This window comes from Barbatula barbatula (assembly GCF_947034865.1).
Source record: "Barbatula barbatula genome assembly, chromosome: 23".
Taxonomy (NCBI): Eukaryota; Metazoa; Chordata; class Actinopteri; order Cypriniformes; family Nemacheilidae; genus Barbatula; species Barbatula barbatula.
Window position 1 is genome coordinate 8,988,742 of NC_136786.1, and position 60,948 is coordinate 9,049,689.

At 39.1% G+C, this 60,948-nt stretch overlaps 1 protein-coding gene across 1 annotated transcript; it reads left to right on the top strand.

Annotated features, from left to right (window-relative positions):
- Nucleotides 1-9,270: 9,270 nt before the first annotated feature.
- Nucleotides 9,271-60,238, top strand: hecw1a (HECT, C2 and WW domain containing E3 ubiquitin protein ligase 1a; the record flags this gene model as incomplete). Its single annotated transcript, XM_079487936.1, has 28 exons — nucleotides 9,271-9,300; nucleotides 20,209-20,500; nucleotides 20,699-20,806; nucleotides 22,246-22,340; nucleotides 27,928-28,003; nucleotides 32,216-32,385; nucleotides 39,166-39,308; nucleotides 39,522-39,622; nucleotides 40,178-41,536; nucleotides 43,646-43,747; nucleotides 46,330-46,480; nucleotides 50,265-50,374; nucleotides 50,624-50,745; nucleotides 51,281-51,466; nucleotides 51,682-51,816; nucleotides 51,900-52,005; nucleotides 52,738-52,834; nucleotides 53,328-53,411; nucleotides 53,815-53,921; nucleotides 54,747-54,861; nucleotides 55,090-55,203; nucleotides 55,404-55,556; nucleotides 56,000-56,098; nucleotides 56,187-56,316; nucleotides 56,746-56,892; nucleotides 57,031-57,145; nucleotides 57,772-57,970; nucleotides 60,127-60,238. The coding sequence occupies 28 exons, from the start codon at nucleotides 9,271-9,273 to the stop codon at nucleotides 60,236-60,238; spliced, it is 4,758 nt and encodes a 1,585-aa protein (XP_079344062.1).
- Between the last annotated feature and the right edge of the window lie 710 nt (nucleotides 60,239-60,948).

The window sequence follows — 60,948 nt, forward strand, 5'->3', positions numbered from 1 at the left end:
GAACGTAAAATGATGACCACAACTGACCATTACAGGTAGCCCTGAAAATAAAGGCATTTAAGTACAAAAATCTGTTTATATCACTGTTGGATCCCAAGGGAAAATATTGTTGCTCTTGTTGACTTTGCATATTGACTCTTATTGACTTCCACTGTATGAACACAAAACCACTGAAACATTTCTCAAAATATCCTCCTTTGTGATCCACTGAAGAAAGAGACATACACATGTACTAAATGACATGAGTGTGAAAAAATGATGAGAGAATTTTTCGTTTTGGGAACAACAACCAGAACAAAAAACAACAACATCATAGATTTAAGCCAACACATTTCTAACTTAGCTTAGAAATATATAAGAGTAAAGTTAGTCAAAGGTTCAACAAAAAATACTGTCCACCCCAGAATTCCAAGTAAGCGCCGATATTTCAAGACACACTCGAAATGACGGCGAATAAAAAGCCAATTATTTCCAACTGTCACAATTACTCACCTGGGACATCCCCCCAAAATGGAGGTGTCAGACGAAATATTGTGATGCTTATTCTGCCAACACTATCAACTTTTTGTTTTGGACAAGCTGGATAATGAGAGAGAGTCTTCCCCTCTCCTGAAGTCTCCCACCACTAATCGCATGTGTAAAAATAATGGCTCAATATGCGGGAGACTTTGCTGACTGCTTAATGGCTTAAATTGCCAGGTTGCAGATTTCACATGCGCCGGTATCATTGTGGGTAGAGTGTAAATATAATGTGACATGAGAGAGATAGAAAGAGAGTGAGAGAAGAGAGTGAGAGATTGGGAGAGAGAGAGAGAGAGAGAGAGAGAGAGAAAGAGAGAGAGAGAGAAAGAAAGAGTGAGAGAGAAAGAGAGAGAGAGAGAGAGAGAGAGAGAGAGAGAGAGAGAGAGAAAGAAAGAGTGAGTGAGAGAGAGAGAGAGAGAGAGAGAGAGAGAGAGAGAGAGAAATAATGGGCACAATGAATGTTAAAGTCAACATGAAACAGCAGTCACAATTCATTTTAATGGCATAATGTGACATGTTTTAGAGTGAAACTGTAAAAAGATTATGCTTAATTTGAAGTATCCGGGATACCAAAACGGCCTACCAGTCTTAATCATTATGACTTTAAATAGGCCTACTGTAAATAACATTTGTGATAAATGCAATCCCACGACACACACTAAATCAACAGATGTGAAAAACGCCTCCATGGGCACAAATAAATAATTCAATGAAGAGAGGAGACTGAGATCCGATTAGTGGCCTGCTGCGATGTCTTCTCTTATCTGTCATTTCAAATTTCAACGTGCCCCCCAGGCCATGGCGGTCTATGGTTCAGTCCCTAATCAATATGAAAGCAGCTGGGAGGATCCACAAAAGCATTCGTCAGTCGGGGTCTGTGGCGCCTGTTGAAGGACCACGTCCGGCGTTCTAGATGAGGGGGATGCAGCTCACAAACCTCCCGGAGAGACCCCCTACCGCCTTCCCACGCAGGCAGAAAAATCCATTCTGGCCAATCTGCAGACTTCAGCGTTCCACGTCCGGTGATGTACAGCCATTTCCCCAGGCTTTAGTTCATAGAATGAAGAGCTATGCTCACCCTCAGAGTCACTAATGAAGATCAAACAGGTTGTGGCGATGGCTACACCGCCACCCGTGCGCTCGTGCTTTCGCTGCCAAACAAATTATTCTAATGCTGAGAGCATGAAATTGGACCTGCAGGGAGAGATATGCTTGCTCACCCTCAGCTTGAGCTTAAAGAGGAAATTGCATCTGTATGTGCGAGCTTGTTTATTTTTGTGTGGAACGTCATATTCTTCCGTTGGCTGTGTGCACGTGTAAATACATTGGAATTCACTAAACACATTTACATTTGGAATACACTTCTAGCGACGATAATTTACATTTTACTAATTCATGTGTACTTTAGAATTGAAACAACATTGCAAACATCATGCGCTAGCGTCGCAGCGACAGGAACGCTAGTAACGCAAATAGTTGCTAGTGACTGTAGTGAGTTGTATTTCAAGCTAAACTCTTTTGACAGGAATCTATTGACAGAAATGCAATATAATATACATAACTATGTCTTCAGAGCTGTATTAAGACCTTACATAGTGAAGCATTATGTTTTTATTTTCTTAGAATGAGCTATTTCTATCTACATACACCACGGGTCTCCTTATATGGAATTCACCATGTTGTTTCTACAGTAGCCCTAAACGGACAAACTGCTCTACAGAGCGCATTGTGTAAATACGTTATATCCTTCGGCTAAGAAGCGAAAATGTGACAAAATCTTCTGTGTCGGCCACCGTAATGCTTTGAAAGGGAGGAGTGGAGTGAGCCGTTGGTTGCAACCTCACTGCTAGATCTCCACATTGCTTCTTTAAATACAAAACATATGCATACAAATGCCTTAGGTAACCAACTGCTTTAAACAGATTCAAAAGCAAAACAACACAAGAGGAAAAGAACAATAATATTTTGTATTACATTTTCTGAATTGGCATGTTTTGACATAAAAATCATTTTTGATCTCTGCTTTACAATAACAGCATCCATGCTTTTATTACTCTTCAGACATGTATGTAATGTCTGCTTCATCTCTTCACATTTTAATTCAGCTTTCACTCTTGAAATGTAAACAGTTCAGATAATAAGGTACTTGCAATTATTCAGGGATTATGAAGTGTGCATGGTAACAATATTGTGCATGTTCATGATCACGATACATTGTCAGATATCTAGTGTACATTTTTCCATGAATCATTGCAGCAGAAATTCATCAAAGGATGGAAAACCGCATCATAACGGTGATATATCACCCACTGTAGATGATCACACCTTCTGTATTTTAAAGAGCTTGTTGTGGACTGTAGTGGTGTAATGATGCTGTACAGTCACAGTACATATGTCATCATGTCTGCACTACCGCCTTAACTTATTTCAGATCTTTTGTCTTTTCCAAATACAATTTGTACTCTGTAACCCTTTTATAAAACAACTGTTTGTCAAGGTTTTGAGTAACCTTGCCGTTGGACAATATAAGTTCCTTTGTATGAGGCTATTTCATGCTTTGCCTGAGGTAATCACGTTCTTTGACCTGAAACGTAAAGCCTTTTGAATAGTTTAATAACTTATCAATGAACATTGTGTAATGGTGACCAGTGCACATTTACCTGACAGTCACCTCCGGTAAAACATCTTAAACCCTATGACCCAATAGTTACATGCAATCTGATACGAGCTTGTGTTGTGTGTTAGCTGTAAATGTCCTGTTTGAGGTCTAGAGCACATTTAAAAAAACATTTACATTCGTGCATTTGGCAGATGCTTTTATCCAAAGCGACTTACATTGCATTATACTATAAATTTGTTTCTAAGTATGTGCAATCCCCTGGGATCGAACCTACAACCTTGGCATTGTGAACAGCATGCTCTAACCACGGAGCTAGAGGAAAGATGTTTGATGGGATGCTGTGTGTGTTCGTGTGTGCGTGCGTGTATACGGAATTGCGATTATTGTTCACATCAATATTAACGGTATGTCTGTCTAATGGTCAGTGTTTAAACTCCAGCAGTGCAGTGTCAGCAGCTGCAATACACCGCAGATGGACAGTCGGTGTGGAGAGAAGGATGCTGCGATTTCTGATGTGGCCCAGCTGTTGCTTCCAGATGCCACATAACCTTCATTTCATTAGCTGACTTCCCTGATAAAATGAAATGAAATAAGTATATTTTTCATGATCCTGCCTCGCCTTGTCCTGCTTTTTTAGTCTTGTGTGACAGTCCCACGTGTTTTGTGTGGAAGCGCATGTGCATTGCTTGTTTTGGCATGCCATATCGCCTATTTGATGCCCTTGTGCCGGGTTGTTTTGCTTGGTACCGCTGTGAATGACGTTATCTCATTTCGTGCCTCCAGTGTTTCAATATTTAAAGAGTCAGTCCAGTTTAATTAACTATCGGTTATAGTTTAGTCAAGTCAGAGTATTGTTCCCTGTCAAGTCTTGTTGTTTTGCTTTTATGTTTGGTATTTATTAAAGTTTTTTGTCACCCGCCTCACTGTCTGCACTTGGATTCTGTCCACACTTCCTGACAGAACGAACCCACCAAAGAGAACCCAGCAGCCATGGACGACACTTATTCTCCAGAACGGAGTTGTCAAGCCTTTGCTCTGGAGTGCGTGGGCGGCAGCAGGTAGTATGGAGTTCAACGAGGCGTAGCTCAAAACCATCTTCAACAGCTGCCGCAATGTGCTCCTCTCACCCTCAAAGATGAGGATGCTGAGGCCCGTGGGCTCTGTGGACATGGTCAGGTTCACTGATAAGAGTCCAAGGCCACAGCCAGCAATCCTGTCGGTGAGTGGTAAGTGGGGTAGAAGGAAGTCCTGCCGCCACCCTGCTTCCAGACACAGTCCCAGTAGCCCGGCCCAGGTGGAAGAGGAGGAGGGCAGTCACAATCCAGCAGCCTCAACCTTCTCCTGAGCTCACTACGTGGGCCTAGCCAGCTGCAGCCACCGACTCCAACGCAGCCTCATCTATGTCATCATCCACGTCTGCCTCAGTCTCCCCTATGTCGTCACCCTGCTCCTCAATCAGTTTCTCTGTCTCCATGTCTTCCCGGTCCCTGGACCCCCATGCTACAACCATATTCCCCTGTCTTTCTTGCCCTCGCTTTTTATGGGTACCCCCCAGAAATTATTCCCCCATCCTAGAGCACCGCCAAGTCTGCCCACAAAAACCCGCCTGGACTCCTCACCCTTGAACTGTACCCAACAACCCAAGGACTCCTTCCCCATCCAGCCCTCCCTCTGTGAACTCTGTGATTCCCCCTCCCTTGTTGGTTATTTTTATTTTATTATTCTGGTTTGCCTTTGTTAATATTAACCTTTTTTTGCTTGTTTTTGTCTGTATCCCAGTGTGTCATGTCCCTGCCAGGAGTGTCATTTGAGGGGGGGTACTGTCATGATCATGCTTTTTTTGTCTTGCGGCAGGATCTTGACAGTCCCACGTGTTTCGAGTGGAGCTCTCCGGGCTCGTCTCTGTCCTCGTGTTCCTGCTCTCTCGTTTCCTCTTTAGTCATCTTGTAATGGTTTCATGCTCCTTGCCTATTCACTCTTGATTTTATCCACTATTTAATGCCCTTGTGTGTTCTGCCTTGTGCCGGTTGGTTTTGCTTGGTTACACTGTGAATGACGTTATCTCATTTTTGTCCCTCCTGTATTTAAATATTCTTCCAAGTCGAGTCAGTCTAGTTTAGTCAAGTATCGTTTATAGTTTAGTCAAGTATAGTCAAGTATCGTTTATAGTTTAGTCAAGTCAGTGTATTATTTCCTGTCAAGTTGTCTTTTGTTACCTATTGTGTTGTTTTGCCCCCTCGTGGGTTTTGCTTTTGTGTTTGTATTTATTAAAGTTTTTTTGTCAACTGCCTCACTGTCTGCGCTTGGGTTCTCTCTGCACTTTTTTTGACAGTATTGAGCTCGAAGTCAACCTGAAATCAAAAATACTTTAGTTTTTTAATATGTATTCCTGGTGTTATTGTGCATTTTATTCCGGTCAATTTCCTAAGACTGATGTCACAATAAAGGGATAGTTCACCCAAATTCAAATTTGCTCATCATCTTATTTGACCTGTATGACTTTCTACTTTAGGCAGAACACAAAAGAAAATATTCTGAAGCATGTTGGTAACCAGACAACATGGGCCGCCATTGATTTCCAATGTATTGACACAAAACCACTGAGACAAAAAGTATCTTCTTTTTTGTTTTGCAGAAAGAGTCATATACATGTTTTAAACAACACAAGGGGGAAGAAAATATTCACAATCAATGGCAGACGTTTGGGGGAACTTTCCACTTAATGAATTTGACTTAACAAAAAGATATTAGTCAACCTATTTTACTGCCGAGTGATATTATTCATACTCTCGTAAAAAAAAACTAATAATAGAATAAGGCTTTCAAAACAATCACCCTTTGTTCAATTCTATTTCATTGATCACAATACTAGTAGCCTATCCGAACATAAAAAGGGTGGTACCTAGAGTCTGCTCATATAAAGAGTGATCCAAAAATACATCTCTGGATGAAAGGCAGTGTGACTTGACTTGTCGTAATTATGTTGCTGGTGGCGCTAAAAAAATAAATAAAGTGATGTGTGCGCATGTGGTCTCCGGAGGTTGTGTGTGGTAATTATAATATATCTGTCTCAATCTCACAGACACCTTAGCACCTTGCGCACATAGAAGGTGGGACATTTTAACAGCCAAAATATACACGCACAAAGAGAACAGCTAACAGGCGGTGAAGTGTGCACGTGTGTTTAAATCAAAACAGCAAAGTACCTTCTGTGTTTCCAACCCATCAGGTGGTTTGTACAACCATTACATTTATGGAACAATCTATTTCATGTTCCTCTCCTGTAGTGTAACCCTGCAAGGACACAGGTCCTGAAGGAGACGGAAGCGGAGGTGAAGTTCAAGAATCTGTTTTTGAAGTCTTCTCCTCTGAAGCACTATGGCAAAACTTCAAATCATTGTGAGCGAATAAGGGGCAACGCCTTTCATTCTTTGATCTGAGAGGAAGCACTTTGCAGGGATATTCTCTTCGCTATTCTGTTTGATTTGCTCTTTTCATGCGGATGGGAGGGACTCTGATGCTCTATTTCATCAGGCCTGATGTAGTAATATTCTCAGCCAGTAATGATGAGACGAGCTCCCGTACAGAGGATACAAGCAGTTCTGTTTCTGGTTCAGTGGTGGCACTTGTGGAAAAGACAAACACTCTTTTGCATTTCGAAAGAGTTTCATGAGGAGAGGGAAATGGAGTAAGGGGAAAAAGAGAGAAAAATGGAAAAGGGGAGAATGAGAAATGTCCAGACTGCCCTCTAGAGGAATTCATGTGCTACTATCTGGCGTAGCGCCACCGGATAGATTTCCAACACAGTTGACAGGAGGGAGGGAACAGTTAGCCTATTGTTTCTGGTCACATACTACATGGTGCCTGTCATTTGTCTACCTGTCACTTTTCTCTTTTTTATTTGTTTTAAACGTGTCTTTAGCCTATTCGCTCTTGTTTGTGGTTTCTGAGAGCTTTAGGCCTAATGCAAACATCAACTGTTTACTATTAATACAATTACAATTACAAAACATATGTACCCTTTTTTACGGTATTTTATTGGTTGCCATCTAACTAATAGAACCCAAAACATTACCAGACCTTAAAGGTGTCCTGAACTGGCCATTTTTATTATTTTATAATGTTTTCTGTGGTCTACTTATGAAGTTTGCGTGGTTTTTACATTCGTAAACATCTAAATCAATAAGTTATTGGCTGTTTTCTACCCGGGTTTTGAGGCCAGCTTGACAATCGCTCTGTTTAATGGGTGTGCCGCATTGAAGACTTGGAAGTAAAAGCCCACTGCTATGATTGAATAGTAAACTTAGTTGGAGCCTTCTGTGAATTTGGTTAGACACGTAACGTTAGTTAACAAATAATCAGAACATATCTACATTTTACACACGTAAGATTGCTGCGCCATTCATGTCGTGTCCAATATTGACTGCACAGCACTGCTTTATCATTTTAGTCTCTCCGAAAATCCAAAGCTGGAACTTCTTTAAAAATAAACTTTAACCACAAGTTCCTAATGTGGGAAACCGAAGGTATGTTAAATCACAGATAAATCAATTAACACATTACAAAAGAACCACGTTTTACTTGTTTTACAGCATGCCAGCCTCAATTGCTACATTAATGGCAAGAACCATTAAGTTCATTCACTCACTCTCTTGTACACACCTAAAGCCAGCATCTCCAATTCATCTAATCTGCAAATCTTTTTGAAAGCCAAATAAGATTAAATTATTAAATTTAAAGCTTTTTTAGCATTACTTTTTTCATGCGTTTGTTTAGTGAAGTTCTAAACGCATTACTAAACTCCTGTTTAGTTTTTTCTTGTTTAGTTTAGTTAAAATAACACTTTTCTGGCATTTCTGTTATAGCACTCAAAATCGATAGATTAGTGTACTGGGGTATGTTCACTGCTCAACCCTTTGTGTGCTTACTGCTCAACCGTTTTAGACCTTTTCAATAAATTAAAATGATTGGAAACAGAATGTAAGCATTAAACTGCGATACTGGTAAGTGTCCACTAGAGGTCTATGTTGCTCTATTTTCGTTGTGTCGTCCAATATGACCTCAAGAGGCAATTCAAGTTTTTTTCTTCAAGCCAGCTTTGTTAAATTAAAATATTACGTCACCTATTTTTAGCCAATCATTTATTCACCATTTTGCATTTTTCCAATTTATTCAATTGCCCATAATAACTTCCTTTTATTGTTGTTGTTGTTGTTGTTTTTAACAAATATGTATCAATGTCTGAATACATTTAACAGCCATTTATCCAATCAACATGGAATTCCACTCTCCTCTGATCCATAATGCATAAGAAGTAGCCAGGTATATCACGTGGGATATACTGTATATATTTCTTGAATATTACTGAACTGTATTAACACAGTGCATCTGACTGAATATTACCCTAATTGTAAAAGATATAAAGCATGGCTTACAGATCTATTAAATTTGTGCCTGGGTGTCGGGATTTTGTAAATGAATTATATAAAAAAATCTGTACCAAAGCACAGAAAGTATACATACTTAAAATCCTTTCCAGAAGTAAATGAACTCGAGCTGTAGTGCACTGTGCTGTATTGTAGTTTCACTTCACTCTTTTTATTTATTGCAGGTACAATACATCTAATTCACTTCTAACACATGTTGCCGAGTACACTAAAAGTAGGCTATTATGAAATCATTTTTACATTTAATTTGGCTATAATTGTAATATATTCCATGTACATATTTCCACCAACACGCATTGTTACATCTGTATTGTTGTCCTTTCAAATGAATGTAAATGTTTAGAAAATATTTCAATGTACTGTTTATGAGCTATATAACGTTTTAAATAAATTTCTTTAATTTATTCCCACGTAATTCACCGCAACGTTTGCGCTGGGATTTTATTTGCAATAAAAACAACACAGACGAAGCTTGGTGGTAGGAGGCAGGCTGGAGGCGGAGTCACAGCAGTGCGCTTGAGAAAATGACGGCTCGGGATTGGTTGCTGTCCGTGGTGCTGATGCGGCGAGAGAGTGGCGATCGTCGGACGGCGGGTTCTCGGTTGTACGGGTCAAAATGGATGTTCACTGAATACTTGTGGACGTAATAGACGACTTTGGGTTTAGGCTCGCGGTCGGAGCATGATTCACAGACAGATCGTACTGTCTCAGGTGCGTAATGTCGCTCTTCATTGTCGATGTGTATATGTGCAGTAAAAGCAGCCAGTCGTTTAAAGATGCTATTGTGTCAAGTATCGTGTGTTTAAGAGCGTGCATGTGTCTGATTTGTGAATTGATGATAATTCTTAATAGACACTCACAGTGCGACTGGTGGGTATAGCGGGGATCTCTCCTTCTCTGCTCTGTCATTTTGCCTTCTGTCTTCCCTCCAATGAAAAGCACATGACACAGGGTAGTGATGTTGACGTAGTGGATTTGAGCATGATGCTCTTTACGCGTTTCCTGCAGCCATCTGGGTTCAAGTGTAGCTAATATAATGTGCATATACAGTAACACAAAATAGTAAAAGACCTACTGTAGTTCATTTACAAAGATTTCGATCAGTAATTCCCTTTATAATCATTTATGTAATGTGTGCAAATTCTCCTTAGACTAGAATGGCGTTTTGACTTAAATGAATGTTGGTTCTGTCGTAACTTTCGATAACTTTTCCTTAGACTAACAGAACTAGACATGATGTTCAAAATAAAGTTTTAACATTGATAATACATACACTTGTTGTCCCTTCACTGTGCTGAATGTAACGCTATCCCACAGACTTCCCTTATGATTTTAAAGCATATAATGCAGCCAGACATCTCTCGCCAAGGATTCAATTTGCTAGGTTCCAGTCAGTGTTGCATGGTAATATGAAGCCTTTCTTACTGACTTCATCCATAATAGGACAGAGGATAACCCAATCAAACATACTCTTGTCATATCATGTGCATTAAGCCACTTCAAAACGTCTGCTTTGGTCACCTGATACCCGTTTCTTCCAGTAATTTGGCCTAATTCATGTTTAGAGGTGGTTTCAAAATTGTAGCATGTGTCAATAAGCACAGTGTATCTAAATTCTAAATTCCAAATTCCCTACTTTCAAACTTTCAGCCAAAACACATTGTTTGCATCATATGCTTGCAGTATTTGTGCACTTATCTAGTTATATAATTTACATTTAGGCCTATTCATTAGCAGATACGTTTATCAAAAGTGATAAAAATCCTGACTCAAAGCCAGGGTAAGCTACAAATCATTAAAATGATTAAGGTAGTTAGAGGGAGAACAAACTCATTTTATTAGGGTGTTGAATATGAGAAAGACTTACATTTATAATGCAGTGGGTTTGGTCTTTATTGCTTGCGAGGTTACCGGAGTGATTTCCAGGATTGTCCATTAGGTTTGTCAGCCAGGAGATGCTGGTATTTATTTACCCATTGTATTCTGGGACGGTCATTAGATTGGTAATGTATTTACATGCACACACATTTTTGCTTCCTTGCAAGATATTATTTATACAACTTAATTAAAACAACAATTGCAATGACTATAGACTAACTCTAACCTTGTTGTAAAGAGATGTGAAGAGTTCATTTGCAAAAACAGACAACTCAGTTAAAAAATTATAATCATGTTTTATTGTGCATTCCAAGTAATAAAAATGACAAAAACATGTTGGGTAATAATAACTAAGAAAAATCAGATATACAATACAAACATTAACATTATAAGAACTATATTTTTTGAAAGTTTTGAGTTATTTGTTTATCACGTACTATATAAAAGGTCTTATTTCCATTTAAGTGATCCTTTGTTTTAAATATGGCCATGCACCTTTAAGAATATTTGGTTGCAGCAAGGACCTTTGTCATGTGATCATTAATCATGAAGTAGTTTAACATAGTACAGAGAGCAGTTTGTTTATTTTATCATATGTCCTTTGTAGCATGGTGATTATGTTTTGATTGTTTTTAACAACATCTACGATTGCGGATCATTATTTGGAGACTGTAGTTTTGTGAAGTTGATTCATTGTTATGTCTTTTATTCCCTATCTACAGTACATTACTACTGTAACTTTCCTTTAGCTCAGTGGTAAGAGCATGGTGTCAACAATGCCAAGGTTGTGGGTTTGATCCCAGAGGATTGCACATACTTAGAAACAAATGTCAAGGATAATGCAATGAACGTTGCTTTGTATAAAATCGCCTGCCAAATGTAAATTACTATTGTGCTAGTATAATATTATGTTAACTGTTGTATTATTCCCAGACCTTGAAAGTTAATATTATAAGTATAGATAAATATGTTATTATTTACTACAGGTTAAGAATATAATGCAAACACATTCAAAGTGTCTAATAACTACATAAAACTTGTAACAGTAAAACTCGGGGATTTAAATAATATAATTTGAGTTGACGTATTCGTTCATATAAAGAACTAGCTAATTAAAATACTAATTATGCCTATATATGTTCCAGTTTCACCTTTCCATGCAATGTCAATTAACCTGATGACGAGGGGCCAACTGTCTTCAGAATCTTGATGTTAGAAGTGTTGGAAATGTTTACCTGGCTGTCGAGTTATAAACAGAACATATACTGGGACACTACAGTGAAACCATGCTTAAAAGGCAGGATAACACATTGCAGGCCGACATATAACAATAAAAGCATTGACACACGCAGCCAGTGAGTGATTATCAGACTATCACTGTGTGGAGAGCTACACCATGAGACTGTGCCATGGCAACAGAAGCATCTTCATTAAAGACATGCTCTAGTGCTTCATGTACATCATCAACTGTGTCAGCAGTGGCCAAGGAGAGAGCAAGAGCAGAAGCAGCAAATGTACATCTTGCCTTTGTTGAAGAGGAAGCTAATCTAAAGCTACAAAAAGCCAAGCTGGAGGCATCAATGGAAATGCTTGAGAATCTGAAAGAGACCGCAGCAGCCATGGCAGAAGCAGAGGTGGTTGAAGCTGCTATTGAGGAAGATATAGAGAAACATAGATGCAGGCTTAATTTAAACTCTACCCCCTTGGAAACAACACAACACAACTCACTGAACAATATGTTATTGAGCAAACCAAAGTACGAGAGGATGTTTCCCCAAAAGCAGAACCAAGCTCAAGCTACATTTCAGCTTCAGCTTCTTAAACCTGAAGCCAAACCTTTCCTTTCACACCAAACCATTGCTGTTGTCCAAACACATCAGAACTACCGAGGATGAAAACGTTCTTTTCAGAGTGCAACCATCGATTTAAACATCATACCAAGTGAAGAAATTGATCTCCTGCTGAAGTGGCTTGGCAAGGAGTTGGCAGTGTATGTGGAACAGATAAAGGCAATAATAATCAACAATCCACAAGCAGGACTGGCTAATACATGGTATAGACTTGAAAAAACTTATGGTTCAGCAGAAGTGGTAGAAGATGCTTTTTTCAAACGAATCGACAGCTTTCCAAAAATAGCTAATCAAGATTATCCAAAACTGACAAAGTTGCGAGATCTACTAATGGAACATCAGTTGGCTAAGGCCGAAGGAGACCTGCCTGGCCTTGCTATATTAAACACAGCAAGAGGTGTCAACCCAATAGTACAGAAGGACCATTTTGTCTGCATGAAAAGTGGGCACCATGTCCCATATCCTCCCTTTACCTGCTTTGTAAACTTTGTTAGTCAGGAGGCTAGAATTGGGAATGACCAAGCTTAAATTTGATCTCTCACATATACATGGCTCCCAGGATTGAGAAGACAGCTTGGAAGCCCAGTAAACAACACAAAATCTCTGGACACAAGACAGTGCTCACTGATATTGGTAAGCCCTTCAAAAATGTCCCCTTCATAAATAAACACATCCACTGCGTAAATGAAGAGCTTTCTGAGAAAGATCGAAAATCAGTTTTAAAAGAGAATAATGCGAGCTTTAAATGGTGCTCTTCGCTATCATACTGTATATTGCAAAGAACTGTAAGATTAAAGTTCAATGTTCTGAATATTAAAGTGAAAAGCACCACACGGCGCTTCACCCTGGACTCGCCGTCACGCACACCTTATGTCTGTGGCACACCTCATTCCAGAACAGGACCCGCAACCCCCCCTAATGCATCTTTTTGGTAGAGACATCATAAGGGTTCATAAGGTCTGTAAACAGGTAAATGGCTCACACAACCTACCCTACGCACAGAAGTTTGAATTGGGATGGCTTATTGTTAGAAACGTAAGTCTGGGAAACTTCGACTCCAGTGCCAAATACCATGGTGTATCACTTAATGATGTGCTTTTAACTGGGCCTGACCTTAACAACACACTGCTGTGTGTATTCTTTGGGGAAACCCTAGGATGCTTAAAAAAAAGCCATTGCCTTCACAGTGGGCATTGGATAGATGTTCTATTGTTTTTTTTGGTGAGGGAAGAAGACAGGAACTTTTTACGTTTTCTATGGTTCCGAGACAATGACCATTCCAAAGTCATTGTAGATTATTGCATGAGGGTCCACGTCTTTGGGAATAGCTCTTCACCTGCAGTGGCTATTTAGACAGAGCTCTATACAGACCTGTTATACTTACGACCTTGTTGATCCGATGTCAAACCCAGACGTCCTGCCTTAAGTGTCAACTATAAGCACTACAACTTCATCCAGCCAGCTTGGTTTTACCAAGTTCTCATCTTGGAAGTCACTATCAGGTGCTTTTACTCGCATAATTCATGCAGCCAAAACTTCAAAAAGAAACAGTCCATTCAATGGTTGGCATTATTGCAAATCAGAATTCACAGTCGAGGTATCCAGAGAACCTTCAGCCATCATCATCAAGGCAGTACAAGAAGAGGTTTACAGTCAGGAGATCAAATGTCTTCAAAAGCAAGAAAGGATTTTAAAAAGTTGTCCTCTTCATACTTTGGATCCATTCGTTGATACAAAAGGTCTACTGAGAGCTGGAGGGCATCTTCGACATTCAAGCCTTAATCAGGATAAAAGAATCCTTTCCTGAGAAGCATCACATTGCAACTCTTCTCATCAGGCACAATCACGAGCATGACCACCATCAGGACTTTATGGAAGGAGCTGTCCGTTCAGCTGGATTTTGTATAGTTGGTGGGAAATGAAGGGTGAGTAGCATCATCCATTAGTGTGTAACTTGCAGACGGCTCAGAGCTCCACTCAGCATGCGGGAAATGGCCAGCCTTCCAGCAGATTGCCTGTCAACAGACCCTCCCTTTACCAGTGTCGGACTAGATATATTTGGGCCCTGGATTGTCACCTCAAGAAGAGAGACAAGGTAGTGCTGGTGACTTTCATGGCAGAGGTAGCCACCATTGTCATTGCCAGGCCCCCTGTTCCTGTGAAACGGACCCTGATGAGTCATTTATTCTCACTCCAGCAGCTTTCCTCACACAGAAAGTTGTCAATGGCGGCAGCTTCAACACCTTTCCAACTCATTTTGGGATAGGTGGCGAAAGCCATTCCTACCAAACCTACAGGTTGCAATCCACGCATTCAAGTGTTGTCCTCCACAAAACAAGCTCATGTTTAATATTTATAATTTATTGGCATTCGTCTATTAATTATATTTTGTTATTAGTAAATATATGCTAACCAAGATTTTGTTATGTTATTCTATCATCTGCATGTTCCACAAATTAACACCATACCACAAAATACACAGCAAAATAAAATAATATATCTACAATTTGACACCTCAGATATAATCGGTGTTAACTGCATGACGCTATATCACAAAAGAGGGTTTTTTCGAGACCAACCGTGTTAAAGTCGGTCAGAAAAACAGACGGCAACAGGGCCTTTACTAATGAAAATAGTTTGTCTTTTCTGAAAGCTGCTCATGATGGCTGCTAATGGGAGAACACACAGCATGCCAGAGGGAGCATGCTGTAACTTCGTAAGCTCTCCTCATGAGTGCAGTTGACCTATATATGCTACAATCCCCCACATGAGCGAGCCTTGTCACGCTTCACTACAGTCCCAGACTCTGGACGGCTCTTCCAAGATGCTTCCGAGCTTTATTCATCTTGCAGGCTTCTCACATTGTTCTTTGAAAGGCTACTGTTGCTTTAGTACATTTTGTGTGCGCTTTCATGTACTATCCATACTCAAAACAAAAAGCCGTAAGGAGATTCTGTTAGTGCTGGTATTAAAATCTGTGTTACAAGTTTATATTATTTACACAGCTCTTTTGATCTTGGATCCATTCCCTATGTGTTTCCCTTTCTACGTGAATCTGTAAATGTACAGATGGCTGGGAGAGGATTTAATTTTTGTCCCTAGTCTAGTTTATTCATTCAGATGCCAAGGTCACCAGAGGCTCATGTAGATACACTTAACATAATAATGTCTTTATTGTCTTTGTATTGTCCTTTGAGGATCTTTGTAGTCAATTCCATAGTGGTTTGTATCTGGTTTTGCATGTTAATTTACATGCAAACTGTCTGAATCAAGATGAGGCTGACACTGTAAGTGTCCTGTAAATAGAGGAGCACTTGCTTGTAAATTAAACTGAACTAAACTAAACTAAACTAGACTAGACTAGACTAGACTAGACTAGACTAGACTAGACTAGACTAAACTAAACTAAACTAAACTAAACTAAAGTAAACTAAACTGCTCATTACAGAGAATGGGATTTCAGTCCATTAGGGTGATGACAAACCTGCAGGTCTTTGCACATTTAAAAAAAACTCACACCTCCTGGTTAGCTTTTAAAGAAATCTATTTAAGGGTTTAATAGAAGTATAAGGCTAGGGGTAAAGAGAGCTGGCGCGCGATTGCTATCATTATGAGCACTTTATTCTCTATTAGTCCTCATGTTGGAGAATATGCTGAGTGGCAGTAGAAATAAGGTCATGTTGTAAGCCTTAATTACATCATGCAGCGATATCATCACTATTCTTGTTGGCATGGTAATAGATCAGTGAGAACGATGGGGTTCATTGAGTTGATAAAAACAATGTGTTTGTTTGAGTGTGTTTTTGGGAGGTGCTGAGGGGTCGATGTGGGAAGGTGCATCCATGTTGTGCAGATATCAAATATGCTTTTTTAGAAATTTGCATTGGTGCATTGGTTCAGGTATTTCATATTTATTATTATAACGTTTATCATTTCTAAAACAAAATCATTAACAGCATGTCTGGAAGAACAGACAGAAAAAACTACAGTTAGACATTGGTTAGTTAGGGATTAAAAGCTAGTTTGCATAAACTTGAAGTTAATTTTTATATTTTATCCAAAAGGGGAATTGCTAAAGACTAAAAGATATTGAAGGCTAGATCTACAATCCCAAAATGTATTAATCAATTGATTATTTATACAACATCACCTTTTAAAACCAAAAGTGCTAAACAGTAGAAATGCATAAAAAATTATTATGCCTTGGGATAGTATTATTAAAGTTAATCAAAATATATTTTTTAAACTCAAATTTTCCCCAACACGGCAAGAAATGTTTTTATTAAAACTTTTCCACAAAACAATATGTTAAATTACATATATGCAATGACATATTTTAATATTGTTAAATAAAATGTTTTAATTGATTAATGGCTATGTTTTTCAGTTCAGAATTGGACGACTTGGAAAAAAGGCAACTTGCAATAACATTTGTAAAATATTTGTTTTTATTCACCACAATTTCTTTACTTTCAGGGATAAAAAATGATTATGATTTTAATCATAAAACCTAAGTTGTATCTTTTATACCCCGAAACGTTTACCGTGGTTTGCATAATTGTAGTAGTACTCACAGTAAGAAGGACTCATGCACTGTATATGTGTTCATGTACATGTTTCCTTAAGAGAGTCACTCTCAATGGATTTCTGCCCACGGTGTCAGTGGGAATCCCTGAGCTAAATGCGCTCATGCATGTAATGTCTCCTGTTCTGCTGGGAATCGCTCTCTTTGAGCACCATAGTGGTCCCACATTCATGACAAATGGTGAGACAAAGCCATGACTCACATATGGCTCATGTCTCATTACACATGGGTGGTATCTCACAAGCTCAATCATGAATTGTAGTGCCTAAAATTGATTCAGTTCAATTCATGACCATCGTATGGTTGTCAGGGTTGCTTAAGACACCAAAAAAATGATGAGAGCTGCGACATCTAAACAACGTTTCACATCCACCACATGTTTTATTCAATATTTACACGATCTCCATTATCACACATTTTGACAATCCACACTGCAGTATAACCCCGAAGGGTTTGAAGTTTAGCTCTATGCTGGTATCCATTTCTAAAATAACATTAATACAGGACAGAGATGCTAGAGGCTGATGGTTCTTCACTTCTTTGCTTGATCTATTAGTGTTTTAAAGAGAAAAATCAATGCTGTTAAATGTGACCTGTTCACAGCATTAAAGCACAGTGATACAGCAGGCGTCCGCTAAACACATCAGCTTTAGATTGGACGTAATTCACTTAAATAGTGAAGAGAGAAATGATCAGGACTGGGATAATAATGTTTGTCTGCTGTCATGATTGCGTCATGATGAGAGCATTTGCCATATCTGATGTTTGTGGATCAACAGGAAAATAAAATAAAATGGTAAAATAAATGGCTTCTGCCAAAAGAATGATGTGTGGATCCGGAGGGAATTACATTGCTAACTTCAGTGCTGGGCTGTGATCATTTGTCTCAACATCCATCAAAGAAGAATTATTTAGTAAAGTTAGTCAGGCGACATTGTTGACTTTGTGGACTCAGTTGACCTGCGTTAAATATTATTCACTGTCATGTTTTGAAAGGTTGAACAATTGTTCATGTTTGTATATTTCTCCATTAATAAACGGAACATATGTTCACTTGACTTGATATCAGCTTATTTTTGTGACATTACCAGTTTTTTTTATTTTGTAATGAAGACTTCTTAAATTTAGTCATTCCAGCAAGGTTTTCTGGTTTAAATAAAAAATCTTGTTAACTAAATCGTGTTATAGTACAACACTAGAATCTGACTCTAGAAAAAAAACATTCCAAATTAAAATTATGGCAAACTTAAATGTTTTGTTTTAACGTGACATTGGTGTGGTAGAAATGCCTGCTTGTCAATTTTCAGTCTATCGGTGTTTGATAACATTATCAGTGTCGTGACCATTTATAAAACCGACCTGTATCTTTTTCAACAGAGCTAAAGTTGTTTTGGTGTTGAATATTTCCATATTATGAAATATTGTATGACTTTCTTTTTTTCTGTGGTACCCAGAAGATATTTGATAACCAACGTTAGTATCCAAACAACACTGCACCTCATTGACTTCCAATGTATGGCCACAAAACCGCTGAGACAAGTCAGAGGTCAGAGTGTCAGACTTGAGTTTCCTAATGAACTAGTGAACAGACTAGTGAAAGTTTCGAGGATTTGTGTCATGCTATTTCAGTAACTCCCTGACCTTCTCTTCAGGATTTGATGTGCTTTGAGTTGGCGAATCATAATGCTGCTACACCTGTGTAGTGTAAAGGTCAGTACTCTCCTGCCATTGGCTCAGCATGAGACTCCCCTTCATCATAATCACCATCCTCATCTCCATTTATATTCAAGACCATCAAAAGAAATACATAATGGATTGTGTATTGTGCTATAGTAATGTTTCATGGATATTGTATAGTAATTCAATATAAAATTGTTGACAAAGCAAGCTCCATTCTGAGTTAATGGTTCATTGCCTTGAGGATAATGAGGAAAACATATTTTAAATTTCTGTAACAAAATTGTTGTGTATGTCATTTTGTGTCCTTATTAATGTTTGTATTCAGATTAATAGAGTAGAACTCCAACATGCATTACTGTTATAAGCTGTGTGTGTGTGCGTGCGTGTTCTTGGCATTAAGAAGAACATTTTGTGTATCTCAACACACCTGGCTGATAGTGCTCAAGCCGTTAGGACTTAACAGGACACGTAAAAATACAGAAACGATAAAAAATGTGAATGTTTGGAATTTTGTCTCCTGTTGACACAGATGTTGTTGATGGTCGATGTAAGAAAATAAGAAAAAGTTCTATATTCAGTATGATATGCATCTCATTTCAACACAAGTTGAATGTTATTTTAAACAAGCTAAACTAATTTATTGTGCATTACCATGTGAAAGCTTTCTGGTCCCTGATTGGAAAAATCTTTGCATCAACATAAAGAATAGATTTTGTTTATATAAAATATATATACTGTATATTAGCGATGGCTTGAAAGAAAAACAGGTTGAGTGCTGTGTCGATCAAACACGGCTCCATCCATACAGAGATTCCTGCATGTTCTGTTCTTCCATCTTCCATCTTCCATCTTCTGGAATGTGCTATACTTCCTGACTCACACTCCGATATTGTACAGTATGTCAATAAGCAAAACAAACGTCATTCCTCTGACAAAAGAACCCACCTAAACAGGCCACAAAACATTAGTCACTTTTCTATTGTCAGTCAAATTTATTTCATGTAGCTTAAACCAAACGACCCAGTTAGACAACTGTGCTTTAAATGTGAAAAATAGAAAAATACCCAGACATTCCTTATCATTCTTGAACCATTCGGCCCGATGATGGAAAAGTGACTTGTTGCGGTCTAAGACTAGCGGATTCGAAAATATTTTCATAAATGTTCATAAATATTTTACAAGGTTGCTAACATGTATGAAATTGTACGATGTGAATCATACAAAAATGTAAGATGATGAGAAAAAAGCAATACTGAAGCATCCCCCTTAACAACACCCCTAAACCTAACCTAGCGAAAACAAATCGTACTAAAACGTATGAATAAGATCATACAAATTAATATCAATTTATTGGAGAAACACTGGGCTATAACAACTTTACATAGATACAAACATTACAAAGATATTATAACATTTTTACATTTTAAGTGTTCCCATTTCAAAATAATTTAAGCAATTGAGAAATGTTTTCAACGTAATTTCTGATGACTTTTTCAGCTTATATATTAAGCTAGTATAAATACACATAGTTTTTATAAAGATGTTCCTCGAAATATGAAGAATTATTGTTACATGAAGTTACATAAAGATACTATTTCATAATCTGACATGACTAATGTTCTACAGAACCTGTACCAGAGCCGGTTTCTGGGCCTGGCGGCTATGGCCTCACCGTCACGAGCCTCCCAGAACCGGCGGCGGTGCAAGGATGTGGCCCGCTTCGGCTTTATTCACCCCAATGCTGCTCTTGGTCTGCCACGGTCCACTAGTGATACAGATTTGGTGTCTTTGCAAAGCCGTTCCACCCTGACAGTCAGCACCTCCCTCTATTGCATCGGCCAATCAGAGGACATTATCATAAGCTGGGACATCAAAGAGGAAGTGGATGCTGGCGATTGGATTGGCATGTACCTTATCGGTGAGAATATAAGGATAACCAATCGAACGATATTTTTATTGGCCAATTTATGGAGAGCACAGTATCCCGTAACTGATTGTAGTAGTATGTGTATGCTTGTGGTGGACTGTGGTCATGTACAGTACATTTTATCGTTGATTTGTACTGGAGCGCAACTTACTGCCTTTTGACATTGTGAGCATCTTTTCTCTTTTATAGATGAGGTTCTGTCAGAAAACTTTCTGGATTATAAGAGCCGTGGCGTGAGTGGTTCCCACAAAGGGCAGATTGTGTGGAGAATCGATACCAGCTTGTACTTTATGGAGGGTAAGTATTCCCTTCCTGTTCATTCAGAAGCACTCCGAATGCTTCCCCTGGCATTCATGTGCCCTTCAAAATTGGTCTGGGGTTTCTCTGAATATTAAGATATATTTACACTAATCCGGATGCATTTGAAAATGTTTTTAACAATTTAAAATGCTTTTCATCCACGCTAGAACCGGTTTCCCAAAATCTGACACGGTGGTTAATTTGTATGATTTTGTACGATCATAGCCGTTTGTTTCAGTACTATTTGCTTAAGAAAAATGTATCCACTTTAAAGAGCAAAAAATGCCACCTAGTGTAAACAAAAGGCCAAAACAGAAAGAAAACATAACGTATTGGTGTGGTTAAGGCCTTATTGAATACAAGAAGTCTAATTTCGGAACAGGCAAATAGTATTTCAGTCAAAGCTGGACACTAATCAATAGGCTCCTATAACCTTTAGCAAAAAACGCTTTTCAGTCGTATGCTCTGGATTTTTGTTTAGTTTTTTCTTATAAATGTCCTTACTGTGCAGGAATATTTTGCTCATCCATACTTTTTCATGACTAGATTTTTTCATTGTAGAAATATGACTGGAATCTAGTCTGGTGTGCTGTCAAATCTCACAGCATGAATATATACTGTACATCTGGTTTCTTATTCTGTCATCTTGCTATATCTCAAACCGACCGGATTCCCTTTTTGAAGCTTTTAAAATGTCTCGCTGCTTGCTCGACAAACTCTATGACAACCCCCTTCTGTCTTGTGACATTTTGCTCACTGCTTCAGTATCCCTCCGTGTGCAGATCTGGCATTTTCAAACTGGGATTGAAATACTGCAAAGCTAATGCTTCACTATTAAAGTCTGATGGATCTGCATGTTATTCATCTGACTGGTAAAATCTGTGTTGTTAAAACATAAACCAAAGATGAAACCACACCTGCTATATCGCAAATTTACTGTAGTGTCCAAATCACCCTTGAAGGCCCAGTGTGTCATTTTTTTGGAGGATCTTTTGACAGAATAAGTCGATACTTGATAAGTTTTCAGAAAGTATTTGTGAGAGCACATCACTCCTTCGGGATTATTATATGTGACAATAACACATGTGACACATCTAACAACTGTTTACACACTAGCAGGGTGCCATTAGTGAAATATGAACGCAAAATATGAAACATGCTCCATGGGAGACATGACGTGTAATTCACACACAAACACACACACACACACACACACACACACACACACACACACTTTAACTGTCAGCTTTCATAGCACTAGTCCTCGTGTGATATTCAACCAAACGAAAATGGTTTTCACAAAAACAGCCAAAACAACAACATGCTACAAATCTCTCAGAATGCACTCTCTTTTTGACTTAGTAGGTCAGTGTGTAAGTAAACAATGCATTGACCTACATCTGATTCTGTTGTTTTTCTCTCTCTCATTGGCACAGCTGAGACGAAGATTTGTTTCAAATACTACCATGGATTGAGTGGAGACCTCCAAGCCACCACCCCCAGCGTGACGGTGCGAAACCCATCTGCGTCTGTGAGTAAACACACACACACACTAACACAGATACATGCACATCACATTGGTTTGTTTTTGTCAAAACACATTGTGACAGATAATATCACATGGATCTGAAGGTGGGTCAGGGAAGAGACACACCCTATGACCTCAGAGAAGAATTCAATGTCAAGTTTTAAATATATAGGTAACAATAGGTAAAAATGTTCTGTCATCATTTACTCACCCTCAGGTTGTTCCAAGCCTGTATAAATGTCTTTGTTCTTCTGAACACAAAGGAAGATATTTGTGAGTATGTCAACCAAACACATCTCATCCCCCGTTAACTGCCATAGTAGGGAGAATAAATGTTCGGTTATCAACATTCTTCAAAATGTATTTTGTGTTCTGCAGAAGAAAGAAAGCCATACAGATTTGAAATGACAATTTTCATTTTTGGGTGAACTATCCCTTTAATAGAATTTCGGGCACTTCAGGAGACATTGAGGCAGCTCACTAGATTTGGTAACTACATTGCTCAAGAAATCTGCTTGGATGCACAGTAAAATCTTCAGTGTTCAAAAATGACAAATTAACACTCACAGTGTGTATTATACGCTGTGAGTGTTAATTTGACCTTTTTTAACATTGGTGATTTGGCTGTGTGGATTCAAAGTTTGGCACAATGTTTTAGAATCCTTGAAATAGTGGACAATTGGAGGCTCTGTCCTTTTTCTTGTGTTCTGACCGTGCGTAATTGTATAATGGTTTGCCCTTCTCTCTCATAAATTTGATTAAGACATTGAATGGATGTAAAGGTCACTCCACTTGAGCACAAGAGACAATCATTAAGCTCTTACCTCCTGTTATTTGCTGAAATTCCTCTATGACCTTACACCTTCCATCTGCGAGACAGACCGAAGATGTGCGTGTGTTTTCACAGAGATCATTAAAAATCACTATACCTCTTTATTTTCCCCAGACTTTTAATAGTCACGATTTTATACCACTCCTAAATAACCCTTTGTTAGCACTAAGCCAAAGCCAGAGATTGAGTTTCCGCAGCCCCGCTGCCTTTGTGCTGGCGTGGTCTCCAGAAATGCTGAGAGCCAGTAAACTTGATCTCAACACCAGTGCCCTTTCTCAGGGCATACAGTTTAAAAATAACCTCGGCGGAAGAAGGGGCGGAAAATCCTCGGGTCAGGTAAAGCGTATGGTTTCGTTGGATAGCGGACATTCAGATGCACTGATGGATAGCAAAAGGAGACTGACGAGTCTTAATGGACGTGCGCCGTTAGCCAGGGCTCTGTTTCTGAATTATCACCCGGGCCGAGCTGAGTTTGGACCCATGTCGCCAAGTCGGACCAGGAGGAGGAAAAAGGAGATCGCTGTCACCTGCATACCTGACTGGGTGAAGGTAGATGCCCTCCTTTGATCTGATTTTAATAGTTAGGATCGAATCTTCACAAGAGTGGTGAACTACTAGAGCTGGGAAGAGAGTTAAATGTCAATAGTTGTTTCTCTGTAAATGTGTAATTTATGTTCTACTTGACATTGAAGCTGGGGAGGAAGGTAACATGTTGGTGGCATCATATTTGTCAATAACATTAATTTATTATTCGTTAGGAAAATTAGCAGTTATAGTAAAAATTGTAAACCCATTTTTTTGTTGGATTGAATATGATTTGTATTCGCACAGTTTTTACAAGAAATATCATGGTTACATTATGGTTACAATCATGATCACATGGTTAATGAAGTAAAACCAAAGTATTTTTTTGTAATGGGAGATGTCTTGAAGCTTATTTGTTTTGCAGATTTTTCAGGCTAAGGTTACACAACAGCAATGTTGTGTGTTAAAGTTGTTGAACACAGCCCTGGAACAGAAAAACATTCATTAGAATTGAATAGTTTTGTCAAAAACAACTCAATCTGTAAGTTTTAACACAACTTGTGGTGTCCCTTTTATTTATATAACACAAAATGACACAATGTGTTAAATAAATAGTCATATTTCAACCTAAAATGAAAATTGTGTCATCATTTATTCACCCTCTTGTCGTTTTAAACCTATTATAGAACACTAAAGAAGATATTTTCAAATCATGGTAAGAGAACAACGGCAGTACCCATTTACTTCTATTGTAAACACACAAAACCAACGCAAGTCAATGGGTACCTCCATTCCAACATTCTTTAAAATATCGTCTCGGGTGTTCTGTAGAAAGAAAGTCATACAGGTTTGAAATGAAAAGATGGCGAGTAAACATTGACAGAATATTCATTTTTGGGTAAATGATCACTTTGACACGACTTCTGAACGACTTAACTTGACTAGAAAAAGACCTTTCCTGTAGCTCAACGCCATGGTCATGGGTCGGTGCCAGAGATTGCGCATACTCTAATACAAATGTATAGTATAATGCAATGTAAGTTGCTTTGGATAAAAGTTTCTGCCAAACTCGTAAATGTAAATAAAACTTCTCTATTATCATTGCAGTGCTATACAACAAATATTTGCTCTCTCTTTTGTAAACATATTCACAAACAACAAGTATATACTGTTGTAGAGCGAGAGTAGGACAACACAAGCACAAGCCATACACTAAACAATTAAACATCCAGTATAGTTTTATTGTCACTGTGGCCTCATGGTCAGTGTCAATGTTGGTTAATCTTCCATTTCGACAGAACCTTGGTCAAGGTTGCTTCACCTCCATTGGGATTTGTAGTATTTGGGAACAGTGTAGACTTTTAGCCCTGTGATTCTGAAGGTAATCTGTCTGTTGCTCTTTCTGTTGGAGGGAGACCTTTTGAAGAAAGAATATCTTTGCTTCAGTTTCTCCCTCAACATAAAGATCCTGAGCTAGGATCCTAAGAGGACAGTTTGGTGGCAGCCAATTTATGCAGTATTGTTCACTTTGTCCTTTAGTATCAAATGGCTAGGGTGATGTAGTCAGCAGAATGTACTTGGAGGCTAATTCTCTGTTGGCAGGGAGAGCCAGCAATGGTGGAAGATTCCAAGAGAAATCAACACAGCTACCTGAAAATACTGCATTGATAAGTCTTTTATGGGACACTGGGTAGTTCTCATTTAAACTTTCATTTTATTCTCAACGGTGTCCTACCATTAAAAAAGAAAATCACAGATGAAATTTCTTTAATATCCAGGTTATTTCTCATACACATTAAATGAGATAAAATGGCGAGCCATTTGGGTCCGTTTGCTTAATTCCCAGAAATGTCTCCTGACAAAAAATCTCACGAATGTCTCAAAATTCCACAAGAGATCTCACAAAATCAAGAGATAACCCAATTACTTTACCTCTACATTTCACAACGTGAGCTCAATTTCATTCTGTTTTTGCTCCTCGCAATTTGAGGAGAAACATCTGAGACAGCGATATGAAACACACCTCAGACTCCATCAAATCATCTGAACAATAAAAGAGCAAACTTTGAGCAATAACAAAATAACTAAGAAATATCTTAAACTGATGTGATTTGGCCTTTGTGGAGTGTTTCTAGATCATATTTGTTGACATTTGTTGATATACATTTTATAGACATTCATACAAATCTTAGAGAAATCTGTTCTCTAAGAAATCAGTTCTTAAACTGTAAGGAAGAATCGGGAAGTGGGAGATTTAAAACAATCTCCATTTGCTCACTATTTAATCCTGTTGCTCTAGGATGGAAAATCAAACAGCCTGACAAGTCATTTGTGAATCTTTTTTCCTGTGGTTATGAGAGGATATGAAAGTACTTCATGAGTCACAGAGAGAAAGGAGTGTGGTTGAGTGAGATATGATGGATGTTCAGGCACTTTTTAGATGTGGGTTTGTTAGTTTCGTGCGTCGCGTAATTTCAAAGTAATGCAATATGTGTGATGCAAGTCATTTGGGATTCTGCATGAAAATGGCTTCCGCAGGCATGCTTTTGTGTTTTGAAGTATTCTCCTTTTGTGTTTTGGGAGTGTTCCTCTTCATGTATTTGAAAGAATGCAAAACGAGTGACGAAGAAGCCAATACATTCAAACAGCATTCAAGTGTTCTTTATTTGATAATAACTACTGATTGTTTAAAAGTCCATTTAATGTTTTATGTATAAAATTGTGTGACTGCTACCTTTTGTGCATATGTGTGGTTTGCTTAATCGGACTCACCGTTCCAGGGCTCTATCTTTCTCTCTCTCTCTTTTCTATTCTATCCATTTGCTGCTATTACCTTTAGCATCACTCCTCCATGTATCATCATTGTGCAAATCTCAGTATCTATCTTCCCTGTCAGCAGAGTGTTTATCCAAGTGCAGTATGCGTTTGGATGGCTATGCATCATCTCTTCTGGATGCGGTTAGCTCCTCTCACACCGGTACACTAGTACAAGGGCAACGATGCACCATATGGCATCTTCCTTAAATAATCTTTCAATAAAAAATGTGATGTTTTCTCATCATGAGCTCCCCTCAAGTCCTCCAAGACATTTTTTAGTCTTTGTTTCATTTTTTTGAAACTCAAAATAGTGCATCCATTAGAAAAGAATTCCAGCTGGTTAATGACTGTCAATGAATACATCTGAGACTACATTGATAGAAAAATCAAACACAACATTTTTTTACGTTGCCTCCTTACTTCCTCTTATTGAATCTTGCCACAACTATGTTTACATTTTCTGAAATGCATTTTATAAAGAAATATAAGAATGACTATTCATTTAACTGTGTGTTGTTTTATGACAAAAACATGTTCACTAAACAAACAAATCTGTCTGTCAAGCTCAAACTGCCCACGACACAGTGTTGATCCCCCACAGCGATTACCCCACGTGTCTCTGCTGTCCGATGTGACGGCCATGCATTGACCGTGCCAGAGACCCTGTTTGAATCGATGGGGAGTTGAGAATCAAAAGGCCTCCCGCTGATCTTTTTAATCTGTGTGTGTTTGTGAGAAATCTGTGCAGCCTCTGCATGGAGCCAGCAGTCATGTTTGAAGGGCAGCTCTTCTATTTGACAGTCAATACGACAGGATTTGTATCTCACTTTGTTACCAACTGGGTCCAAGCACCTGCTCTTCCTTTTTTCTGCATCTATTTTGATTGAATTCGGTCTCATATGTGTGGTTGCTTATGGAGCTGCTCTGTTTTTAACAGTCTGTGCTTCTGGAGTTGTAGGTCGTGTACAAAATATAAATATGTTTTCCTTAGGAAAATCACACGGATCAGATCACTTGTACAATCTCAGGGAGATTAAAGGCATGTGCCGGTGTTTCCTATCAGCTGTGGACCACCTGCACTTTTTTCCTCTTCTGAGAAGTACTGTCCCCCGAGCCCTCTCCCTCTCGGCATCGTCCCCTGCTCTCCTGGAGTCTGAATCAATGGAGTCCTAATAAATGCATGCTATTGATCGCCACCATAAGCTCAGGCTTCCATAATGGGCTTTAAGCACAGTATATCAGGCTTTGAGTAAGGGGTTTGAAAAAGGAAGGGGTGTGGCCTTTGTGAAGTTACTTCCTGTTTTCAGCTGCCAGTCTCATATTTCCTTCTCACACTTCATGTTTCTCATTCATGTGATTTTTCTGTTCTTTTCAGCTGATTGGTCAATTGCTCATTATGTTGGTTCTCTTTGGTAGGCATTGAAGCCTGTCATCAGTCAGGATGTTCCTCAGACTTTGGGCAGCAGGAGGTTGATCAGCTTCTCTCTGTCAGGTGAGTCTGTACTGTTTAATTCATACTTTCATTTACTTGTGCATTTATATAAGGGTTTATTGGAGACCTTAAGCCATTGAACTGATACTAATTACTAGCGAGTTTAGAATTTAAGATGTTGATGTATATCAAAAGATTTTTTGCAAAATTTAAAACGTTTTCAGAAAAGCATATTCATAATTTGTGACCCTGGACCACACAAGAAGCAGTTTTTTGTAAAAAATAAAGCAAAAATACATTGCATGGCTCAAAATTATTGATTTTTCTTTAATGGCAAAAATCTTAAGGATATTAGGTAAAGATCATGTTCCATGAAGATATTTTGTACTATTTGTACCGTAAATATATCAACACTTTATTTTTGTGAGTGCATGCAGCAAAATCTCGAACAAAAATGGTCTGAAACACACCGCTGCCCGCTCTTTGGGAATCACTCAAGTTTGAGTGACGAATAGTTTGATATCTATGTAAAGCTTAGAATTTCTGCTTTCGGGTTAATCTATTCTCCACAACGTCATTACGTTGGTAAGCCTATAGAGATTCAAAATAAAATTGTTTCTCCTTAGCAATGGCCTGCTACAGCGCCTCTGAATAACAATTTTACAGGTGATTTTCTTAATGTTTAGATTTTTTTGCACCTTCAGATTCCAGAATTTTAAACAGTTGTAATTTTGCCAGATATTGACCTACCCTCATATCTTACATCAATGGAAAGCTTATTTATTCAGCTTTCAGGTGATGTAAAAATAAAAGTTTCACAAAATTGACCCTTAAGATTGGTTTTGTTGTCCGGGGTCACATTTATTTTAGTTAAATGGGATTCATGTATTTCTTACACTTCACATTATGACAAGATTGTACTTTATTTAGTTTAAAATATTCAGTAGTCAATTGTAATTTGACTGGCTGTATAATGTAAAGTTTAATACTTACATTAAACTCATAGAAATTAATTACATTATGTTATACTGTCACTTTAGTTTCCGTTTCATAAATTATTAAATCTTGATATGTATTTATAACATTTTATACTTAAATTCCTGATACTGTTTTAAAATGCGGAAACTGACTCTTAAGTCTGCGTTATAAAACTTTTATGGCCCAAAGCCTTTACTGTCTCGTGTTTTTTCCCATACAGATAAATATTGTATTCCTTTGGGCTTCGGATGATTCTCTGGGGCCTCTGTGCTTCATAAAAATAACCATTATCTATTCTTCAGTTCCTGTGTTTGGCACTGAGAAACAATTTCCCTTGAATCTTCATTGGCTTTTAAAGCCTCCTTTTATAACTAAGGACTGTGAACTTTTTCTTTAAATCATTGTTCCCTATCAAAAGCTACTCTCTATGCTGCGTTTCAAACGCTATAGGAGAACGTCTGTGTTCGACCGGTTGTGAAGCATGTGTGTCAAACACTGCAACATTTTTTGGCTTTAAGTAACCTCGGAAGGTGACGTGGCTAATTACACCAGCACTTGCAGGTTATAAAAATGTCACATTGGGTGAGGGATGCTATTGCTCTGGCCTATGAGGCATGTGGTCAAGCTTCTCCTTTAGGAGTCAGAGCTCATTCAGCAAGGGGGGTTTCATCTTCTATGGCCTTAGCAAGAGATGTCCCCTTGCAGCAAGTGTGTGAAACACTACATCCCTATGGGAGTCTACTCCTCACACTATGGGAGTAGACTCCTCACACGTCCTGGAGTCTACATCCCAGGGTCACGTCTGATCCCTCTTCTTGGCTTGTGCACACATACCACACAACCTTGGGGGGTCCAGACACCATCAGTGCGGCGGCATTGGTATTCTCTTTCCCATAGCGTTTGAAACACAGAATCGAGAGTAGCTTTTGATAGGGAACGTCTAGAGTTACTTGGCTGTAGCCCTGTTCCCTGAAAAAGCGGGAACGAGAAGCTGCGCCTCAATGCCTCACTGTTGGCATGCCGTACGTCCTTTCAGACAAAGTTGGAACCTTAAGACGTGTTCACGCCACGCGTATTTATAACCTGCAGGTGCTGGTGTAATTAGCCACGTCACCTGCCGAGGTTATTTAAAGCCAAAAAATGTTAGCTTGTTTGACACACGTGCTTCACAACCGGTCGAACAAAGACGTTCTCCCATTGTGTTGGAAACGTAGCATCTCGTTCCCGCTTTTTCAGGGAACAGAGTTACAGCCAAGTAGCCTGAGACATTCTTTTTTAACAAACAAGCAGATCCTAAAACATGTAGACCTTTTAAAAATGTTGCATGGTTTCTGTATTCCTTTTTACTTGTAAACTTACTTGTTAATTTCGTATGGCTTTGAAATATTCCGTCTAAAGGATAAAATCTACTTGCGTTAACAACGCAAGGTTGTGGGTTCGAATCTAGGGGATTGCAGATACATATGTAAACTGTATAAGATGATGCAATGTAAGTCGCTTTGGATAAAAGTGTCTGCCAAATGCCTAAATGTAAATGAAAATGTAAAATATTGCACTAAATAAATGAATAGTATGTCTCCTGTTATCTAGCTTATTTTTCTCCTCTGAGTTATATTCAGTTACGATGGTCAAAGCATTGACTGTAAGAGCAGGCCTCCCCTTAGCTCTGTGTATATTTTATTCATAAGCACATCTCCTGTCGTGACTCTGCAGTCTGTCTGTTAGCGCTGTTACAGTACAAGCTTATTCACATTAGTGGCTGTACAGAAGGTATGCAGCCAAAGAATCACCTCTGGGAGAGGAAAAGTTTGCTCTAGACCCCCAAGAGAGCAGAAAAACAGGATTGCTTTCAGCCTCATGGACAAATGACCTGAATATGCTGATTTTAAAGGGTTGTATGGGGTAGCTAGAGTGGCTGTTTTTTTACAAGAAATCAATTTAAATCCATTTAAACACATTTACAATTACAACTAATGTCAGTTTTAAAGGTTCGATCTGGTGGATGCATCAACTCTTTTTCTGCAATTGACGTGTTTTTTGGTCATTTAGGACACAACGCTTCCTTGTCGTATACTGGTTTGTCACTTTCTCCTACTTTCCAAAGCACTCGCCGTCTGTCGTTGCTTGCACTCGCTGTGAACATTATTTTTTTTTCCGGATGCACCTATACGTCTATATACTGTATGTTGTTTATACTGTATGTCTATGTGAATATGAAGACATTCTGCATGCGACATACCATGCTGCTTGTGTGCATGCATCAAACTAATTGATTTTGACAATATGTGCATTCATGCATAAGTTTAAGGGGGTAGAATCGTGGCAGTTGGGCGAAACAGATCCTGCCCCAATATTACCCCTTAATACTACCCCTAAAAAAGGTTTAACACATTTTACACATTAAAACTCATCAAAACATAACAACTACAGGAATAATTTGTGACCAAAAACCCCTAATGTAAATTATATTTGCTTAAGTCAGAGAGCCACAACTCCAGAAACGCTGCCAGTATGCACATCTGCTTTATACACGCTATAAAAGTGGTGCATCTGACATTTTTTTTTGTGATAGGAATAAACTGTATCTAGACCTGAAGTCAGTAGATTATTAGATTATAATGACACATCTCCCCTGGGGCTGTCTTCTTCTGCCTGTCTGGATACTGGGAGAGATAATTAGCTCCTGCGAGATTCATAGACATTTTACCATGTTTTTATATTCCCAGGCTCATACATTATACATTTAGCCTTTAAGCCTCACACATCCCTTGTTGCTGTATGAATGATGTTTTAAAACTACAGCAAGAGAATCCAGAAAATTAGAAAATATGCAGTTGTATATTAAGTAAAACAGTACTTAACATAATGGTGTAAACTGGGACCTTTTAGGTCTGTACTGGGAGGTGTTTAACAGCCTGCAGCCACATGTTTAATAATGGTATCATTAATTTAATGTTTGCAGCTATTTTGGGGTTCTATTGAGTTGTATGTAGGACAGCGGTGCCTTAACTTTAGAAGCCAACAGAAAGCCATAATCCACAAAGGAATTAAAATTACATTTTGCAGAAATAGATTCAAATGAAAATAATAAATGTGCAAGCTCTGTTGAAAAATAGATTGCTGGGGACTTTCGGCTATTCGTGTTTAATGATACTGTATGTAAGAAAAAGCAAGTACTGTTATATACATTAGATCTAGAAAAACAGATGAAATCTGGATTACCTTTATAGTTTGACTATAGAATGCAGGTTGGGATGTTTTCACAAATTCCTCCTGTTATTTTCTATCTTGCAGACATTCAGGCTGTGGGGCTAAAGAAAGGGATGTTCTTTAATCCTGATCCGTACCTGAAAATCTCCATCCAGCCTGGAAAGCACAGTTTATTCCCCGCTCTGCCCCACCACGGTCAGGAGAAACGATCGGGCATCATCAGCAACACAGTCACCCCCATCTGGAAAAGAGAGGTGAGTCTGCCCAAAACCTCAATGCTTCTGATGTTCCGTCATATGTCAGAGCATTTCTTAGATGTTGATGTCACAGCGTTTGATGTTACGGATCCTTTAAAGGCCTTTTGACATTTCATGACATGAATTCGGTGTGGAATTTGAGACGTTTTTGTGACATGTCATGACTTTATTTCTGAAGCTCAGATGACTGTACGTCTGAAGCGCATGTTTGACCGTGGCATGTTTAAAATGCAGCTTTGAGCTGCAACATGAAACGAAAAATCTGTAGGTGGCTGGAGCTTTGTGGACTCTCTTTTGATGTTTTTTACAAATAAAAAATGCGAAACTAAAAGAGTGAATCAGCTTTTTTCAATCAAGCCCTACTTCAATTCTGTAAACACATCATTGTACAAAACAGGGGTGGCACCACACTTCCAACAGGTTGATGGACGAAATGTGGTATTTAAATTTTACATCATAAAGCGTTTAGAGAATTTTAAAGGTTTTCTCAAAGCATTTTATAGTAATGCTATTCCACATTAGTGTATAAGGTGCAATGAGAACAAGAAGCGCACTGCATTCAATTGTTTACATTTGTCTTACAGCAACAAAATACTGTATCTGGTATGTCATGATGACTGGACAAAAACATTGTACTCATCATCATAGAACAGTATGCATTAGTTTTCTGACCCTCATTTTCCACAACAATATTCACATGTTAAAAAATTAAGTTGTTTAAACAAGTTAAATAAAGATTTGTTGTCATTATTATGTAATTTACCCAATGGCTTATTTCAAATAAGATGGACGTACACTGTAAACCCGGATCTAAGTAGAATCTACTTTAAAAAATCAAGGTAACTCGTTGCCTTAAAATTTTTAAGTAATGAAGCATTAGTTGAATAAGTAAAGTAGACTACGTTCAATGTACTTGAGCCCATGATGGAATGGAATAGAATATTTAAGTTCAATGTACTAATAACCGAGTTACAGTAACTGAAGATACTTAGCTTAAACAATCATTCCCCACCCATTTATTTAACTCTGCTTGTTAAGTAAGCATTACTCCATTACCAATTCAACTAAATTGTATATTCTAACTGCCCCAACTTATTTCTAACTCAAAATATGTCTTTCAATCAATAGAACCGTGTAGAATACATAGATACAACTGCAACATTACACTGATCCAATTTTCTTTTTATTGAACATGTCTTTTTATTAGCAACAAAAGAAACATTTACATTTACATTTATTCATTTGGCAGACGCTTTTATCCAAAGCGACTTACAGGTAGTTTTTTTACAGTGGCACATTACTGCAGAGCAATCAGGTGCTAAAGTTACATGAACTAAGGAAAAGTTACCTTTAGCTAATTTGAGTACTATTTTAAATTGACCTGAACACAATAGCCAACAAGCTAACATTAGCTAAATAACAAAAACTTGAAGAGGCATGACAGTAGTTAACTAACAACGAATAAAAAACTAGAAATCAAGAAATTAAAGCAAATAAGCTTTATGTTAGCTAGTCTGCACCAATTTACCAGGATGTTTGTAGTTCTCTGGCTAGCTGCTTCACCGTCTCAACTTTAGCTGTCTGGAAGCAACAGAGTAAAATGGTTCAGAGCGGACATATCAGCTCGGGATCACTTTAAAAGCATGTAGAGATTGCCTGGCCAGCAGTCTATTGTGTGAACGAGTACGTTACCCGGACATCGGGCGGACTCGAAGTGTACCCAAAGCATAATAACTAGCAAAGTTCGTATTTCCGTTTTTTTCAAATAACTACAGTACTATTGAAATTAAACTTTGATATACAGACATATATCTGATAGATACTTTGAGTTATATCAAAGTATCATTTCAATAGTGCTGTCCCCATGAAAAGATATAATAAAATATTTGTACAAATGTGAGGGGTGAACTCACTTTCGTGATGTACTGCTAGCTAATTTACATCAGCTAGCAGTCGGGACTGCAACGGCATGCAACCAGTGCCAGGTTCCAACTTACCGTTTTGTGTCTGAACTCGGTTTATTCACCGAAGGGCTTCAAACTTCGGTGAATGAACAACTTGCTTGCTATAATGGCAATTTAGATACAGGTGTCTTTGTTTCCGTTTCTGATCTGTCTCAAAAGTCACTCAACTCAATTTTTGGCGGTTGTGACGTCAATGCGTTGGTATTAGTGACAGGCAAAACTTGATGATATTGAGTTGTTTGAGCTCAAACACATAATTACAATAAGATAGGCCATTAAAAAGTACAGTTTACTCAGAATTCTTAATTAATGTAAAGAAATAACACATGTTTAAGTAATACAAACTCAGTTTGTTTGAGTAGAAACTACTGATTGGACTACACAATTACAATAAGAAAGGACATGAAAAAGTTAAGCTTAATCAGAATTAACAAGTAATGTCAACAAATTAGACACATTTAAGTAATATGAACTCAATCTGTTTGAGTTGAATCAAAATCTGGATTTACAGTGTACAGTACATCATTTGAACAAAACCTACAGTAGCTTTTTTTGCTAACTTAGATCAGCATGTTCAAACAAATAAAAACTTTTTTATGAAAAGTTCCCCTTAAAATTAAGAAACTTCCTTCACCAGGGTGAAATATTTGTTGCAGGGTTGAATTGTGCTCTTCTTCTCTGTCTTACAGTAAGCTTTAACATGCTCGCACACACACACACACATACTTATATATGTGGTTTACGAAAACCCCCCATAGACAAAATGATTTATTTACCATTCAAACTGCATATTCTAACCCTACATCTAAGCCTAATCATCACAGAAAACATTTGCCATTTTATTTTCTTTAAAAATATAATCATAGGCCTACAGTATGTTTTTTAAGAGATTAAGTTTACAAGGACACAGGAACTATGTTAATGTTGATTACACAGATTTGTGTCTTCGTAACCATGTATACAAGCCCACACACACACACTGATGGCTGTGTCAGATGGTTAATCCTTACAACATCTTCTGGACACTCGGGGAAAGCTCATTTACACATGATCAAAGCTCTCCTAATAACCTGAAGATAAGCTTTGTTAGATTCACCTCCCTTGGTGTTTCCCGACAAAAGTCTTAAATGAGCTACTTATTTCTTTTACAATATATTTTGCATATTTCACATCAATGTATAAATAGATTTATTGATTGCCTATTGACAATATGATTATGTAGCATGATGCTAATGCTGTCAAAGCTTAAATAGCTTAATGCTACCGTTAAGACGGAATGCTTGTAAGATCAGCGTACCAATACCATGATTACCAGCAAGAACTGGTAAATGTTGGACAGTGTAATTGTTAATGTTGTGTGCATGTGTACATTTGTTTGTGCTTTAAAAATAATTCTGTTAAGCTGTTAGCAGAAAGCTAAAAATAGAGCAGCCAAATAAAGCTCTTCCATACTACAAACTAGATATTACATCCATTCAATCAGATTCCCTTCATCCATCTCTGCTCTCTGTCTCAGGTGACGTCGGTAGGGCTTGTGAAATGCACAGCACCAGTCAGGCAGTTGGCAGCAAATCAGTCAGGCGAAATACGGGCCCATTCTCTTTACACGCGTGGCTGCCTTGGAAGAAAGCCAGTGTAGTGCAAAACGTGAGCCACAGAAGGTTTTCAACATCACTGGAGGTTAATGGCACCATTATACGCTCTGGTGGATGAGCATGACCTGCTGTGTTGTTGGGATTTTTCCCATAATTATTTTCTGCTTTCGTTGATAGTGTTTCAGAATGTCCTTAGAAAATCTTTGAAGCATGTTGGAATTAAGTGCACATTATTGATGAATTGACAGAACAGCATCCATTTTATTTCTTTTAAGTGCTCTTCCTCCTCTTTCATATACTCTTTTAGATCTGTAGAAAAAGGTTTGAAGGATGGCTTTCCAAGACTAACGTGGAAATGATTCATGTGAAGCTTGAAGCAAACGTATCATTCAATTCAAATAGAATGGGTAAACTGTATCAGTTGAATTGCCGACATGGCGCGTAGTGTATATAGACATGGAATCGAAACATAGACACATACTTTACTGCAAAGTGTATATGGTGACATGTCTCACCTGACCATTTGTGATCCGATCGCATGAAACACATAAAACCATATTAATCACCAACAACCGCGGTCAGATTTAAAACCCTAGTGAGTTCTATCAATCCCAGTGTTTTCCGAAGAAGGCAGGAGGTCTCAAAACATGTTTAACATCATGTGGGTGAGTAAAAATCACACAAATTATATTTTGGGATGAATTTCCCCTTTAAGCAGTAGCTCTAATCTGGATTTGCGGTGCATTTAATTCCTCTAAAATGTGTGATTCAGAGCCATACCGTCTCATTTCCCATGATGTTTATTTTGCCTGATTGCTTTACTATTTATAGGCTATAACAAGAGTGGGAGTTACGCCTTTAGCCGAACACTGTGCCAGCCAGCAGGCTGATTCATAACACCAGACAGTAAAGTGAAGCATGAACGACAATCTCATTTTAACGCATTTATTAAGATTCAGCATTTTACCGGCCTGTCTCACGCACCCTTATCTTGTGTAATACCTACTGCCTTGACAGTAACAAATGTCTGAGTTTGAGTCGGACTCATGGCATGTCTGGGAGAACATGCTATTTTACTAGCACCATGTCCAAAATGCATGGTAATATCTCATTTCGAGTCTCTGTGCCTCCTTCTATAACATGTGTAACAGATTAAAAGTCTGTTAAATATAAATCAAATTTAGATTTCTGGCCACACCAACACAGCGAGAACGACACAAGAAATGTATATAAAAATAGTGTTTTATTATTTCTAGAAGTTAACTTTAAAATGACAATATTAAAATGACATCTCCTCAAAGACCCAGGGAAACAATAAAATCAGGGTTTGTCCAATGTTCTGTCCCTGGGTGAACAATACCCAAATCCAGTCCCGTCTGGATTTAGCTCAGTGTTTCCTCTATCAGCAGGACTTTGAGTAGATAACGTGTTGTTGCGCTGCTTCCTTGCGCTTCACGTAGGTCCATCAACAATACTGCCGTATCTGCTGCTCCACCGCTGACCACCGGACCTGGCACCTTCACAAAAATAAGCAATAACTAGAACGGGTCTTCAGCTCAATACTAAAAACAAACACACCCGTCAGTGTGGAAGAAAAGGACCACTTCCCTTTAGTCTGAGGTTTTGTGAGCGTTGACACTGAGATCTGTGAGTCAGCTCCACAAAGCACAGGGTTTCCAGTCAGCCACAACGCTGAGGGAGAACAAAATTATCAAGCCAGTCCACAGCAGCACTCAGTACATCCGTTCATCCAGAGCGTTTTTTCCCCCGGTAAGAGATCTTGCCTCCTATTTATTTGGAATGGTCTGATCAGCTGGCCAATGAAATAGTTGATTTGATCAGGGTTTACAGGTGTGTCAATCAGTGTTTCTCATTACAGTTTGTGAAAGAGGGAAACCGTGCTATTAAATGTCCAGCAATATCACAGCAAACAATACAATAAACCAATCCACCACAAACCAAAGAAAAACACAGCAACTAATATAAAATCAGAGGAAAATCGGCACATATATTACTCAGCAAAAACTCCCAAAATAAAGTAAGGTTACCCATCAATCACACTGCTCCACTTGTTGTATATCACATGACACATGCAGCTGTTTGCTGGCGTCTGTATGTTCTCCTATTGCATAAGCCATTACGTTTAAAGCAAGACAACAAGAACAACAACCAAACGGAAAATGATATGCTTCTTAGTTTACTGTTCTTGGTTTCAGCGTGTAGGTTTATATCGTTCTTCTTGCCAACAGCACACTTTCTGTGTGTGTATTGACCCCTATAGTGCACTTTTCTTCCGCATGCACTGTTCTATGCGTCACGCACACGGGGTGTGCGGACGACTGCAGACCCTCCTGATGACGGAAATTACGTAATGCAGGCGACGCGTGGACGGCCGAACCATACCCGCTCTTTTAATGACTTTGTAATGGCTGAAGCGGTTAAGTTTGGGCTTGTCGTTGTGTTGATTAAAACGTTGGGTTGAAACATCTTGCATGGCTTCTTGAAAGAAAACTGTGATGGTTTGGTTACCACACAGGGAGACTGTGTGGTAAATATCCAGTGTTCTGGCTTTCGTAGACAGATGTCATCAATGCTGCGGTTTTTAGATGGATGGCAGCCAGAAGGATGCGGCATCCCTGAATGGAGAAGAGATTATGTGTACCCTACACACTTCTGTTTGATGTGTTGTCCAAGATAATAATAACCCTGGAACCCTGCCAAGTGTTGAACTTTTTTCACCTGTTTCACACACTGTTTCTTCCATCTTTACAACTTGATGTACTCGTTTGTTTTCCAGTGATTTTCTCATTTGCATGTATTGAATTGTAGTTTATAAACAAACACAAAATACCAAGGATGCATTGAAAAGGTGTAATTACACAGAACAGGGTATATGTTTATTGTGTTCTCCAGAGGCACAAGCTGCAATTTCAAATTAAAAGGAGTGCTGAGAGTCCCAACGCTTGTAGGGCAGATAGAGATGATGTTAAACAGAGGTGTTGCTTTTACAATGCAGAACTTAACAATCATTTACAGAAATGTATACTATGTGTACATAAATAAAAAAACTGGGAAAGATATTTCACATATTACATAACATATTAGTTTATTGTATTCAGAGGAAACCAGACAGAATGTCAGTGTTTGGCAACTGTTGATGCAGAAATGCGGTCTGAAGTGGACTCCACAAATATTTGTTTTTGTTTTTACATTCACAGCGTTTTAACTTTGTGTCCTTGCCGACGGATGTTTTGGAGATTGAGGTGAAAGATAAATTCGCCAAGAGCAGACCCATCATTAAACGTTTCCTGGGGAAACTGGTGGTGCCCGTCCAGAGGCTTCTGGAGAAGCATGCTATTGGGTAGGTCATCAAAGACACCTGTCTGCTAAAAATTCTATGCAATATTTGTATGTGCTTGAAAACATTTATCCAGATGTGGAAATGTGTCTGAGTGAAAACCGTGTGGGTGGTCACCTGGTTTTGGTTTGCCTTCTAATTTATTTCTTGGTTATGTGCTCATTACTTGCCATAAACATGTAAATAAGTTTGTGAAAGTTTCTTGTGTGTAAACAGGGATCGTGTGGTGAGTTACACTCTAGGTCGACGGCTTCCAACAGATCACGTCAGTGGTCAGCTGCAGTTTCGCTTTGAGATAACCTCTTCTATGCATCCAGGTCTGCTTCATCCCTCTCTTTCATAGACATGTTAGTAACACTAACTTTAAAATATGGAAATTGCTTATCCGTTGTTTTTATAGGTCTGGTGATTTTGAAATAAATCTGATATAGTACAGTTTTTAGGGCTCCAGTAGCTATGAGCAATATTGGTCACTACATTTTTTTATTAAAAAGTATTATTATTATGTATTGTAAATGTAAATCTGTAAGTGTTAATACTGTAAATGTAATCTTTACTTTAAAAGGCCAAGAATGGAATATTATAAATGTTAGATATGATTTTTTGGGTTAATTTTTTAATCTGCCTTATCCCATGTGTAGTAAAAGTGGCCAACCAAACTAAACATCCAAAATGACTGACAGGCAGAGGGGCTCCTCTAAGTTTTCTAATAGGCTCACCCTTGCAGGTCCCTTTCAGATTATTTCTGTCAGCTTTTAGTTACCCGTGAAATGGTTTGTGGAAAAGTGCTTATTATTACAAATGGTGTACATACATATATTTATATCATGGCATGCCTGTTTACTGAATGTGGTTTGCTTATTCTGTTTTAGATGATGAGGAGGTGTCGCTCAATGCAATGCCAGTCTACGATTTGGTACCCGACCAGCAGACAGAGCAGGAGCCAGATGATGAACTCCCACCTGCCGATCTACCTGTGGAGGATACATTGACTTTGGGTCCAGAGATCTCCTCTGAATGTGCTGAAGAGGTCGAGACCCCTGATCCTGTGCTGCCCACCTCACCAGCTGAACCAAGTATGGACTCGGAACTAGAAGAAGAAGAACAAGAGAACACTGTAGCAGATGATCATGCAACCGAGTGTGGTGACGGGATGGAAGGAGAGGCAGTTCTGAACGATGCCACTCAAGGACAAACTGAAGAACAGGAGTCTGAAAGAACAGATCAAGAGCTTGTGGAGATGCAGGAGCAAACTTTGACTGAGACATTACTGGACGTCCCAGACAATGGGGGTATTGAAGATACAGGTGGAGGTGAAACGGGACCACCTGGAGATTTGGGTGTAGAGCTTGTAGACGCTGAAGAAAGGGTAGACGAAGTTGGGAACGCGGAGGAACCCAGTTCATCACAGATAAGGAGCGCCTTGTATCGCAAGAGTCGTCCTTGCTCGCTTCCCGTGTCCGAGTTGGAGACGGTCATTGCCTCGTCATGTGGAGAACCTGAAACTCCACGGTCTCACTACATCCGCATTCATCATCTGCTGCACAGCTTGCCTTCAGCCCAACGTCTCCACGACAGTCAAGATGAAGATGACGGACCTGAATCCTCTGAGGAGCTTACGGTCAAACCCGAGGAAGACAAGGAGAATGGAGTGGTAGCTGAGGATGAGGTGTCTGAAGCTCAATCTCCATCTACCGTACCCGAATGCCCTGGCCCGTGTTGCAGACGTACCCTGCCACGTAGTCTGTCCATCGAGCGCTTGTCTGAACTCAACCAGCTACTGGAGGGTGAAAGGCCTTCACCATTCTCTCTGCGACTGGACAGTGAGGATGGGGAGGTTGGGGGTGGAAGCCGAAGGGGTCCGAGAGAAAGCGAATGTGAACTGTGTGATAATTCGTGCTACAGTACGTCGTGTTATAGCACGTCCTGTTACAGTACGTCTTGTTACAGTAACTCAGGTAATGAGGGGCGTAACCATCTCTGCAGCCATACACGCCTTTCTTCAGTGGACAGCACCCGTCTGTCGGAGAGCACCGTTTTCTCCTCGCAAGAGGAGGAGGAGGAAGAGAACAGTGCCTTTGAGTCAATATCAGAATCGATACAGAGCCCAGATATGCGGGAGTCTGGAGAAGGGTCATCTCAGTGGAGAGGGTCGTCATCTGAGGAAAGTCCAATGAGGGAGGGGCAGGGGGAGGAGTCTCCTGTAGCTGGGCCCAGTGTTAGGTCATCAGGTAAGGAACTGTGACCATATTATGTAGCGCTGTTAATGAACACAGATGTGAAAGGGATACCTCACCCAAAAATTTTTATTTTGTCATCATTTATTCACCTTCAAATTCTATACAAATCTGTATATATTTCTAATGAACACAGAGAAAGATGTTTGTAAGAATGCTTCGAACCAGACAGATTTTGCCCCTGATTGACCTTTTTTTGTTCTCATAAACACAAAAGAAGACATTTTGAAGAATGTAGGACAGTAAACTGTTCTGTGGCACTTTTGACTACCATTGCATTTTTTCCTACTTTGGGAGTCAATGGGGGGCTTCTGGTTAAAATCTGTCTGGTTATAAGCATTCTTCCAAATTTCTTTCTCTGTGTTCATCAGAACAAAGACATTTATACAGAACAACTCAGAGGAGAATAAATGATGACAGAATTTTTATTTTTGGGTGAAGTATCGCTTTAACTTATAGGGGTTGCTTGTAGCTATCGTTAGCCATCGGGATTTCCAATTAGCATCTAGTTAAAGGTCCAGTATCTTAAATTTTGTAGGATCTATTGACAGAAAATGCAATATGATACATGACTATGTCTTTAGAGGTGTATAAAGACCTTACATAATGAAACGTTATATTTTCATTACCTAAGAATTAGCTATTTCTATCTACATACATGGAATTTATCATGTTGTTTCTACAGTAGCCCTAAACAGATAAAATGCTCTTCAGAACGCATTTCGTCAATATGTTATCTCCTTTGGCAAAAACGTGAAGACATCTTTGTCCTGTGAATGCTAGCATATTATTGCCTTGAAAAAAAAGTTATGCATTGTACATTGATAAGCATTTGGCCAAAGACTAGAGTTTAGTTGTGTGCTATATAGCATTTTAAATCCATTTTAGTTGCATTTATATTTAACCTTGTGTGGTGTTCATGTTTTTATTACTCTAATATCTGTGGGTTTAATTTCGTAAGAAATAAGAAACTATATATAAATAACAAACAAATTTTGTGGGTCTTATGTACCCATAGCGTTATTTTGTTTTCGAATTAATAGATCCATAACTAAATGTATGGTGTGCTACCTAGCACTTTGTCATTTTCAGCAGTTGAATCACATTAATGAAAAAAGGGCCAATTTCTTTTTCGCATCAAGGAAAAATGAAATGACAAAAAATTAGCTTAATGGGATTATATTCAGATAGAAAAAAGTGTGTTGAAAATGAGCGACACATACCCAAACACCACACAAGGGTTAAAAAACACATTGTTTTACTATTTTACTTCTTCGTTGAATCCAACTGGACAACTTTGAAGTTGGTTGTCGGGGTATTCTAAGTATACAACGATTTGAATACTGCACTTAATATATAGTGCATATTACAAAATTAAAAGTATTACGCTGCGTTGAACGTCTGTTTTTATTCCTTAAAACATTCATGTGCGTTACACAAAAGCTTGTCAGCTGGATTTCATGTGCGCAGACAGGCAGTATCACAGCACAATTACAAGTACATCATTAACAAGCAAAATTATATTTCCTTGGAGTAATCTACAGTGCAGTTTGTTATATTAATGCAAATAAATATGCTTGTTTGACCAGAGATGAGTTTGGCAGCTAGGCATTGTTGAAACTCAAGGACACTAAGATGTCCCTCCTGTTAAAGTGATAGTTCACCTAAAAATAAAACGCATTTTATCATTTATTGACCCTCATGTCATTATAAACCTGTATGACTTTCTTTCTTCTGCAGATCACAACATAAGATATTGTGAGTTAAAACAGTGCTTTAAAGGGATCATTCTGTTATCATCCTCATTTTGTTCAAACCTCTATATGACTCTTTCTTCTGTGGAAGACAAAAGAAGATATTTTGAAAAGTGTCCACACAATGAAAGTCAATGGGGGCCCATGTTGTCTGGTTACCAACATTCTTCCATTTAATAAAGAAAATGTTACCTGGTTTGATATCATTTTGAGATGTTGTATGTAACACGAGTTGACTTAAATTGGGCCACTTTTTCACATTGACATGGCTGAGTTCACAATATTATTTTAATAATATTATGTCCAGTCATGGGCCTGTATATATTGTTTTCCTTGGTTTGTTTCATAGGCCTTTGTCATTTGCAATGCAGTCATCATGCAATCACTCAGTTTCCTGCTTTGCAACCTGACCCCTACCATTACCCAAGTGTTGACGAACCATTACCACCAAGTAAGCCCTCCTGAGTCATCGACCCTTGCTTTTGCCACTGACCTGCTGCCTGCTTACGCATGAGAATGTGTGTGTTTGTGTTGATCTGCGTGTTAGAACAGATTATTTGAATTCATGTGTGTTACATTTCAATTTTGGGAAATTTGATCAAAACTGAAACAGTGTCATAATTTAAAAGCTACATTCAAGCTATTTAAAAGGCAATATAAACGTTTTTTATAAAATATTTTAAAATAAGTATTTACAGTATCTGGCACACCAGAAAATGAACAGAAATGTACAATAAAACACCTTTTTATACAGAATTTATATAGAATTGATATACATACCTGCACCGCTCCTACATTTGCATTTAACAGTCAGAATAAACAGATAATTTTTACAATCACATTCAATCACACTTTGCAATTTAGTTTTTGTGTGCACGTTTGTCTTATTTTGGGTGTATGAATCAGTGAAAAAGCACTATTCATGGTTTTCAAACAAATACATTCACTCCATCTCATCTCTTTCCAAATACCCACTCACATCATTGCTACCCTGCTGTCTTCACCAGTAACATCGCATTTTATTTTATCTCTACAACAATATTTACTTTCCGTGTTCTCACAACATTGATTCTTGATTTATGGTCTGCTACATTACATGTAAACCAAACATTGTATGTCCAATCATGACCTGAGCACCACAACATGAAGTGTCTGCTATTTGTTACATACTGTATCCCTAAGCGCTTGCTTTTGCAGATGACCAAATGAAGACCTTTCTAATACATGAAAAACACAAGTCAGAAGCATTGATCTGTACAGCCTTCGATTTCTCAAAAGGGATTTCCAGGAAACTCAATGCACAATTGACATAAATGAGCTTGTCTCTCAAGAGATAAGTGATAGTCTGAGCTGATCTCTGAGGAGGTTTATTCAAAGTTGCCATAGTGACGGCACAAAGAGCCTGAGTATGCATATAAGGTTGTTTTTATAGCTATTGTTGGTAAGTGGGTAAGGTTGCTTTAAAACATTTACGCTATACGAATGCTACACACAGAAGCATACAGTCATAATGTTCCAGTCCTTGTTAAGTTGCTTTTGTTAAACATTATTACCAATGCATCTTGCATTCTATCAGATATCCAAAATATTTACATTTATAAATCTATTGAAGCATTAACACAACTTGTTTGAACTTATATCAGATAAACTGAATCTGAAAAGCATTCTTTAAAACCCCTTACAGATGCTAGTTTTCAGATTTTGCTTGTGTGTGGATGCTCAGGGTTGCTGCAATGTCAAGCTTGTGGGAGCCCTGCTGAGGTTTGGGGTTTACTGTAAAATAGGAACAAATTCAGAATGCTAAAAATAGTCTCACAAACCTTCTCGCCAAAGGGAACGCTGACAACAGCAAATACTGCATTGTGAGCTGAAAGGATTTCCTTCAAGTCATCCTGAAATGTTAGTCACCAGCTCCAGAACACTGTTACCTAGAATACAAAATATGTTTTTTTTTTCAAAAAACTGTCCTTATAGCCATCTTCGTATATACAAGTACAGTACACAGTACATATATATGTTGTTTTGACAGTGTGCCAAACAAAACATGATTTTTCTTCGTTTGGGTAAGTGATACCAGGTAAATACGGTTGTGTTGTGAGTTTTATAGCAAAGGCTCAGTTGAACGGAGTAACAGTATCATACTGAAATATGCAAGCAGTCCGTTAGTCCACTTTCACAAATGGATAATGAAGACAAATGGAAGGATGAAATGGGATTTGTAGCACAGATTGACATCTGTTGAGGGATTTATGTGCAAATCTGTTATTTACAAGTCCAGTTATTAATATGGTTTGGGAAAACTGTTGTGTTGTTGTTCAGAGTCATGCACAGGCAAACACGAGGCCTCCATAGACTCACTGTGGAGACCCATAAATCAATTTCTACTCCCCTCTGAGTGCTGTAGTTTGGAAAGATCCAAAGTACAGCATCATTTCAGCATCAGACAGCCTGCCTAAGGGACGCCACATTCCATTCATACTGCACACGAAACTGGAAAGCGCTTACTAGATCTAGTATGGTCTGTTCTGATTGTTGTCTTTTATCCACTGTTTGGAAAAACAGATGCTAACAGATAGGTTAAATGGAACACAATGAAAAGGTTATGAGGTGTGATGCAAAAGTCAAAACATGAATCAATCTTGTGGGTATATGATCCCTATAAACGTTTACTGTATGATAGATTGACAGATTAGATAAAAAATTGCAAAATGTACCAAATCGTAAATGCATTCAATGATCAACACGTGTGCGTGTGCATGTGTGCGTTTGTGGGAAAGAGCTTGGCGGCTCATGTTACTACATACATGATTTTCAATGAAAACAGATGCATGCAGAACTTCAGCATGCATAAAATGCAGCATATATGCTGTAGTGGACTATATAATGTAAGATTTAATGCTTGAATAACATTTACATGCATTACTTTAAAAGGTGTTATTTTCTTTCTGCAGTCTAAATGATAATGTTCTCACGACGCTGTTGGTCTCATAATTGTATGTTTGTAACAATTGTATTGTTGTTTATTTGGCACAGACTGGGAAGCCAGGATAGACAGTCACGGCCGTGTTTTCTATGTGGACCATGTTAACCGCACCACCACGTGGCAGAGGCCGAGCCATGCGGCCAAGAGCAGAGGCATTCAGAGATCTAGCTCTACACACCAGATGGAGCATCTCAACAGGAGGTATGAAGAGACCCAGAGACACACTCACATAAACGTATCTACACTTTTCAATAACATTGTGTTTGCTTGGATAGTTATCAGATATGGGGAATGAATTCATGAAAGTTAAGCGCTATTTTGTAAATTGTATATAGCATTTTTTTCCATTATTGCAGAGAGAGACAACACAGTAATGTAGTTCAGTGACAAAGTGGTAATTTCAATGAACGTTGTTTTGTATTATGGTGCCACCTAAAGGACACATTGGTTAAAGCACTGCATGTTAAAAAGTGAAAAACGTTCCAAGTGAAAAAGATGTAGGATACATTTGGGGTTGATGTTCTGTGTGTGAGAAAGTCTTGAAGCCCAGACCTTGTCATTGGTGAATGTTTTTATTTTATTGTTGCTCACAAATAATAAGCAAATACATACTAATTACAAATTATAAAACAAGCCCTAAAGAATGTCATGTAGTCCTATGTGAATGATGTTTGAGGAATCAGAGAAAGCTTATCTGACCTTATTTTCCATTATGAATGTGCAGTGAAACAAAAATAAAGAATGGACAAAATGGAAAAGATTATCTGTTATTTTCCAATTCTAAATATTTATTTTAAACAAACACTTTAGGAGAAATTTACAGTCTTTCTAAAAACTAATTTTCACACTGTTAAATGCACCTCATGTTCTTCAATTAGAAAAAAAAGTATACTATACTTTTGATATGCTTCTATATGGTTGTGACTTGATAAAATAAACTGTTTGCTATTAAAACATGTATATGCATGTTAAGATATTTTTTTTAATATGTCAAGCAATTTCATAGGAATTTTAATATATCCATCCATCCATTTTCTTCCGCTTATCCGGGGCAGCAGTCTAAGCAGAGATGCCCAGACATCCCTCACCCTAGACACTTCCTCTAGCTCTTCCGGGGAGACACCGAGGCGTTCCCAGGCCAGGCGGGAGACATAGTCCCACCAGCGTGTCCTAGGTCTTCCCCGGGGTCTCCTCCCGGTCGGACGGGCCTGGAATACCTTCCGGGGAAGGCGTCCGGTAGGCATCCGGAACAGATGCCCAAGCCACCTCAACTGACCCCTCTCGATGTGGAGGAGCAGCGGCTCTACTCCGAGCTCCTCCCGGGTGACCGAGCTTCTCACCCTATCTCTAAGAGATCGCCCAGCCACCCTGCGGAGGAAACTCATTTTCGGCTCATGGCCATAGGTGAGAGTAGGAACGTAGATTGACCGGTAAATTGAGAGCTTCGCCTTGCGGCTTAGCTCTTTCTTCACCACGACAGACCGGTACATCGACCGCATTACTGCAGAAGCTGCACCGATCCGTCTGTCAATCTCCCGTTCCATCCTTCCCTCACTCGTGAACAAGACCCCAAGATACTTAAACTCCTCCACTTGAGGCAGGAACTCTCCACCAACCTGAAGTGGGCAAGCCACCCTTTTCCGACTGAGGACCATAGCCTCGGATTTGGAGGGACTGATTTTCATTCAACACTCGGCTGTAAACCGTCCCAGTGCATGCTGAAGGTCCTGGTTTGAAGGGGCCAACACGACAACATCATCCGCAAATAGCAGAGATGAGATTGTGTGGTCCCCAAACCTGACACCCTCCGGCCCCTGGCCGTGCCTAGAAATTCTGTCCATAAAAATTACGAACAGAACCGGTGACAAAGGGCAGCCCTGCCGGAGTCCGACATGCACTGGGAACAAGGCCGACTTACTGCCGGCAATGCGAACCAAGCTCCTGCTTCGGTCTTACAGGGACCTGACATCCCTTAGCAAAGGACCACAGACCCCATACTCCCGAAGCACCCTCCACAGGATGCTGCGAGGGACACAGTCGAATGCCTTCTCCAAATCCACAAAACACATGTGGATTGATTGGGCAAACTCCCATGAACCCTCCAGCACTCTGTAGAGGGTATAGAGCTGGTCCAGCGTTCCACGGCCCGTACGAAAACCACACTGTTCCTCCTGAATCCGAGGTTCTACTATCGGCCGTATTCTCCTTTCCAGTACCCTGGCATAGACTTTCCCGGGAAGGCTGAGAAGTGTGATCCCCTATAGTTGGAACACACCCTCCGGTCCCCCTTCTTAAAAAGAGGGACCACCACCCCGGTCTGCCATCCCAGAGGCACTGTCCCCGACCGCCACGCGATGCTGCAGAGGTACTCAGGGCGAATCTCATCCACCCCCGGAGCCTTGCCACCGAGGAGTTTCTTGACTACCTCAGTGACTTCGGCTTGGGTGATGGACGAGTCCACCTCTGAGCCCTCAGCCTCTGCTTCCTCAATGGAAGACGTGACGGTGGGATTGAGGAGATCCTCGAAGTACTCCTTCCACCATCCGACGACATCCCCAGTTGAGGTCAACAGCTTCCCACCTCCACTGTAAAGTACCAGCGTTGGTAGGGCACTGTTTCCCTCTCCTGAGGCGCCGGACGGTTTGCCGGAATCTCTTCGAGGCCAGTCAATAGTCCTTCTCCATGGCCTCACCAAACTCCTCCCAGGCCCGAGATTTTGCCTCCACAACCACCCGGGCAGCAGTCCGCTTGGCCTGCCGGTACCCGTCAGCTACCTCAGGAGTCCCACAAGCCAACCAGGCCCGATAGGACTCCTTCTTCAGCTTGACGGTTTTCCTTACTTCAGGTGTCCACCACCGGGTTCGGGGATTCCCGCCTCGACAGGCACCGGAGACGACCCTCTCGTTCACCGGGGTTAACTCCAACACATGGCGGGAGAGCTCGGGGGCTATAAGCAAACCCACACCAGCCCGCCGCCTCTCACCATGGGCAACTCCAGAGTGGTGAAGTGTCCATCCTCTCTCGAGGAATGTGGTTCCAGAGCCCAAGCCATGCGTAGAGGTGATCCCGACTATCTCTAGTCGGAACCTCTCAACTTCACGCACCATCTCAGGCTCCTTCCCCGCCAGCGAGGTGACGTTCCACGTCCCTAGAGCTAGCTTCCGTATCCAGGGATCGGGCTGTCGAGGCACTCTCCTCCGACTGCCGCCCGTTCCACTATGCACCGACCCCCTATGGTCCCTCCCGCACGTGGTGAGCCCACGGGAAGGCGGCTCCACGTCGCTCCTTCGGGCTGAGCCCGGCCGGACCCCGTGGGGAAAGGCCCGGCCACCAGGCGCTCGCATACGAGCACCGACCCTGGGCCTAATTTTAATATAGACTGACCTTATTATTTTAATATAGACTGACCTTATTATTTTTAATAAACTTTAAATTACACTTTCAATTTTAACAAAGGGTTTAGTTGAACAACAGAGGTTAATGTAAGATTCGCATTCAAAAACACCTGTGTGGCGTATTCTGTAGTTTGTGTTTAATTACTCTTTTGGAGAAGAGATGAATGTTTAATGTTAGATTCATCCACTGGGGCTTCTGTTGACTCTCTCTGGTCCTCTCTCTCTGGTCAGATGGTTTATGTGAGCGTATATTATAAACCATTGTTTGTTTTGTGGCTGAGGATCTGTTCTAAATACCATGGATCTCAACGCATACCTGACCTGGTGTCACTTACAGATGAAACAAGTGTACGGATAAAAGCATTTTTGTGTGGTATACTTCACTTCCTGTTTGAAACTGGCCATACACTGTATGTTAAAATCGGGAAAGGAGTGAATTGTGAGTGTATAATAATCATTGGTGATATTGATGTAAGATTAAAGATTCATCTTTTTAGACTATTTGAAAACTTCTGATTAAACCGTTTGTCTCGTGTAAAGTTGTGTTAGCAGGACAGTGTTACCATATCAATGATCATTTCTCCATGCAGGTATCAGACCATTGAGAGAACCATGGCCACAGATGATGAACCGGCTGGTTGTTCGTCTGACAGAAACAACAGTGCAGAGACAGACGGTGAATCCACTCCACAGCCTTCAGGTTTGATATGTTGGTTTTGATGTGGATATGAGAAGGTTGCAATGCTGCATGCAAATTGCAGAACAGTGACGTTAGAAAGCTGCCTTACAGATTAAGTCAATCATTTTCAGTTTTCACAATTTTTTGTGAACAATTAACAAATTGTCTATAATATAGCTCGAGCTATTCTTGCAACAAAATGGCATTTTCCTTCATACACGAGAATCCATATCTCTTATATGATGATACGTTTAACTGTGATCTTTTCAGATCAGAGAAGAGACAGCTCTTCATCTCCGGTCAACAGTCAGTACGTCACCCTGCTTCTTCAGTGTCCAGCTGTGAAGTTTGTCACCCACCCAGAATTCTTCACCGTCCTCCATGCTAACTATGTATGTCACAGTGAGAAGAATCAAACAAAGGGTTTTCGTATATCTTGTTATATAGCTGTCAATCGCTTATGTGTCGCAAAGATACAGTATGCAGTTGCAGACTAATGGTAACTTTATGAATATTTATGAATTGTCATAATGTTTATTGACCATGCGGGTATAATATTATTTAATATTAATGATCATTTTGATATATATTATTTATTGGTTGCTAAATTGGCCGAACAGTATGTTAGCAGAACAAACGTCTTGAGTGGATTCCCCGGAAACACACATACTGATATGTTACTAAAATGCACTTTAGTGGAAAGAATCTATTCTTTCTTTGACTGATTCAGTCAGCTTTTCTGGTGTCCTAATACCAAAGCATCAGATCTTAATAAGTCAAAGCTGAGATTTTGTTTGTTTCAAAAAAACATGTTTCTGTATCTGCGTTTATACCCGTGTACTACAAAGACCCTTATAAATACAAAGCATAGATTGAAGGTTCACGCTTGTACTGAAGTCCTATCTAATGTTGAACTCATGTCCTCAGGGTGCATACAGAATGTTTACTAGCAGCACCTGCCTGAAGCACATGATCCTGAAAATACGCAGAGACGCACGCAACTTTGAGCGATATCAACACAACCGCGACCTTGTCACTTTCCTCAACAAATTTGCTGACACTCATCTGGAGCTCCCCAGAGGCTGGGAGATCAAAACAGACCCGCAGGGCAAGGTGAGCACTTTCAAGCAGCTTATGGCAGACATAACACAATACATCTGTACTTGTAGACATTTTGTTGATATAAAATATTTATTGTTAGGCTTTCTGGAATACTTTGATCGGTCTGATTGGTCAGAATTGTGGCATATAGTTTCTGACCTCTAAACTGACAAAGTGATGAAAAACTATTTCAATATTGTTTTATTTTTGTTTTGTGTTATGGGTAGTCGTTCTTCGTAGACCACAACAGTCGTGCGACGACCTTTATCGACCCCAGAATTCCCCTTCAGAACGGCCGACTGCCCAACCACCTCACGCACAGACAACATTTACAGAGATTGCGCAGCTATAGTGCTGGAGAGGTAAAAAAACACACGAACAGCTTTTAGATTAGCATTCAGCTTTTCAGTCTTTTGCATTAAAATGATGTGTCACATTATGTCAGGCTTCAGAGGTGTCCCGAAGCAGAGGAGCATCGCTGGTCATCCGGCCTGGAAATGGTCTTGTGGCTGCCATCAGGAGTCAACACCAGCCTGATTCAGTGCCTCTAGGTTAGTTAAAACAGACTAGCTTTGTTTTTCTGGTTTTCTATGATGACCATATTTTACATTCATTTTTAGGAAGTCAACGAACCAGTCGATATCAATCAACACCCATGCAACAAAGCTTTTTGTAAATTACATTTGTGTATATTTAGTTTGCTTTATTTTAACTATTGGCTTTACAAGTGATGTCATCTTTCAACTTACTGTTTAATAATCCTAAACGTTTTTACATTACTGCGTCTCTTCAAAATCAAGCAGTTAAAGCGATTTCATAAATTCGAGAAAAAACATAAAATAGTAGTTTAAAATTACGGTATAACCGTAAAAATCTATGCCAGCAGCTATTTGCAGTAGAAAGTTTTTGATTGTGTTTTTACTTTATTCTACAATATTTTTGTATGCTTTTAGTATGTCTTCAAGAATTAGGCTACTCTGCTTAAAAAACAATAGAACCCTGCCTAAAACACAAAAGAAAATGTAATGGATTTAATGGTTATAATAGAAATTGATTGTTTTTTAGTGGACACTACTGGTGTCTACCGTGGCGGATTATGCCAGATTGGTACCAATTGAACACCATTAAATCCTATCAGAATACTGCCCAAAACACACAACATGTAATGGTTTAAATTGAAAAAAGCTCATTTTTCACAATGGTAACTATTAGAATTTATATGATGGTTTCTATTGTTTTCTTTCAGCAGGGTAATCATTACACTTTCTGTATTTTTTCTTCAGCTTACAATGACAAGATTGTGGCTTTCCTTCGTCAACCAAACATATTAGACATGCTGCAGGAACGGCAACCCAGTCTAGCCAGGAATCATACGCTCAGGTGAGGCCATGCACAAGTTAAGCTGTGCTGTTTGTGTGGTTAAGCAGTTTGTATGTCGATGAATCAAAGCATTTTTACACACCGGCTGAATCTGTTTCAATCTGGGAGTTTGCTGCGCCCTTATACTGAACAAATTTTGACACATTCTCCGTCTTCATTTGCATTTTTAAAGTGTCGCATATTAAAAATGTTTAACATGTCAAAAGAGCAATGTTTTTGACAGTGAATCAGCATTTAAGTTTGTATCAGAAAGTCTGGCGTTAAGTCAGGGTCTGTTTCACGGATGTAGCGAGTTGAATGTTATCTTAAAAGCGTTCCTCAATTCAGCCTATTATAAATCCATTCAACAAAGGAGAAGTGCATTATTGGTACATTTAAGAACAATTAAGAGATCAAACCTTTCAGCCTCCTCTCAGGATAGAAAACAAAAGCAATGAGAATCGAAACATGATATCACTTGAATGAACGGATTTGGTGGTGTGTTTTCTGTCAGGGAGAAAATCCATTACATTAGGACAGAGGGCCCACAAGGCATTGAAAAGCTGTCTTGTGACGCAGACCTGGTTATGCTGTTAAGGTATGTCGACTACTAGTCATCTTCTTTTCTCAAGGTAATTGTAAGTGAGTTTGATTCTGTTTGTTATCGTAACAATCTGTAAATCAGACACACATATATTATATTATATTATATTCCATTGTATTGTATTATATTACATTTAACGTGTTTTCTGGATTCTAAGTTACTGTATCAGTTTTCTTAACTCATATGATAGATTGGTGTAATAAACTGAACTACATTTTAAGTAATTCTTCACTCTACAATTGCACTCAAATCGCATTCACATTTATTATATATATTTGTGAAAAATGGCATCAAGCTAGTGATGGCAAATGTCATTAAATGATGTGTAACTCTTTACTGATGTGTTGAGCAGCTAATTATTTATAGAATTGTAATATTATTTCTCTTTATCATGAAGTTTATTTGAGGAAGACATCATGTCCTTTATTCCATCTCACTCCTTCCACCCGGGTATCAGCTTCTCTCCACGCTGCTCCCCTGGCTCCTCACCACAAAGCTCACCTGGTACGATCACATTTCTCCAAGTGCTGTAAAATCACTTATTGCTTAAAAATAAGGCTTGTCTCATTGAATAATTTTTCTGTTTTTGCTAAAAAGAAGTGAAATCTATAAAAAAGATTAACAGACACTATCTTTAAACACTTACCGCAGACGTCTTATAAACCATTGCGTATTCACAGTCTTAATAACAAACATTCACATGTTGACTTCTCAGACCGTCTTTCATTTCAATTTCCATTTGTGGAAACACGAGCCGGTCTCTCGTGTATAGCGGTGCGTGCCAATACGCAGCAAAGCTCTTTTCTTAACACAGCAGGAGCAGTCATTCACCACATCAGTTTGTTGCCACGTATTTGTGGTTGAAGTTCAGCCAACCCACCGCCTCGCTCATGCTGAAACAAATCACTCGTACTTTTGGGCATCCCCCTTGGCCGGACATTTTTTGTCGACTCAATCGCTTACACACGCACCGCGGGAAGACGTGACTTAAAGCTGCTTAATTTTATGACGACGATGTTCCTCTGTGCTGCCCACAATGTGCTAGCACAAGTTTAATGAGCTTGTATTATATTACAAGCAATTTTTATGAAAAATCACAATTATTATAGCTTGACAAGCCTGCACCATTTCTTGTGCTGTTTTCACAATAAGGGCTTTAGATATTTTCAACATATTTAATCATATAAACAGTAAATATCTTTGCCTTGTGTGAATACGACCTCATTTACATTGATGATTTTCAGGTCAGATTTAATGTATAAACTGTGTCTGTAAAATCTGTAATGCAGATGGAGTTGTAGTGTGTACATGTGTGTTTCCTTTTGACAGGATTGCAAAGGGCTAGAGCGCCCGCTCCGTACCGCAGAGACTTTGAGGCGAAACTTCGCAATTTTTACAGGAAGTTGGAGGCAAAAGGCTATGGCCAGGGGCCAGGAAAAATTAAGTAAGTGTGTCTTTGTCTGTGCGTGTTTTCTTTTGGTGAAATGTGTGCGGTAGGGAGAAAAAGAGGGCCGATGGATGTCCCTTAATGTACACGCATGCAGGAATTATTCGTGCATTTAAAGATTTTATTTATGAGTAGCTCATTTAAGTTTTACTGTTAAACTGTATGTTTTACAGCTCTTAGAGTCTGTTAACTTTATGAAATGACATTTATTTTCTGGTGTTGTAGGCTGATTATCAGAAGGGATCATTTATTGGAAGGTACTTTTAATCAAGTGATGGCGTATTCTCGCAAGGAGCTCCAGAGGAACAAGCTCTACATCACTTTTGTGGGAGAGGAGGGGTAAGTCCACTGCGTGTTTGTGCATCTTTAAAGGAATGGTTCTCGGATACGTTCAATCGATTCTTTACATTTTGAAAGCAAAAATCACAGAAAAGAGGAAAATGATTCAATTGGATACATACGAATGCATAACACATGTAAACCTGCAATTTTGATTTTAACGGTTGTAAAGTTAACACTGTTATTTTCATGTTTTTCAGTTTAGACTACAGCGGCCCATCGCGGGAATTCTTCTTCCTGTTGTCTCAGGAGCTTTTTAATCCATACTACGGCCTGTTTGAATACTCAGCCAACGACACGTATACCGTGCAGATCAGTCCCATGTCTGCATTTGTGGAGAACCATTTAGAATGGTAAGAATTTTTCTCCGTCACTGTCATTCTCTCTTTATCCCTCATTATTGCTCCTTAGACTTGGAATGTTTTTGAAGTTCAGCTTTTGTTCTCTGGTTGATGTGGTGTGTGGTTGAAGAATTACATGCCGGTTGGTCAACTCTTAAGAAAAGCATGTAGTGGTGGTCACGCTACGTCTTTGTTTTCTCTCTCATTATGGCATTTTGACTGACGGGAGTAAGGCACTATAGTTGAGTAAATTATAGCATTAAAACACACATTTTTGCCTTGAAACTTTGTCCAATGTCAATGTTTAAATTCACAACTTTTTAAGGACTCAAATAAAAATACTTGCTAAATGTATACCAAACATTGCTTCTTTACCTAAGGATAAACATTGCTATGAATAATGCAAAAGCAGGAGACAGTAGTGTGATTTTTCATCTTTTGATGTTTCCACGCAGGTTCCGTTTCAGTGGGCGAATATTGGGTCTGGCCTTGATCCACCAGTATCTGTTGGATGCTTTCTTCACCCGGCCATTCTACAAGGCCCTGCTTAGATTGTGCGTCTCAATGGGTCATTGAAAGTACAATAGAGTAACCAGAAAGTGAAATCTGATTGTATGTGTTTTGTGTTGTATCTGTCTATAGAGTGACAGATCTAAGTGATTTGGAATACCTGGACGAGGAGTTTCACCAGAGCTTACAGTGGATGAAAGACAATGATATCACGGATATCCTGGACCTGACCTTCACAGTGAATGAGGAGGTCTTTGGACAGGTGCTGCTGGACACTACCCTCTCCCAACCATTGGTCAAACAAACAAGTAGTCCAACCCCAAGCTAATACCATTGGTCAACCCACACAGCATCACAGAGCCACATTACTTTTACAGTTTCTATAGTTAAATCAGTTGAGCATTGCGTTATCAGCACAAAGGTTGTGGATTTGATACCCAGGCCAGAAAACACAAATCCTGATTAAAATAATACGTATAGCTTGAATGCACATGTAAGTCAAACTACAGATGGCATTAAGATGTGATAATAAATTCATTTTGAATAAAAAAACTTTATATAAAAAATGATAGACATGGACATGCATACTTGTATATATTTCAGAAACATTTCAAACACATCGTAAACATGAAGTCTATTAGTTCTTACATCTTGGACAGGCATTCATTGACCTCTTTTGACCTCTTGACAGGTGACAGAAAGAGAACTGAAGTCGGGTGGCACCAATATCCAGGTTACGGAGAAGAACAAGAAGGAGTACATTGAGCGCATGGCCAGATGGAGAGTGGAGAGAGGGGTGGTGCAGCAGGCCGAAGCCCTTGTGAGAGGTTTCTATGAGGTGTGTATATACTGTATATATATATATATATATATATATATATATATATATAGTATTATAGTAATATAAATACATATATAAATTAGTAACAGTTATCAAATTTATGCCAAACCCCTTTATTTGTGTGTTTTAATGTAGGTTGTAGACTCGCGCCTGGTTTCAGTGTTTGATGCCCGTGAGCTGGAGCTGGTCATCGCAGGGACGGCCGAGATCGATTTGAATGACTGGAGGTCCAACACAGAGTATAGAGGAGGCAAGAGAATGCTAAAAATCCACCTAATGATATATCAACATTATTGTCCTAAGACATTTTTCATTGGGCCTGTTCATATTTCTGTGAGCCCCATTTAAAATTCCAAATGCAAGTGGAACGTAGTGTAAACATCAAGTGCTGTATTTTCTGAAGTGAAATGCTTGAACTGTAAACTCTTCATTTGTTCCATTTGAAGTGGTTTCATTCTGTTTTGCTTGAAATCCTCTCATAAAATTTGCAATTGAGATTTTGTGGGATCAATAAGATCTTATCTCACCACATGTGCCAAAACAAGTATCCATCTGTTTAGATTGCTGTGCATTACATTGAACACAGCTGTTGACATTGAAAGCATAATGGGTGAATTTCATAAAGCGGCTTGATGGTTTCATAGTGTCAAGATGACCTTACTTGAAACTGTAAGCGTTGTTTATTTTTCTTGCAAAGTCTATGATATGTCAACATCAGTTCATCTGCAATCAGATGAAGGGCCTCTAAACTAGGCAGCATTTTCTTCCCGCTCTCCTCGCCTATATCAAAAATAAAAATTTCAGTCACACCCTGATGTCATTCAATACAACTATATGTGGAATGCAAAAGTCACTCATATCTCCATCCCCCTTCAGGATACCATGACGGGCACATAGTGATGCGATGGTTCTGGGCTGCTGTGGAGCGCTTCAATAATGAACAGAGGCTTCGTCTGCTGCAGTTTGTGACTGGCACATCTAGTGTTCCCTATGAGGGTTTTGCAACACTGCGTGGTAGCAACGGCCTGCGGCGCTTCTGCATTGAAAAGTGGGGAAAGATCACTTCGCTGCCAAGGTACACTGCAGAGATAACACACACCGGTGCAAATAAATAATAATGAATAATAAAAAAAACTAGATTCTGAAGAAAATGTGAGTGGTGCTTGCCATGCCAAAACTCGGATGTTAACAGCGAGTTTTAATATCAATGTTACCATGATTAAGTGGGCCGGCATAAGTAGGTCTTCCGCTATATTGTAACGATGCGAGCCAGTCCATTAACACCTAAGATCAAGCTGTCTGTATGATTATGAAAAATTATTGTTGTGTAAACTCAAACATTATATCTACTACACTAACAAATGACAACAACGAAAGGTTATCCCATTTTTCGGGAATTGAAATCTCATGGTTTTCACATATGGCCGCGTAATCTAGTCATTCTAGTCAACTGTGAGTGACGTCAGTGGACAGTTCCAAGATGGCACACACGACGATTAGCATGTTGCTAATAATAACAAGTTCATCTTCAGGAGTAGATATGCATAGAGTAGATGTGTTTAGAGTTACAGAAAGGCTTGGGATCTCAAAACCTGTAGTAATTTCTTATCCCACATATTTTCAATATCATGGATATAATGTCTTCGGAAGGAAGTGTGTTTTTAAGTAACACTTAACACTGGAATAGGTTGTTTTTCCAGGGAGTTACATTAAATGGTCAAACACTGGGATTGAACTTGAAGTGCCTTTAGATACTGATCTTTCATTGTTTGTACCAGAGCTGTTGAATATGAGCGTTACGACTGCCGTGTGGTCACGTGGTTCATGGAGCCCTCAATCGTTCCAAACAAATCCGTGCTTTCAACCTATTTCAATGGATTTTCACGGGACGGATAACAGCAGCTGTATTTTCACACATTTTGCTAAATATTAGCACACCGTGTACACTGATTACTATGTTGACTACATTTAAAGCAGCATTTTATCTTGGGAGAGTCTTTGTGTTTAATATTAACATTTAAGTTAAACTGCCAAGGCGTTAAAGTGTAAAAACATGCAGTTATTTCACCAACTGCACAGCAAATGTGTTTGGGAGACACTGAAATGAATGGACTTCGGTGCAATGTTTGGAACTATCGGGAGTTACTTCTGCATTCCATTCTTCCTATTGAGGTCTATGTGAGTGTCGTAACTCATATTCAAAGGCTCTGGTTTGTACTTGATAGTCGTGCATAAAATATAAAATACAGTATGAAAAACATACAGAGCACAGTACACAGAAAAAATATTATACATTTAGGTCACAAGGGCAGTGTCAACAGGTTCTTCATGTGTTTGACTCGGTTAAGGCTCTTGTCTAAATACTGAATTAATATTTTGTTTTGCAGCCTTGGATCTTCCACACTTTTCCACACTTCAATCACAATAGCGTTTTATGTGGTTATGCATTTTTATATTGCTTTTTTAATATTTTATAAATAAAGTTACCTGGGATTACAAAGTTCCATCCGGAAATCTGACTGTTAGATTTAGGATTGATCTGTATCCCGTATTTCACCTTGAAATCCCATTGCACCCTGTACTCCTGGAAAACAGGAGGGACCAGGGATCAAAGCCTGACAGCATCAGCGCTAAAGCACAGGCTCATATTTCTCTGTCGGGGTGAGAACGGCTTTGAATTTGTCATTGTGTGTGCACAGCGTCAGCAGGCGCAGCTAAATAAGGACAATGTGATGGAAAGGATACAGATGCCTCACTCAGCTTCAGAATTTCACATGGTCTGCCGCTATGAATGTGGGGAGCATTTTTGCTTTGCTGTTTTGGTACATAACAGAACCGATGATTCATTTTTTCCAACTTGCTCATTAATACTTAGAGGCAATTGAGTAACATGTTGCTCACAAAAAGGGGATGCACATTAGCAACTTTCAAATGTGACATCTAATGGTATTGTGGATTTACAGACATGCACATTTAAACATCAAATGCGTGCGTGATAGATAAAAAATCAGATCAAAACGTCACAGCGAGACCTATCGGTACAGGAAATGTAAAAGATGGAGGAATCAGTCCCGCCCATTTTCGCAGCACCGTCCGCATGCTTAAAGTCGAATTAGGATGCTGCCTAAATAGACTGTAAAAAAGCAAAGTACAGGACGTGTACTGTACATGTGACATGTCATACAACAGATTTGACCTTTGACCTCTTTTTTTGTCTTTTCTCTCTTGCAGGGCACACACATGCTTCAACCGTTTAGACCTGCCTCCTTACCCATCATACACCATGCTGTACGAGAAACTCCTAACCGCTGTGGAGGAGACCAGTACCTTTGGTCTGGAGTGAAGGAATGCAGGACCTCTACAGTATTTAACTTGATTTTTTAAAATGCGATTACATTTTCAAAAACTAAATCCACAAGAGACTTTTAAGAGATTTGTAAAGAAAATGTATCTGAGCAATTCTTTGATTTAATTTCATGAATAAATTCATGAAATAGCATGTTTCTGCACTAAAATCTGTTAAACATACAAGATGTAAATTGAAATATTCAGTCATCGTGGTAATATGATGGAATATGACTTGTTATGTATGCAATCTAACTCCAGCCTATTGTATTGAACTAAATGAATAGCCAACTGCTCATAGTTATCTTCAACATCCCTTTATTGGTTTGGCATCTCTTCAGGCTGTTGCGATGCGCCCCTGCTGTACAGTAACATCTTATTCAGATGTACACTTGTGTGACACAAGTGCACTTAGACTATACATTATGTACTCGGCCATCTACTGTATAAATTGTACATTGAAAGCTATTACAGTTTCCGTTGAGGGAAATGACAATGTTGTGGCGCACATTTAACCCACTGAAAGTGTCTAACATTCCACACTTAAAAAGTACAGTACTCATAGTGTTCTCATACTGTTCACTTGGTCCATGTTCGGAATGGATTACTAGCATACTGCTCTGTACTGCTAAATACTATTTGAAAAAGTACACAATATGCAACGACAAATGTTTGAACAGCAGTATGCTATGGTATCCTAGTTGTCAA